The sequence below is a fragment of the Microcaecilia unicolor genome, chromosome 1 (assembly GCF_901765095.1).
Source record: "Microcaecilia unicolor chromosome 1, aMicUni1.1, whole genome shotgun sequence".
Classification (NCBI taxonomy): domain Eukaryota; kingdom Metazoa; phylum Chordata; class Amphibia; order Gymnophiona; family Siphonopidae; genus Microcaecilia; species Microcaecilia unicolor.
In genome coordinates, this window is record NC_044031.1 from 306,236,151 (window position 1) to 306,308,239 (window position 72,089).

The 72,089-nt window shown below is 44.4% G+C and overlaps 1 protein-coding gene and 1 long non-coding RNA gene across 2 annotated transcripts in view; both read left to right on the forward strand.

Moving 5' to 3' along the window:
- Positions 1 to 2,358: 2,358 nt before the first annotated feature.
- On the forward strand, positions 2,359 to 56,825 carry LOC115477167 (zinc finger protein 2-like). Its single transcript, XM_030213860.1, has 12 exons — positions 2,359 to 2,531; positions 23,051 to 23,139; positions 27,824 to 27,950; positions 28,479 to 28,592; positions 28,731 to 28,844; positions 31,977 to 32,137; positions 32,546 to 32,672; positions 33,357 to 33,470; positions 34,769 to 34,876; positions 36,880 to 36,993; positions 55,372 to 56,310; positions 56,542 to 56,825. Exons 2-12 carry the CDS (start codon positions 23,116 to 23,118, stop codon positions 56,823 to 56,825), a joined length of 2,226 nt encoding a protein of 741 aa, XP_030069720.1. The 5' UTR covers positions 2,359 to 2,531; positions 23,051 to 23,115.
- An 11,256-nt stretch (positions 56,826 to 68,081) lies between these two features.
- Positions 68,082 to 72,089, forward strand: part of LOC115460229 — an 8,888-nt gene continuing 4,880 nt past the window's right edge. The window contains exon 1 of the long non-coding RNA XR_003940425.1: positions 68,082 to 68,092. This is a non-coding gene — a long non-coding RNA (uncharacterized LOC115460229). The remainder of the gene's footprint in view (positions 68,093 to 72,089) is intronic.

Genomic DNA, 72,089 nt, shown 5'->3' on the forward strand with positions numbered 1-72,089 from the left:
TTTGCTTCCATGTGTTGAGTGTATGTTCATCTTTTGTTTTATTCCATGCTTGTTCGAGTTTCCTGGTTTGTGTTTTTAACTTTTTCAGTTCATCGTTGAACCATGGTGTCGAGTTATGCTTGCATGGGGTTCTTGTTTGTAAGGGCGCAGTTTCATCTAGTATGCTTTTGCATCTTTTGTCCCATTCTATGAGGTAGTATATGGAGTCTGTTTGTGTTGCCCATTCGTTATTGTATATTAGTTGCCAGAATGTTTTCATGTCTACTTGACCTCTTGTGCTGTAGGATGTATGTTCTAGTATTCGTTGTATACCCTTCTTCCGCCAATGTAGGGATAAGTTTAGTTTATAGTAGTCAGTCCAGGGTATCTCTGTCCATTTCGTATTTGTTATTGTTAGGTTCTAGTCTGTTGAGAGTTTGTGTGAGATGAGATCAAGTGTGTGCCCTTTTATGTGGGTTGCTTGCAGTTGTGGCCATTTGAGATTGCATAAACAGAGAAATTCCTTAAATTCTCGTGCATTGATAGAGTTCGGGTCTTCTAAGTGAAGGTTGATGTCTCCTAGTAGTAGTGTATTGGAGTTGGTTACACATGTGTTTGAAATGAAGTCCATGAAGTTGGTCTGGCGTACGTTCCAATTACCTGGAGGTCTGTAAAACAAGACATAATTCAAATGATCGCGTTTTGTTGTGGATTCTGATTGAGGCAATTTCAAGTTGAGGTGTTATGGACTCAGCAGTGGTTTAGGTGGTAAAGTGGGGCCGATAGATTAGTGCTATGCCTCCGTCTCTCTTTTCTTTTCTGGTCCAGTGTGTGATTTTGTATCCTGGAGGGCACAGGTCTAGGATTATAGGGTCCTTTTGGTCATGGATCCAAGTTTCAGTGAGGAAGAGTAGGTCGAGGTTTTCTGACATGATCCAGTCTGTTAGTATTGCTGTTTTATTTACAGCGGATCTGGCATTGACGTAGCCCACTTGGCTTGTTTGGAATGGGTCTTCTGTATTTGGTGTTAAGTGGACTTTTTTTAGTTGTCGTTTCTTTGTTGAGGTGAGTTTGTTTGGGCCCTTCTTTCCCTTCTGTTGTGGTTGTTCGCATGTAAGTGTTCTTCCTTTGTTTAGGTTGTTATCAGTTTAGTGAGGTGTGGTGTATTTGATCAATCTATGATGATTGTGTAGTATGGGTATGATGTTGTTTTCTGCAAGTGGGGTGGTTAGAGTTAGGTGGATCAGTGTTAAGGAGTAGATTATTAGGAGTAGTTTGAGGGTATTCATTATGGTATATATTTCCTATGAATAAATGACGCAAACATTCATACAGGGGTCCCGTTAATGACATCCATCAAATGTGAACTTCAGCCATTGTCTGTGTATATAAGGGGGACATCAGACCATCTGGTGAACATTTATTTATGTGACCGATACGTGCGATGTTCTGTATGTACCTTCGAAATGCTATTCTTTGGAGGCGGTGTTTAAAGACTGCTAAAGTAATGTACACACTGTAATAAAGAAGTTTCAGACCAATGGATGATAAGTACTAAAACATTTCCTGATGTAGATTCTTTCATTTGAAACAGAGAACTATACTGGAATGGACAGCGGCAATTGAAATGGACAATTTACTGAACCTTATTTAATTTAATGTATTTTGCGAGACGTGCAGGGGCATTTTCGATATGACGTCTAAATCCGATTCTGGACATTTTGCGAAAAACATCCAAAAATCCAGTAGTGAACATGGCCATCTTCAAACCAGAAAAACGTCCAACTTTTTGTTTTGAAAATGGTCATGTGCTAGATGTTTTTGTGCTCAGTGCGTCAATCTTTTTGGACCATTTTTTGGGGGGAAAAATCCAAGGGAAAAACACAAAAAAGAAGTCATTGGGATGTATGGGGAGGTCAGCATTCTTAATAGACTAGCCACATAGACATCCCAGCAGAGCAATGAGGCACCCCTAGGGGGCACTGCAATGGACTTCAAATAAAAGTCTGAAGGGGCAAAACCGTGTCTATAATTATGATGAGAGCTTGGTAACAACCTAAGCACCAGAATCTGCAAGTCATGCCTGATAAAGCATGACCTATTTCTCAATTCTATCATGGTCCAAGAGAAAAACAGGATTGCTTATGAACTACTTACCCAATGCAGTCAACTGACCACATTCCTGCACAGTGACATGCACTCCAGGCTAACCCAGCAACTTCAACACCTGGGCATGGAATGAAGGTCACAGAATATACGTCACAAACTCATTTGGAGCTTGAGACCCAGGAATTGCAATTTGCTGATGCAATTATTGACTTTGCAATAATTTCTCAGGTTCAAAGATCCAGAACATGAGGAGGGGCTTGTCAGCCTTCAAGGACTTTTGCCTGCACCAGAACCATATAAAGAAATGCTGGAAACCAAGGGTGGGGGAGCTGGTTTTTCCGCTTGACCTGAACTCCAAGCCACCCACTCTGCCTGCACTGCTGTGACCCTGCCAGTGATTTTCTGCATCCAGCTGTTCATCTGCTAGCCTCATCTACATTCAGGTTGTATACAGCTCTGTGTATTGTTAAAAGGTTACGATAGAAAGCCTGATTCTAGGCCTGTCCTAGGGTTTGAGGTGTATTCACTCTGACCTCTTTTCTGATATTCCTGAGTTATCTTGCATTCACCTGTAATTACATATAATTCTTAGTTAATCATGTTTTTATCTATTGTTAGTTTCTCTTGCTTGTAAATAAATAGCCTTTATTTTTATAATAGTTGGTTTGTTTCCTATCTTGTTATTTCCCGGAGCAATAAAACTTGGGTACACATCTCAGCATGGCCCTCTTGAATGGTGAGCTCTCCAAAACCCACCAAAAACCTATTATACTCAACTGTACACCACTACAATAGTCCAATCACAATCAGGTTTCCGCTCCAACCACAGCACCGAAACAGTACTAATCACTCTCCTAACCAAATTCAAACAAGAAATTGCAACTGGCAAGAGTGTACTTCTCCTACAATTCGACATGTCGACTGCATTCGACATGGTTAACCATAAAATACTACTAAACATACTAGAATACTTCGGGATCAGTGGAAGCGTACTCAGTTGGATCAATGGCTTCCTAACCGCAAGAACATACCAAGTGATAGCAAACTCAAATACATCACTACCATGGAAACCAGAATGTGGAGTACCCCAAGGATCACTGCTATCACCGACCCTTTTCAACCTAATGATGACCCCATTAGCCAAATTCCTATCCAACCAAGGCCTTAACCCCTACATCTAAGCAGATGATGTCACGATATACATCCCGTTCAAACATGATCTAAAAGAAATCACAAACGAAATCAAACTTAGCCTCCAAATCATTAACTCATGGGCGGATACATTTCAATTAAAACTCAACGCAGAAAAAACACAGTCTCATCCTCTCATCATCACACAACACGAACAAACACACACATATAAACACCCCAGACTACACCCTTCCTGTTTCAGACAGCCTGAAAATTCTCAGAGTTACAATCAACCGAAATCTCACTCTAGACAGCCAAGCGAAAAATACAATAAAGAAAATGTTCCACTCAATGTGGAAACTTAAACGAGTAAAACCTTTCTTCCCGAGGGAAATATTCCGCAGCCTGGTACAATCAATGGTTCTAAGTCACCTAGACTACTGCAATGCAATCTATGCTGGATGCAAAGGCAAATCATAAAGAAACTCCAAACTGCCCAAAACACCGTAGCCAGTCTCATATTTGGAACAACGAAATACGAAAGTGCCAAGCCCTTACAAGAAAAACTACATTGTCTCCCAATCAAAGAGCGAATCGCGTTCAAAATCTGCACCCTGGTTCATAAAATTATTCACGGCGGCAAGGCCCCACTCTACATGGCAGACCTTATAGACCTACCAACCAGGAACACAAAAAGGTCAGCACGCACATACCTAAATCTCCACTACCCTAGCTGCAAAAGACTAAAATATAAATCAACATATGCATCCAGCTTCTCTTATATAAGCACACAACTATGGAATGCACTTCCAAACATCATGAAAACAATGCACGAGCTAACAAACTTCTGGAAATCGTTAAAAACCAACCTGTTCATAAAGGCATACCAGAATGATTCAACCTAAACATCTGAACCCTGCAACAGAATCGAAACTGTTGCCAGAACTGGACAAAACTTAACTCTCTCTCCTTGAATACTTAATATGCTCTGTCACTTATGAACATTAACACCAGACCACTCTGTATTTCTCTTACCGGAATTGGCAATCACCATCACGGTACTTTGTAAGCCACATTGAGCCTGCAAAGAGGTGGGAAAATGTGGGATACAAATGCAATAAATAAATAAATAAAATACATAGGTACAGTAGGTTTTTGTTGTGTTTTGGAGGGTTCACACTTTCCTCCACAAGTTTACCAGTTAGAGTGGGATATGGGCCTGGGTCCCCCTCTCTACAGTCCATTGCACCAACCACTAGGCTATTCCAGGGACCTGCATGCTGCTCTAATAGGACTGGTCATAAGTACATAAGTACATAAGTAGTGCCATACTGGGAAAGACCAAAGGTCCATCTAGCCCAGCATCCTGTCACCGACAGTGGCCAATCCAGGTCAAGGGCACCTGGCACGCTCCCCAAACGTAAAAACATTCCAGACAAGTTATACCTAAAAATGAGGAATTTTTCCAGTCCATTTAATAGCGGTCTATGGACTTGTCCTTTAGGAATCTATCTAACCCCTTTTTAAACTCCGTCAAGCTAACCGCCCGTACCACGTTCTCCGGCAATGAATTCCAGAGTCTAATTACACGTTGGGTGAAGAAAAATTTTCTCCGATTCGTTTTAAATTTACCACACTGTAGCTTCAACTCATGCCCTCTAGTCCTAGTATTTTTGGATAGCGTGAACAGTCGCTTCACATCCACCCGATCCATTCCACTCATTATTTTATACACTTCTATCATATCTATCATATCTCCTCTCAGCCGTCTCTTCTCCAAGCTGGTCATAACATCTCAAGCTCTCAGTAGAAGCTGGTGTGTACTATTTTATTCACAGCTTTGGGGGATGGGACAGAGTCAGTGACCACTGGGGAATAAGGAGGGTTTATGCCTTTATTGCTTCAGTGGTCATTTAAGGCACCTTGGGGCATAATCGAACGAGGCTGGCCATCTATATGGCCGGCCCCATAAAGCAGCGTCCCGACCGTATTATCGAAACAAGATAGCCGGCTATCTTTCGTTTCGATAATACAGTCGGAGCCAGCCAAATCTCAACATTTGGGCCAGCTTTAGAGATGACCGGCATTGGTTTTCAGCGATAATAGAAACTAATGGCGGCCACCTCAAACCCGGCCAAATCCATGGCATTTGGTCGTGGGAGGAGCCAGCATTTGTAGTGCACTGGTCCCCCTGACATGCCAGGACACCAACCGGGCACCCTAGGGGGCACTGCTGTGGACTTCAAAAATAGCTCCCAGGTGCTTACCTCCCTTACCTTGTGTGCTGAGCCCCCCAAATCCCCCCAAAACCCACTCCCCACAACTGTACACCACTACCATAGCCCTTAGGGATAAAGGGGGGCACCTACATGTGGGTAGAATGGATTTTTGTGGGGGGGGGGGGGTTGGAGGGCTCCCATTTACCACCACAAGTGTAATAGGTAGAGGGGGTATGGGCCTGGGTCCACCTGCCTGAAGTGCACTGCACCCACTAAAAACTGCTCCAGGGACCTGCATACTGCTGTGATGGAGCTGGGTATGAAATTTGAGGCTGGCATAGAGGCTGGCCAAAAAATGTTTTTTAATTTTTTTTTGGGTGGGAGGGGGTTGGTGACCACTGGGGGAGTAAGGAGAGATGATCCCCGATTCCCTCCGGTGGTCATCTGGTCAGTTGGGGCACTTTTTGGAGGCTTGGTCCTAAAAATAAATGGACAAAGTGAAGCCGGCCAAGTGCTCATCAGAGCCAGCCTTCCTTTTTCCATTATCAAACCACGCCCCCGTCCCGCCTTCCATACTGTGCTGAAATGCCCCCTTTAACTTTGGCCGGCCCTGCGACGGAAAGCAGTTGGAGCCGGCCAAAATCGGCTTTCGGTTATACCGATTTGGCCGGGTTTAGGAGATGGCCGGCCATCTCCCGATTTGTGTCGGAAGATGGCCAGCCATCTCCTTCGAAAATAAGCAGGCTTCTGGTCACTTAGTCTTGATTGAAACAGGTCTAGACAAAAAGTCTTAATTTTGTTCCAATATTGCAGAAAATGTCTCTCTTTTGGTGCCGCTCATGTCCCACCCAAAACATGCCCCCTTGAAATATGGATGAACTGTGGAGCAAAACTGAGGCATCAGAATTGCAACTTGGACATTTTTGAGAGAAAAACGTCCTTCTGCCACCTTAAATGACATTTTTGGATGTTTTTGTTTTGAAAATGAGCCCCTTAATCTCTTATAATATTCTTTACTGAAATTTTCTCTCAGCGATTTCTGCTTGATAGTTGTTCCTTCCTCCAGTCCAGTGGCGTTCTTAGCCTGGATGACACCTGGGGCAGATCGCCAATGTGCCCCCCCCCCGGGTGCACCTCCCCCCCGGCAAAATGACACCCCCCGGGTGCACGCCGCTGGGGGGGGGGGTGCCGCGGCACGCGCCTGTCGGCTTCGAGTTCGCTAACTTCGCTCATTCGCTACAGCTCCCTCTGCCCCGGAACAGGAAGTAACCTGTTCCGGGGCAGAGGGAGCTGCAGCAAACAAGCGAAGTTAGCGAACTCGGAACCGACGGGTGCGTGCCGCAGCACCCCCCAGCTGCGTGCACCCAGGGCGGACCGCCCCCACCCCCCCCCCTTGGTACGCCACTGCTCCAGTCCTAGATATTTCAATATACCTTCCTGTTCAAGTTCCTTTATCTTCCAGCAAACAGTCAAACAGGATATCAAAATATGGGTAACGTAATTTCAATATAGTTATAACATCAAATCTATTCAAATATCATCACAACTATGGCCAATTACAAAAAAATGTCTTTATTCAAATTTATACAAAATGATTAAAAAATATCAAAACTACCTACACTGTTAAAACACAATAGCATTTATGACATACCTATAACTGCCCACATTCCCTCATACAGCAATCAATTGAAAGTCCCAATGAATAGATGATGTACTTATCTCAAAAGTCCTTCCAATAATCTCTTCGACAGAGTCCACACTATGGCGTCAATCTACATCCAACGACCAGAACACAGTCAGTGGAACCTCATCATACCATCCAGTTGGTGAAGCGCTGTCAGGATTGTGAAGAGAAAAAAAGGCCAAAATGCCCAATACCCAGGGGCGTTGTGGCAGCCTAATGGATTGTCATCAAAATAATATCCACTCATAGAGCCAATATTTCCATTTAACTGCTCTCCTCATTCAAAGTTCACTGAACCCTACACGGTCTGTGTTTCCCTCTTCAAGCGTCATCAGGGATTGGATATCTGAATACACACAACACAATCACTATCGCACTCCCCTACATACAAAATCCCAAAACCATAATATAAAAATTCAAACCAAACTTTATAATATTTCACAGGCAAGTTGGCAGTTGGGAACTTGTCATCAGGCTCTCACTGCACATGGCGGGCTCACCAAAGACACCCGCACATGCGCATAGAGCCTGCCGGAGATTCAGCATAATATATCCAATGGAGGCACACGCACTATACGCTCAACCAATCGACTTCCTTGTTGAGACCATAGGGCGTGACAGTGCTCCACATAAAAATGAATTGTTGTTCTTTCCTTGACGAAAATAGTGGAACATTCCCACCCCTAGGTCCCATCACTTGACACAAAACTACAAATTTCAAATCCTGAATGGAATGACCTGCCTCCACCCAGTGAGACAAAAGGGAGGTTTCCATTCATTGTACATGCAAGTTGCTTAAATGTTGAGCTATACAAAATTTAATCTTGCGAATAGTTTGACCAATATACCACATATGACAGAGACAACAGATCCCATGTATACAATGAATAGAATTACAATCTGTGTGAGAATACAATTTGAAAACACAACCATCAGAATGTGGTATAGAGGGGCCTAATCGAACGTCGCTGGCCAAATAGGTCGCCGGTGATCTATTGTGGTGGTGGTGCTACAGTTGGCCGGAACCGTATTATCGAAAAAGATGGCCGGCCATTTTTTTTTCAATAATACGGTTTAGCCTGGCCAAATGGCGTGGATTTCGCCGGGTTTGTTTTTCAGCAATAATGGAAAAAAATACCGGCGATCTCCAACCCGGCGAAATCCAAGCCATTTGGTCATGGGAGGAGCCAGCATTTGTAGCGCACTTGTCCCCCTGACATGCCAGGACACCAACTGGGCACCCTGGACATGTGGGTACAGTGGGTTTTGGAGGGCTTCCATTACCAGCACAAGTGTTACAGGTGGGGGGGGGGGGGGGGGTCCGGGTCTGCCTGCCTTAAGTGCACTGCGGTACCCACTAAAAGTGCTCTAGAGACAGGACTTGTTGCTGCTGTATAAGCTTGCCACACCAGTTGACACCTGAACACTAATCTCTTTGAAAAAGTCCTTTATTTGAATAAGCACGTTTACTCACAGGTAACTGAGATTAGCAGTAGGTCAGAGCTGGCAGAATGGTGTACAATGCCCTCTTTCAGCCACATTCAAGGTAAGAACTAAGTTCTCTAATGTGGCTAACACATGAAAGGGATCTAAAACTGGCTTACAAACATGGCCACTACCTCATGGACTAACGGAAGTAAAACAAGGCACACTCTGACCCAGTTAGCAGGGGGAAAAGCACCATGGGAGTACAGCCCAGTACCGTACACCCACCACAATGCATTGCTGATGTGACTCTGCAGTGCACCTAACAGAAAAGGTGTCACACTCACCCCAGAGCCACATCACAACCAATAAAAGGCTGTCGGAGGATAGAACACATTCTGCCGTCATGGAGGTGGGTACAGCATTTGAGACTGGCATACAGGCTGGCAAAAAAGGTTTTTAATTTTATTTTTTTAGTGTGGGAGGGGGTTGGTGACCACTGGGGGAGTATGGGGAGGTCATCCCCCATTCCCTCCGGTGGTCATCTGGTCAGTTGGGGCACCTTTTTGAGGCTTGGTCGTGAAAATAAAAGGACCAAGTAAACCCGGCGAAATAATGCTTATCGCCGGTTTTTTTTTCATTATTGGTGAAAGCCGGCCATCTGGTAGCCACGCCCACGCCCGCCCATGTCCCGCCTTTGCTTAGCCGGTAACACGCCCCTTTGAACTTTCGCTGGCGAGGCGACGGGGAAAGCGGCGATGTCAAAAACGCAGCTTTCGATTATACCAATTTTGCCACTTTTCCGAGATCGCCGGCCATCTCCCGATTTGTGTCGGGAAATGGCCGGCGATCACTTTCGATTATAAGCTGGATAGTGATCTTATTTATCTTTAATGCATATTGACAGTACAAACAGTGCCCACAAGCATAATGTGCCTGTTCTTGTTGATAATTAAAATTAAGACCATTGGAAGTGTGCCTGAATAACATTTCCCCCAGATTCCTCCTATGAGTATAGGTAAACATTGGAACATCTTGAAACTGGGGATGTATAGACAGGTTAGTCCAATGTTTCCTAATTATATTGGTAATCATATTAGAAACATGTGTATAGGGCAATATGCAAGTGAGGCAATGACGTTCCTTCACCATGGTCAACTGTTGTAACCATTGACGTTAATAATTATAAAGCTAATTAACTGCCCTACGTATAATTTTGGAGGGATACCCATGTTGTTTGAAATGTATAATTATAGCTCTAACTTGTTCCTGAAAATCATGACAGGAACTGCACAATCTACGAATTCGAAGAAACTGACTACTGGGTATAGTATTCTTCAAATTTTGGGTATGGTGACTATGATAATGTAAGATGGCATTACAATCATTGTCCTTCCAAAACAATCGTGTAATAAACTGACCATCCACCCAACAAATATTGACATCCAAGAAATTAACACTGGAACCTCCCACATGATGAACAAACTTAATATTGGGATCTGTAAAATACTCAACAAACTGTTGCAAACTGGTCAGTGTACCCTTCCAAATAAGAAGGATGTCATCTATACATTGAAGCCACCCCACCACCTTTGAAAAATATGAAGAGGGGTACTCAATGATCTCGTAACAGAGGGGGCTACAGTCACCCCTTTAATTAACAAAAAAGTTGTTATATAATAACCATTTATGTATAATGAGAAAGAATAACAGAATATAACCATATATGTATAATGAAAGAAAACAGGACATATCCTTATATGAACAATAATTTAGAATAGAAGAAAATCACAAGATTTAGGAGAAATGAAACTTATAACAGTATATAAGTGCAGAATGAGAAAGCCTAGCTGAGCAGATTTTGTCATTTCAGTCTGAGTGTCTTGCTTACTGGGGAACCAAAACTGCTCCAGAGGGATTAATCACTTTTGTATTGACTTAGAGAAGTACCAATAAAGGTTTTACTTGGTTGCGTCTAAACTAAGTCTGATTGTCTCTCTTATTCCAGCCAGAGAGATTTTTCTCTAAGGCTAAAGTGTTTTCCCCTCCTAAGAAGACCAAAACTATTATAATACCTCTGTCTTGACCATGGTGTGACTTCACCTTGAGTGCTGTGTTCAGTTCTGGTCACCATATCTGAAAAAAGATAGCGGAATTAGAACAGGTTCAAAGAAGAGCAACTAGAATGATAGAGGGGATGGAACTGCTCTGATATGAAGAAAGGCTAAAGAGGTTAGGGCTCTTTAGCTTGGAAAAGAGAAGGCTGAGGGGGAATATTATTGAGATCTACAAAATCCTGAGTGGTGTGGAGCAGGTGGAGGTGAATTGATTTTTCATTCATTGAAAAAGTACGAAGTCCAGGGGACACGCAATTAAATTGCATGGGAATACTTTTAAAACCAATGCTTTTTTTTGTAGGAAAAAAGGTACCTTAGGGGTGAGGTCACAATCTGGCTCCGCCCCTTCAGTAGCCACACCTACAGTAACCACACGCCTGTTTATATGCACCATGGCTAGCAAAAGAGATCACTGAAAATATTACACCAGTATAGGAGAAGAAAAAATAACTTGTCATTTTTTTCCATTATAAATCACTTCTATAAGCCGGTACAGCTCCAGTATACCCAAAATGACACAAACCAAATTAGCACACAGACCAGGAATTAGGAGAACAGTCTTGCCAAATATGAACCACAATACGTTATCAAAATCTCAGAACCTAACAAACAGATCCTTATTCAGACACGTGGCGTTGCAGTCACACATGCAAAACAGATAGCTCCTCTTCAAATACAGGCAAAAATTAACCTGAAATCCTAAGAAGCTAGACTCTGCATGCAGCACACTAGCAGAAATAAACATCTTAACTCCTCCTATACAGTGTAAAATAAGACAGATGTAAATTCTCAAACTGGACATATTCATCATGTTGGTCCCAGTCTCAGATTCTGCTGCTCTCTATCTGTTCTCTTAACTCCATTTCCAGGGCTTCCTGTCCATTTATTTCTTTACTTTCCTCCTTTCTTCTTCATTTCTTGCCCTACATCCATAAGTAAAAACTGAGTCCTCCGCAGACTTGACTAGAAGAGTTAGAGTGGATCCAGCTTTTGACTATTTTCACCATCCATGTGCAGTTTTTCTCCTCTCGACCCTTTCCCTCATCTCCTTCCATGTGCATCTTCTTCTTTTCTCTTTCCTCCCCTCCATCTACGTCCAGCATTTTTCCGCTCTCCCATCTCTTGCATCCATGTGCAGCATTTTTATCCTCCCCTCCATCTCTGTGCATCTCCTTCCTCTGTCTTCCCTCCCCTCCATCCATGTCCAGCGATTCTCCTCTCTTACCTGTCCACTCCTCCAGCCATCCATGTCCAGCAATTCTCTTTCTCCTGCTTTCCTCTCCATCCATGTCTAGGTGAAGATGTGATTCCATGTGCCCCAATGAATGGAGATTTTAATTGTACTTCCAGTATTTATAATACCAGGCTTCCCAAGGCAGATTACAACAACAGTTAAGATGAACCCATCACACAGGTTATCCTCATCCTCACTGAAATTTTGCCAATTGTATTGTATAGGACAGTGTAGAAAAATGAGCACAAAATACAGTTTCTTTATATCTACATATGGGAAGCTTTCAAATAAATTAAAAAGCTGTCCAATAAGTTACAAAATAATCTTTTCTCCTCCACCTTTGAAGGCACTGACTATCCAACTAGAACAGCTTTACATGTTTTAGAGATGGACCAGGCATAGGCAGTCCCTTATTTCTTATTATCTTTTTGCTATTGTTTTCAATAGCGTTTGGAATTCTTTTGGGTGAAGCAGTGTGATAGACTCACCCCATCAGCAGTCTCCCGCTTTTTCTAACCTCCACTCCAGAGTCCAGGATGTCTCTCTCCTGCGCCCCCACCCCCTGTGCACGGGTCAAATGAACATTTCCTCCCTCCCCAATGTCTCTCTTCTGCGCCCCCTCCCTTGCCAGCATCGCTAAACATTTCCCCATGCATCCTCCCTACCATGTACATTTCAAAATGATTTTCCCTTTCTGAGTGCTAACAGTAGCAGCATTTCACATTCAGCTGCCTGCCCTGCGTTGTCTCAGGAGTCCTTTCTCTCTGCCGTGCTGCGCTCTGCCCCCTTTGCTGTAACTTCCTGTTTCCGCAGGGGCACGGCAGAGAGAAAGATTCCTGGGCTGATGCAGGACAGGCAGCTGAATGTGAAACACTGCTTCTGTTAGTGCTCTAAAGTTGAATTGGAACAGGTATGGGGAGGGGGGTTGCGAGAGAAGCTTAGGACAGCTACCGTTGGTAGCAGCGGCAGTGGCGAGAGAGAGAAAGAGAGCGCAGCTGAAAAAAGGTGCCGGTATGCTGTACCGGCGCGTACAGTCACAAAAAAAGCCCTGTTTAAAACAAATAGGAGGATATATTTTTTCACTCAAAGAATAGTTAAGTACATAAGTATTGCCACACTGTGACAGACCAAAGGTCCATCAAGCCCAGCATCCTGTTTCCAACAGTGGCCAATCCAGGTCACAAATACCTGGCAAGATCCCAGAAAAGCTCAATACATTTTATGCTGCTTATCCCAGAAATAAGCAGTGGATTTTCCCCAAGTCAATTTAATAACGACTTTTCCTTTTTAAACCCCGCTAAGCTAACAGCCCTTATCACATTCTCTGGCAACAAATTCCACAGTTTAATTACAGTTTGAGTGAAGAAAAATTTTCTCAGATTCATATTAAATTTACTACTTTGTAGCTTCATCACATGCCCCCCAGTCCTAGTATTTTTGGAAAGAGTAAACAAATGATTCACGTCTAAAATTCCACTATATCCTTTTTGAGATGTGGCAACCAGAACTGAACACAATATTTGAGGTGCTGTCGCACCATGAAGCAATACAAAAGCATTATAACGTCCTCACTTTTGTTTTCCATTCCTTTCCTCGTAATACCTAACATTCTATTTGCTTTCTTAACCACCACAGCACACTGAGTAGAGGGTTTCAACGTATCATCAACAACAACACCGAGATCCCTTTCTTGGTCTGTGACTCCTAATGTGGAACCTTGCATAAAAAGGGAATTGTGAGACTAAAAGATACTGCGAACCGCTATGTGAATAATGATGAAGAAAAAGCAAATTTGCTAAATAGATACTTCTGTTTTCACAGAAGAAAATCCTGGAAAAGGACCGCGATGGACTGGAAAAAGTACAAATGAGATTGAAGTGGATAGAGCACCGCTCACGGAAGAGAGTGTGTATGAACAACTTGAAAAGCTAAAGGTGGACAAAGCCATGGGACCGGATGGGATCTACCCTAGGATATTGAGGGAGCTCAGAGAGGTTCTGGCAGGTCCTCTTAACGATTTGTTTAATATATCCTTGCAGACGGGAGAGGTTCCGAGGGATTGGAGAACGGCGGATGTGGTCCCTCTTCACAAAAGTGGTGATAGGGAAGAAGCTGGAAACTACAGGCTGGTAAGCCTCACTTCGGTTACTGGAAAAGTAATGGAAGCGATGCTGAAGGAAAGGATAGTGAATTTCCTGGAAGCCAATAAGTTGCAAGATCCGAGACAACATGGTTTTACCAAAGGGAAATCGTGCCAAACAAATCTAATTGAGTTCTTTGATTGGGTGACAGGAGAATTGAATCAGGGACGAGCTATGGACGTAATCTACTTAGATTTCAGCAAAGCTTTTGACACGGTTCCCCACAGGAGGCTCTTAAATAAACTGGATGGGCTGAAGATAGGACCCGAAGTGGTGAACTGGATTAGGAACTGGTTGACGGACAGACGCCAGAGGGTGGTGGTGAATGGAATTCGCTCTGAGGAGGGAAAGGTGAGTAGTGGAGTGCCTCAAGGATCGGTGCTGGGGCCGATTCTGTTCAATATATTTGTGAGTGACATTGCCGAAGGGTTAGAAGGTAAAGTTTGCCTATTTGCGGATGATACTAAGATCTGTAACAGAGTGGACACCCCGGAGGGAGTGGAAAACGTAAAAAAGGACCTACGGAAGCTAGAAGAATGGTCTAAGGTTTGGCAATTAAAATTCAATGCAAAGAAATGCAAAGTGATGCACTTAGGGAGTAGAAATCCACGGAAGAAGTATGTGTTAGGCGGGGAGAGTCTGATAGGTACGGATGGGGAGATGGATCTTGGGGTGATAGTATCTGAGGATTTGAAGGCGACGAAACAGTGTGACAAGGCGGTGGCCATAGCTAGAAGGTTGTTAGGCTGTATAGAGAGAGGTATGACCAGCAGAAGAAAGGGGGTGTTGATGCCCTTGTATAAGTCGTTGGTGAGGCCCCACCTGGAGTATTGTGTTCAGTTTTGGAGGCCGTATCTTGTTAAGGATGTAAAAAGAATTGAAGCGGTGCAAAGAAAAGCTACGAGAATGGTATGGGATTTGCGTTACAAGACGTATGAAGAGAGACTTGCGGACCTGAACATGTATACTCTGGAGGAAAGGAGAAACAGGGGTGATATGATACAGACATTCAAATATTTGAAAGGTATTAATCTGCAAACGAACCTTTTCCGGAGATGTGAAGGCGGTAGAACGAGATGACATGAAATGAGATTGAATGGGGGCAGACTCAAGAAAAATGTCAGGAAGTATTTTTTCACGGAGAGAGTAGTGGATGCTTGGAATGCCCTCCCGCGGGAGGTGGTGGAAACGAAAACAGTAACGGAATTCAAACATGCGTGGTATAAACATAAAGGAATCCTGTTCAGAAGGAATGGATCCTAAGGAGCTTAGCCGAGATTGGGTGGCAGAGCCAGTGGCAGAAGGCGGGGATGGTGCTGGGCAGACTTATACGGTCTGTGCCAGAGCTGGTGGTGGGAGGCGGGACTGGTGGTTGGGAGGCGGGGATAGTGCTGGGCAGACTTATACGGTCTGTGCCAGAACCGGTGGTGGGAGGCGGGGCTGGTGGTTGGGAGGCAGGGATAGTGCTGGGAAGACTTATACTGTCTGTGCCCTGAAAAGGACAGGTACAAATCAAGGTAAGGTATACACAAAAAGTAGCACATGTGAGTTTATCTTGTTGGCCAGACTGGATGGACCGTGCAGGTCTTTTTCTGCCGTCATCTACTATGTTACTATGTTACTATTACGTAGCTATAGTTCAGGTTTCTCTTTCCCACATGCATCACTTTGCACTTGCTCACATTAAATGTCATCTGCCATTTAGATGCCCAGTCTCCCAATCTTATAAGGTCCTCTTGTAATTTTTTACAATCCTCTCGTGATTTAACAACTTTGAATAACTTTGTGTCATCAGCAAATTTAATTACTAGTTACTCCCGTCTCTAAGATCATTTATAAATATGTTAAAAAGCAGCTGTCACAACACAGACCCCTGAGGAACCCCACTATCTACCCTTCTCCATTGAGAATACTGACCATTTAACCCTTCTCTCTGTGTTCTATCCTTTAACCCTTTGGTTCCCAAACCTGGTCCTGGAGGCACCCCAGCCAGTCAGGATTTGTGGATATCCACAATGAATATTCATGAGAGATATTTGCATGCACTGCCTCCACTGCATGTAAATCTCTCGCATGAATGTTCATTGTGGATATCCCAAAAACCTGAGGTGCCTACAGGATCAGGTTTCGGAACCACTGCTTTAACCAGCTTTTAATCCAGAATAGGATACTACCTCCTATCCCATGACTCTCTAATTTCTTCTGGAGCCTTTCATGAGGTACTTTGTCAAACGCCTTTTGAAAATCCAGATACAAAATATCAACCGGTTCGTCTTTATCCACATGTTTGTTCACCCCTTCAAAGAAATGTAATAGATTGATGAGGATAGATTTCCCTTCACTAAGTCCATGTTGGCTTTGTCTCATTAATCCATGCTTTTGAATATGCTCTGTAATTTTGTTCTTTATAATAGTCTCTACCATTTTACTCGGCACCAACATCAGGCTCACCAGTCTATAATTTCCCGGATCCCCTCTGGAACCTTTTTTAAATATCAGTGTTACATGGGCTACCCTCCAATCTTCTGCTATGTCAGCTGGTCCCTCCTCCACTGACTGGCCGAGGCTGATACTGCTTAGCTTTTCCAGATTCACGGCTGGCCAGCAGGCTTCAATCACAGCCCTGTCCTCACTTAGTTACTCTCTGGCTCCGGCACTCTTCTCAAATGGTGATCACCCTCCGTTATCTTTACAACAGGTTCCCATAAAATGCACAGCAACTCCAATGCTTCTTATAAGTTAGGGTTTATTTTGGTTCAATCTTTAGTTACACAGTCCACAACGTTCTCTGATTCTCCTTATCTCAACATAGTTCAGCACACCTCTCTAGGAAGCTCTACTGTGTGCCCAGTTTCTTCTGACACTGCTTTAACTCTTCAGCAATTTGTCAGTTTCATTAGCTTTGTAACATCAGTGCATTGTATCACGTACACTTTCATTCAACCGGACAGTTTCATTTAATTTCTTTCCCATATCCCCCTTCCTTCAAAGCACAGCCTTCTGTCTTCAGAGGCAATTTACCTGGCCAACCTCTTCCACAGGCTCTTTCCCCACTGCATCAACCTTCTTTCTCCAGTCTTAAACAGTTCAGGTATTGTAGTAGACAGAAAACCTTTTACTTTACCCCCTGGAGTCCGTGCCAGAGCTGAGATCTCCATACACTCCTCTCCCAGTCCCTCAGCTGTCTCCATTTTATCATACTCCATAGCTTCCTCCTCACAAGGTTCCCCCAGCTGTTCCTCATCACCCTGATCAGAGACCATTTCCCAATCATCATCCCCACCCTCCTGTGAGTCTTGCCTAGGGATTCTGGGGACAGTAGTTTCTTCCCCTAGTCAATATTCTGACTGGTCTCTTGGCCACTAGGGGGTGAATCTCCTGTGTACCAGGAACCTGAGAGTGAAACCCCTCTTTCTCGAGTCCCTGTCTCAGCACTCTTTCAGTCTGATTTCTCCCCGACCCCTTATAGGTACCACGCTCGATTTTAAAGATAAATTACATATTACTAACAATAGTTCCGCCAGTTCATTTTTCAAATCTATCAGTACTCTGGGATGAATACCATCCGGTCTAGGAGATTTGCTACTCTTCAATTTGTCAAATCGCCCCATTACATCCTCTAGGTTTATAGAGATTTCATTCAGTTTCTCCGACTCGTCAGCTTTGAATACCATTTCTGGCACCAGTATTTCTCCCAAATCTTCCTTGGTGAAGACCGAAGCAAAGAATTCATTTTAATCTCTCCGCTATGGCAATATTTGTCTTCCCTGATCGCCCCCTTTACCTCTTTCCTATCTGGACATTTTATTTTTCCATCTCTTTTGTGCTTTCCTGTCTGTCATCTGCTAATTCCTTCTTCAAGCGGCTGCAGTCCGTTTGTCTTTTCTCCTGTTTAGATCATTTCTCTGCTTGGCTTTGTTCCTGAGAATCTTGCTCCTGAAGGTCTGTTCTGTGTTTCTATGAGTCTTGTGTTTCAAAGCTTTGCTTTGTTTCTGTGTGTTTCCTTTTGTACCTTGATCCTGAAAGCCTGGCTGTAAAGCCACACCCTGCCCTTGGTGTCTGTATCTGTTTGACTCTACCCTTGGCTTCTGCTTTAAGTATAGCCCTGCTTTTGACTCTTGCTATAGTTAAGCTCTGTGTTTAAGCCAATCTCTGGCCCTCATGATCAAAAGCAAACTCCGGTGCTAGAGGCTGTTAACGCCATACTAGCGCCGGAGTTTGCTGCCGACCCATGATCAGAGCCCTCAAGCGCCTGAAACAACGCACTCGAGGGCTCTTAGCGCAAGTAGCATGCAAATGCATGCTAAACAGGGCTTCTAGCGCAATTAGCTTGCAAATGCATGCTAATCAGCGCCTAACGCATTCATCCCCAATGATCAGCGGCCAGCGCGTCAAAGATTGGGTTGCTGGCCGCGGCAAAATCAACGCCAGCTCTGAGCTGGCGTTAGACTTTGCGGATCATTGGGGAGGAATGGTGAGCCCTGTCCAGCATGCAGTTGCATGCTGGCAGGCCCCCGTTCCCCCCCAAAGCAAACACAAACGGGGGAGTGGAGGTCCGGTGGACCTCCGGTCCCCCCCAAATGATCCGACCCCCTCCATGCCCAGGGAGGGCTGGAGATCTGGTGGGTCTCCAGCCCCCCGAACCCCCATAAATCGTGGTGGCTGCCTCCGGCCAAATGCTGTCCCACCCTCCCACTCAGCGACGGGGGGGCTGGAGGTTCGGTGGGTCTCCAGCCCCCCAAACCCCCATAAATCGTGGTGGCCACCTCCGGCCAAAAGCTAACACACCCTGTTATCCATCGACGGGGGGGTGGGGGGGGTGGAGGCTGGAGGTCTGGTGGACCTCCAGCCCATCCCAACTCCTCCCCCCCCCCAGCGTTCTGCATTGAATCCCTGGTGGTCCGTGTCCGCCCCCCTACCTTTTGTTGGAGGAGGGACGCAGCCTGCCTGCCTCCTTCCTCTTCCTGTCGGCGCCACTGAAAAATGGCGGCGCCCAGCCCCGCCCAGTGCATCCTGGGATGCACTGGGCGGGGCTACAGACCATGTAAGGGAATCGCTCCCTTACATGGTCTGTAGCTCTGCCCAGCGCATCCCAGGATGCAATGGGCGGGGCTGGGCGCCGCCATTTTTCAGCGGCATCGACAGGAAGAGGAGGGAGGCAGGCAGGCTGCGTCCCTCCTCCAACAAAAGGTAGGGGGGCGGCCGGGAGGGACGGAGGGTGACCACGGACCACCAGGGATTCAATGCAGAACGCTGGGGGGGGAGGAGTTGGGGTCCACCGGACCTCCAGCTCCCCCCCCCCCCGTCAATGGATAACAGGGTGTGTTAGCTTTTGGCCGGAGGCGGCCACCACGATTTATGGGGGTTCGGGGGGGGGGGGGGGCTGGAGACCCACCGGATCTCCAGCCCTCCCTGGGCATGGAGGGGGTCGAATCGTCGCTGGGTGGGAGGATGGGAGAGGGTTTGGCCGGCGGCAGCGGCGGCCTCAACGTTTTCTGGGGGTTTGGGGAGGGGGCTGGAGACAACGTTCGGTCCTCCAGCCCTCATTGTTCGGGCCTGGCAGGCTGTTTGACAGGTTTGGGCTTTTGACAGCCCAGATCTGTCAAACAAGTGCGGGAGGATTGTGCTGAGCGCATGCTCAGGCGCAATTCTCCCGCACTTCAACATGATAATCAAAGATAATAGCACTGCTTAGATTTGCATGCATTATCTTTGATCATCGATGCAGAAAAGCCCTGCGCTGTCCCGGCGCTATTTTTAGGGCGCTGTTTGGAACAGCGCAGGGCTTTTGATCATGAGGGCCTCTGTGTTTAGCCAAGCTCTGTTCTTGTTTTCCCTGTTCTGTTTCCTATGTGTGTAGTTCTTGTCTGTTAATTCTGAGAGTCTGTAGAAGCCAGCATCGTCCCTGATTATGTCACTGCCTTGCACCTGTGTCTGCTGTCTCGCAGTCTGCCTGGCCTTTCCCTTTCTAGCTGTGGGTGCTGGAAAGCACATTGTTTCTTTGTTTGTTTGTCTTCCCTTAGTCTGCTTAATCCTTTGCCTGCTATGTTTGCTTCCTGGCTCTTGAGCTCTGTTTCTGCCAAGTTCTGTTCCTGTTGTGTGTTTGTGCCAGGTTCTGCTCCTGCTCTATGTTTGAGCTAGTTCTGTCCCAGTTCCCTGCTAAGCCAAGTCCCTTTCAGTATCCTGTTCCAGTCAAGCCAAGCCAAGTCTGTTCCAGTATCCTGTTCCAGTCAAGCCAAACCAAGCCCGTTCCAGAATCCTGTTCCAGCCAAGCCAAGCCCATTCCAGAATCCTGTTCCAGCCAAGCCAAGTCTGTTCCAGAATCCGGTTCCAGAATCCTGTTCCAGCCAAGCCTGTTTGAGAATCCTGAATCCTGTTTGAGAATCCTGAATCCTGTTCCAGGCAAGCCTGTTTGAGAATCCTGAATCCTGTTTGAGAATCCTGAATCCTGTTCCAGCCAAGCCTGTTTGAGAATCCTGAATCCTGTCCCTGCCTTGTTTATTGTCTTGCTTCTATTATTAATGTTGCCTAGCTCCTACCCTTTCTTCCCTGTCTAGTTGTGCTTTGTCTTGTTTCTTTCAGTCTAGTCCTGTCTGGATCCAGTCCTTGCCTTGTCCTTGTCCTTTTCTGGACCCAGTTTTAACCTACTTCCGTGTTTTGCCTTGTTTTGGATTTCTGGGTCCCAGTACCAGTTTTAATCTAGTTCCGAGTCGTGCCTTGTCCTCTCTGGGTCCAGTTCTGGCCCTTTGCCTTCTTTTCTTTTCTTTTCCTTGCCTCGTCTGGATCTGGTTCTTGTGTTGTCCATTGTGTTTAGTTACCTCTGTCCTGCCTTGTTGAGTCTATTAGTTTATCCTAGTCCAGTCTGTTCTGATTCCTGCCTGTGCCAGCCCTGGCGATTTGTCTGCTAAAGCTCTGGCTTTGGTCCAAGGGCTCACCATTCCTGACAGTTGTGACACTGGCCTCTCCCACAGTGTTCCACCATTCTCATGGTCTTTCCTCCTCCACCCTTCTAGCTAGCATCTGCAGAGAAGGGCGACAAAGATGATACAGGGGATGGGACAACTTCCCTATGAGGAAACAGACTCCATATACTGCCTCATAGAATGGGACAAAAGATGCAAAAGCATACTAGATGAAATTGCGCCCTTAAGAACAAGAACCCCATGCAAGCATAACTCAACACCATGGTTCAACGATGAACTGAAAAAGTTAAAAACACTAACCAGGAAACTTGAACGAGCATGGAGTAAAACAAAAGATGAACATACATTCAACACATGGAAACAAATACAAAGAAAATACAAATACGCAATAAGACAGGCCAAAAGATCATACTATAAAACCAAAACAGGGACAGATTACAAAGACATGAAGAAATTATACCAACTCGTGAACAAACTCCTAGACACCAACTTGGTTACTACCATGAATACAGACATCCCATCTGCAGATAAACTTGCGAAGTACTTCAATGAAAAAATTGTAAACCAACGCAACACACTACCTCAGAACAACACCGACAATGAAAACTTCCTTAATGAATTGGACTCAACCATTGGAGAATACCTGGCAGATCGGACCTGGTTAAACTTCACCCTCCTTACCATCTAAACAGTAAGGAGGGAGGGGGAAGGGGAAAGGAAATAGGACTTGATTATACTGCTTTTCTGTGGTTTTTGCAACTACATTCAAAGCAGTTTACATAGTATATACAGGTACTTATTTGTACCCGGGGCAATGGAGGGTTAAATGACTTGCCCACAGTCACAAGGAGCTGAAGTGGGAATCAAACCCAGTTCCCCAGGATGAAAATCCACTGCACTAACCACTAGGCGACTCCTCCACTAGCAACATTCCATCTAGAATCTCAAATAGTAGCAACAGAATCTCAAATAGTAGCAACATTCCATGTAGAATCTCAAATAGGGAAATGGGACTTGATATACTGTATATACAGGCACTTATTTGCACCTGGGGCAATGGAGGGTTAAGTGACTTGCCCAGAGTCACAAGGAGCTGCAGTTGGAATCTAACCCAGTTCCCCAGGATCAAAGTCCGCTGCACTAACCACTAGGGATACTTAGTCTACCTAAATCTAGGTGTGGTTTATAGACTAAGCCTAGGGAGTTATAGAATATACCTAGCGGCCATGACAGCACCTAACTCTAGCCTCGTCCATTTACGCGGAAGGAGAGCTGCCTGTTAGGTGCGGAGCAGGTATATTCTAAAACTCTGCAAGTACTTTTTTGGAGCCCCCACAACTGCCCATTGCATGCCCATAGCCATGCCAGAGGTTACAGGAAGGGAGGTGTATATCAACTTAAGTTAGTAAGACCTCTACCAATAACACAGACTGCTGATAAGTGAATAAGATCCACTTTGCATATCTGCCTGTTGCAGCATTTCAGTAAAAGTTGTTGAGTTATTATGAGCACTGGAGTGATGAGTCTTCTGTGGAGTGTGAGTGAAGGTTCTTCCCTCTGGGGCTGACAGAGAAGTAATAAGGTGCAGCTTAAAACCCTATGGCCTACAGGGATCAAGCCCAGTTCAATAAAATAGAACTTTCTTTGTGTCCCAGGTTTGGGTACCTGACCTGGGAGCTTAGTAGGTGCTCAGGACGTGTGCAACTAACAAGAAATAAATGTAATAATATATAGTGAATTTTCAGAAAGATTGAGGTTTCAAGAACTGCAAGGCTGGAGATGCAAGAGGGAGGACCAGTTCCCTAATCTGTTCTTCCTTTGCAGGACCCACTGGATCCACCTTAAGGAGGTGGGCAATCCCAGAATGACCTCATCAGGGGGAGGGGTGAAGGGCTTTGCGCATACTCTGCTGCTTTCTTTTTCTTTATCTCTCCAGCTGCAAAGCTTGGGAAAGACTCAGAACAAAAGCAGAAACATTCTGTCTTGGGGTATGGAAATCCCTGCAAGACCCAGTCTCAGGTCTGCAGAGGGAATTTATCTGAGACCTGGAATCAGCACAACCTCCTCCTGTTTTATTCATCTTTCCAGGAAAAGGGAAATCTCCAGCCTGAATCCATCTCAGCTCCAGAATTCAGAGGGGAAACAGCAGGGAAATGTCTGCCCTGGTTTCTGATCAGGTAAGAAATTATTCTCTCTCCTCTTGTGCACAGGATTCCAGCACTAAAAGGAAAATATTTCTGTGCAGCTTTTCCAGCTTTCTCTTCTCTCTCCTTATTTGTCTGTGTTGAGTGAAGCAGTGGGTCTGGTTTACAAACATTTAATATACAGTTTAGCTAAGCAAAAGATCAAAGTGCAGCTCTTCCAGCTTTCTCTTGTTTTCTTATTTGTTGTGGACTGAAGCAGTGACTTAGTGGTTGTTAGAGGTGTGAAAAATTAATAGTCCCCTGGGGGACCAGACCACAAGGATTCATGAGAATATCAGGAGAGAAGGAGTGTTATCTATTTACTTATACTTGGCCCCTTTGATAGGCTTAGGTTCGGGATTGGGGTCCACGATTATGCATTTATATGGTCAGGAATGTGTGATGTAAAACTTCTGTTGGTTTTCCTGACCTGCAGACAGGATAGTGCAATCCAGGCCCAGCAGGTTAGTCTCCTGCCATTCTCCCTTCAGTACCACCTTTGATGAGTCTTCCAGGTCTTGGTCCAGTTCCTCCGAGTCAGAGATCTATACATGACCCACAGTACTTTCTCTTTTCTCCATTTCCCCTGCGTTTCAGATACTTAGAAATTATTGTATTATTGGCAAACAATTATATGTAGAAGAGGTTAGTGGCACTCAAACATCAAGATTATATTCTTGCTAATACCACTATTATAATGATAAAATGAAGGAGGAAAAGCCTCAAAATATTCCAGGGCAAAAGCTCTTAGGTATCAATATCAGGTGAATTTTCGAAAGAGAAGGGCGCCCATCTTCCGACACAAATCGGGAGATGGGCGTCCTTCTCGCAAGGCCGCCCAAATCGTCATAATCGAAAGCCAATTTTGGGCGCCCTCAACTGCTTTCCGTCACGGGGACGACCAACGTTCATGGGGGCGTGTTGGCATCATACCGAAGGCGGGACTGGGGCGTGAGTGATGGGCGTCCACGGCCGATATTGGAAAAAAGAAGGGCGTCCCTGACACTTGGCCGACTTTACTTGGTCCATTTTTTTTCACGACCAAGCATCAAAAAGGTGCCCGAACTGACCAGATGACCACCGGAGGAAATCGGGGATCACCTCCCCTTATTACCCCAGTGGCCACTAACCCCCTCCCACCATAAAAAAAAAAAAGTTGAAAAATAACTTTTTTGCCAACCTCAAATGCCATACTGAGGTCCATCGCAGCAGTATGCAGGTACCTGGAGCAGTTGTAGTGGGTGCAGTGCACTTCAGGCAGGCGGACCCAGGCCCATCCCCCCCTACCTGTTACACTTGTGGTGGTAAATGTGAGCCCTCCAAAACCTACCACAAACCGACTGTACCCACATGTAGGTGCCCCCCTTCATCCCTAAGGGCTATGGTAGTGGTGTACAGTTGTGGGGAGTGGGTTTAGGGGGGGTTGGGGGGCTCAGCACACAAGGTAAGGAAGCTATGCACCTGGGAGCAATTTTGAAGTCCACTGCAGTGCCCCCTAGGGTGCCCAGTTGGTGTCCTGGCATGTCAGGGGGACCATTGCACTACGAATGCTGGCTCCTTCCACGACCAAATGGCTTGGATTTGGTTGTTTCTGAGATGGGCGTCCTCGGTTTCCATTATCGCTGAAAACCAGGAATGACCATCTCAAAAACGACCTAAGGACGACCATCTCTAAAGTCGACCTAAATTTCATGATTTGGGCGTCCCCGACCGTATTATTGAAACGAAAGATGGACGCCCATCTTGTTTCGATAATACGGGTTGCCCCATCCCTTTACGGGGCCGTCCTGTGAGGACGCCTTCATGAAAACTTGGGCGCCCCGTTCGATTATGCCCCTCTATGTGTCATAGGCATAAAAACCTCCTTCATGTCATTGTATTTTATGAAAGTACTTATTACAAATCAAAACTTATCTTAAACAATAGTGATTAAATTTTTGACTGTGAAATGCTTCCCAGCTTGGTCCGACATGTTTAACAACTCTGCTTCAGGGACCAAAAAGTGCATGCAGGTACAAAAAAACTTAGATTATGAGCCCTGTAGGGACAGAGAAAGCATCTGTATGTAATGTGTACAGCGCTGCATACGTCTAGTAGCACTATAGAAATGATTAATAGTAGTAATAAATCTGCTCTGACTGTAAAAAAAATCACAAAAACTATGTAGATCAAATTGTCTATACATTTTTAGTGTCAGGTTCTCGAGGCAGAACTGGAATTCGTGAGCCCTTGGACCACCCTGGAACTGGATACAAGGTGGAGCAGGACTGGACTTCTGGACTGGAGTTGCAACGGAGGCAGGTCAAACTAGAACAGGCAGAAAGAAACAGCTTCACCTGCGCTTGACCACCGTTCCTCAGGAGTTGAGCTCCTGAGTGCTGGCGGCCAGCAGGACTTGTAGGATAGGGCAGGAACTGAAGACCCAGAGGACCAACCCTGGGTCGAGGATACACGAGGGAGGCTTGGCACAGAACTAGGCTAGGACTGAAAGCTGCTACGCAGCCACTAAGCAAGAAACACAAGACAGACAAAGCAGGACTCCGGATAAACACTAGCTAGGCAGAAGCAGGATTCAGGATATACACTCAGGATATACCCACTAGCTAGGCAGAAGCAGGATTCAGGATATACACTCTGGATATATACACTAGCTAGGCAGAAGCAGGATTCAGGATGTACACTCAGGATATACACACTAGCCAGGAAGCAACAGGGTTCAGGGCAACACATAAGCTGGTCAGCAGACAGAAGAATACACCAAGATACTAGCAGAGTCTGGGGCAGGTGGCAGACAATAGCATAAACTGGGGATAGCAGAGTCTTGGGGCTGGCAGCAGGCAATAGAAAAAACCAGGAGCTAACAGAGTCTTGGGCAGCCAGCAGACAATAGATTAAACCAGGAATAGCAGAGTCTTGGGGCTGGCAGCAGACAATAGAATAAACCAGGAACTAACAGAGTCTTGGGGCTGGCAGCAGACAATAGAATAAACCAGGAACTAACAGAGTCTTTGGGCAGGCAGCGGACAGAAGAATAAACCAGGAGCTAACAGAGTCTTAGGCTGAAGCTTCAGCAGCTCCAAACACAGACAGAGAGTACAACAATGGCTGAAGCTTCAGACTCCAAACACAGAGTAAGGCAAAAGGAGGACTAGCAGTCCACAGACACAAAGCAGAATGGCACAAGCCCACACGGAAGGACTAGCAGTTCACAGGTACAATAGACAGAAGGGCAAAAGCCCACTCAGAAGGACTAGCTGTCCACAGGCACAATAAGCAGACGGGCAAAAGCCCAGAGACAGGCTAAGTAGCAGGGCAACAGTACACTCACTAACCTGATGACCTTTAGGCATAACACAATGCAAAGGCCCTGAATGCAAGCACAGCACTTCCTTATGAAGGCTCTCACTGATGAGGTCACTACTGGAGGACAGGAGCAGGGAACACACTGACACCAAGGAGAGGCTTGGAACACAAAGGAAGTGAGCACACAGGAAGGACAGGCAGGGGCCATCTTGGAAGCTGGAACAGAACAGGCGGGAGCCATCTTAGATTCTGGCTCCCCAGAGAGGCATAGCCCCCACAGGTGCCATCTAGTGAAGTAATCAGCACACAAGACAGAGACAGAACTAACACAGAAGCAGACAGAGGCCACCAGAAAGGTAAGTCTGAGGTGGTCACGGCCACAGACGTGACATTTAGCTACAATGTTCTACTTCAGGTATGCTGCACCGCTTCCCACCCCCCATCTTTCTTTACTGATAGCTACATGCAGGAATTTCTGGCTGGTCACAGACTCTGATGGGGCAACTCAACTGCCTGGTATAAATTTTACAAATGTAATTTACTTAGAAGAGGTGTGGCAAGGACACCAATTGCAAGCCTCCAGCACATATGAAAGAACCAATTGCAAGCCTCCAGCATATATGAAAGAACCAATTGCAAGTCTCTAGCACATATGAAGGAACCAATTACAAGTCTCCAGCACATATGCAGCACCTATGATTGGTCCAGGGTAGAGGAGAAGTGGATGCTCACCACAGGCCTATAAAAGTACTTTGCAGATAAAGAGACTCTGAAAACTAGCCATGCTGGAAAGAGAGTTTCAGATCCTCCCATGGCCTATTTTATCCGAAGGGGGTACTTCCCCTCCCCTTCGTAAGAACTAATTCTTTACAACTAAGAATCTTTCTTTCTCTCTGTTCTGTGACCTTTTCTGTTCTTTATATAATTAGTCTGATTGCTTATAATTACCAGAGCTACTGATGTTAGATTTTTCTGTAATATGTTGTAATATGTTTAGAGAATGGCATTCAAACGCAGCCAGTACAAAATTAACTAATTGGAATTACTGAGCATGTGTTTGAAAATGTAAAATGTGCAAGCTGGGAAGCAATGAAGTTTTGATTTTTGTCATTTTTCTCTACAAGTATTTGCGTAAAATATTCTGAGGCTTTTCCTCCTTCAGTTCATGATTCTAATAGTGGTATTAGCAAGAATATAAGTTTGATTACTGTATTAATGGCGTAAAGAACTAGTCTGCCATCACTATTCTTTCTCTCTCTCAGCCAACATGAGATATTTCTAGTGTTTCTAAGAAATCTGTTCAAAGATCACATAAGAAAGTCTATTACATAAACATGATAATGAAACTGGTTGACGGTCCTGTTTGCTGTTCCAGGCATTGGTCACATTCAAGGATGTCTCTGCTTATTTCTTGGAAGCGGACTGGGACATTCTGGGAGAATGGCAGAAGGAGCTGTACAAGAAGGTCATCAAGGAGATTCATGACATCCTCACATCACAAGGTAAATATCATCTACCACACAGGCACATTAATGGAATGGGTGCTGTTATTTTATCAGAGCTGGAAAAATCCCAGGTACCAGGTCCCATGGGCACCTGAAATTGAGACCTGGCTTCTGTTGCAAAAGATAAAATGTTTACCTTAAACTGGAGGCTTCATACAAGACCAGCTGCAGTCTGTTTCCCTTTTCTGTACAACAAAATTTTGACCCTTCTCCTGAGAACTACAACTTCTGTGTAAGAATATAAATCAGGTTTCAGTGATTGTAAATCCTTACAACCAAAATTGGTTGCGGATGTCTGCGCAAAACACTATTCTATCAACAGCGCCTAACTCTGAGAACTGTTTATAGAATAGCGTTTAGCTCCAATTTTTATCAGTGTCATTTTTTTGGCTCCATATACAGAACTTAGTCCTGTATGTACACACACACACTTTAATGCACTACTTGTTCACAACAGGAAACAGATGAAACCTCCCCAGGGCTTCTACATACAAATTTAAATGCTATTTTCCTGCTTACTTACAGGCTATTCAATTGTTAATCCTGATGCCATATTCAAGATTAAGAACGAAGATGAGAAATATTTCACTCAACATTTTGAGTGGGAGGAAAAAGAAAACCCAGATGATCTCATGAAGAGTAAGTAGATGTTTGGGATTTGAAGGGCTCTGAATTTTCAGATCAAAGTCTCCAGGCATTTAGAGACTTTAAGTCCATTTCCTAATTTAGTATTATTGTATCTTTGATGACTTCTTCTAATGTATTTTCTCTTAACAGACCTTCCAATTGTAACGTCTGTGATCTCACTCGGTGTTAAACAAGAGGAAGATCTCCCCTTGATGGATCCTCCTAAATCAGAGACGTCTGAACAGACTCACCCTCCTGTAACAAGTAAGAGCTGAATATCTACCTCATAGTGATTTAGTAGTTTTCCAATTTTTATTTATGTTTATTTATTTTCAGCACTTGATATACTGCAAATGGTCCCTTAGGTGACTATCCAGCTTATTTTCGAAAGAGAAAAACGCCTATAGTGCGACCTAAATTGGGAGATAGAAGTTTGTCTCGCAAAGGTGCCCAAATCGATATAATCGAAAGCCGATTTTGGGCGTTTCCAACTGCACTCCGTCGCGGAAACGAATAAAGTTGACGGGGGCGTGTCGGAGGAGTGATGGAGGCGGAACTGGGGCGTGGTTATCAGCCGAGGAGAGATGGGCGTCTTTAGCTGATAATCGAAAAAAAAGGGCGTTTTTACCGCGATTTTGGGTCACTTTTTTTGGACCCTTTTTTTTCACGAACAAGTCCCAAAAAAGTGCTCCAACTGCCCAGATGACCACTGGAGGGAATCGGGGATGACCTCCCCAGACTCCCCCAGTGGTCACTAACCCCCTCCCACCAAAAAAACCCCCACTTTACAAACTTTTTTTTCCAGCCTCTATGCCAGCCTCAAATGCCGTACCCACCTCCATGACAACAGAATGTGTTCGATCCTGTCACAGCCTTTCCCTGGGTCAGATGTGGCTCTCGGGTGCAGTACAGGGTCACATCAACATTGCATTGTGGTGGGTTTAGGGTATTGGGCTCCGTGATTTCATTAGCTTGTGTTACAGTCTCACGATGTTGGTAGTTGGTAGGCTTTTCTCCCATGGTGCTTTTCCCCCTGTCTACTGGGTCAGAGTGTGCCCTGTTGTGTTTCCTGTTGTAGTCCATGCGGTAGTGGCCATTTTTGTAAGCCAGTTTTAGTTCCCTTTCCTGTGTTAGCCACATTAGACAACTTAGTTCTTCCCTTGAATGTAGCTGAAAGAGGGCATTGTACAGCATTCTGCCAGCTCTGACCTACTGCTCATCTCAGTACCAGGGAGACTCGTTGCCAGTGGGGCACAACATCTGATCTGCAGTTAACTGTGAGTAAAGGCGGTTATTCCAATAAAGGACGTTTTCGGAGAGATTAGTCTTCAGGTGTCAACTGGTGTGCCAATGTTATATAGCAGCAACCAGTCCTAGAGGCCTGCATGTATGCAGGTCCCTGGAGCACTTTTAGTGGGTACCGCAGTGCACTTCAGCCAGGTGGCCCCAGGCCCATCCCCCCCCCCCCACCTGTAACACTTTTGCTGGTAAATGGGAGGCCTCCAAAACCCACTGTACCCACATGTAGGTGCCCCCTTCACCCCTAAGAGCTATGGTAGTGTTGTACATTTGTGGGTAGTGGGTTTTGGGGGAGGGGGAGGGGGGTTGGGAGCTCAGCACCCGTGGTAAGGGAGCTATGCATGTGGGAGCTTTTTCTGAAGTCCACCGCACTGACCTCTAGGGTGCCCAGTTGGTGTCCTGGCATATCAGGGGGGCCAGTGTACTACGAATCCTGGCCCCTCCCACGACCAAATGGCTCGGATTAGGACGTTTTTGAGCTGGGCGTTTTTAGTTTCCATTATCGCTAAAAAAACAAACGCCCAGCTCAAAAACGTCCATTTTTTTTGAAAATTCGGTTCGGCCCGCCCCTTCATGGACCCGTTCTCGGAGATAAACGCCCATGGAGATAGGCGTTTCCGTTCGATTATGCCCCTCCACGGATCTAATTTTCGAGAGAGAAACATGTCTAAAAGCAGCAATCAATAGTTTCAAAATCAATTTTTAGACGTTTTTCTATGAAGTCCATCAGAAGTGCGTTCTTAACACAAGGGGGCGTGTTTAGGGTGGTACTTGGGTGTTCCTAAAACTTGGACATATTACAGTCATAAGTGAACCAAACAAAACCATCCAGGATTAAAACTAAGACGTTCTGAGCTAGACTTGTTTTTATAACGAGTAAGGCACAAAAGGGGTGCCCTAAATGACCAGATCACCACTGGAGGGAATCAGGGGTCACTGATCCCCTCCCACCCCCTACAAACGTGAATACAAATATGATTTAGCAACCTCTACGACAGCCTCAGATGTTAGAGCCAGGTCTATCAGAGCAGCAGGCAGGTCCCTGGAGTAGTGTAGTGGTCAGTGCAGTGCACCATGAGGTGGAGGACTCTGGCTCCTATCTCCCTCTACCTGTCACATTTGTGGGGGAAACTGTGAGCCCTCCAAAACTCACCAGGAACTCACTGTACCCACATATAAGTGCCCTCTTCACCTATAAGGGCTATTATAGTGTTGTACATTTGGGGGTAGTGGGTTTTGGGGGGCTCAGCAGACAAAATAAGGGAGCAACGGTGAGATGTGTACCTGGGAACATGTTTTTGAAGTCCACTGCAGTGCCCCCTAGGGTGCCCCATTTATTTCCTGGGATGTCTGGGGATCCAGTCTGTTAAAAGTGTTGGCCCCTCCTGCATCCCAATGGCTTGATTTTCTACGTTTTTCATTTGGATACTTTTTTATTTATGTATTTTTTGACTTTGACTAGAAAACAAAGTGTCCAAATCACAAAACCTTGTTCAAAATAGTATTATTGAAACAAAAGATAGGTGTTTGTCTTTTTTGAAAATGACCTTCTTTTCTATTCAGATTTTGGACGTATTTTGCAAAACGTCCAAAGCTAGATTTAGACGTCATATCGAAAATGCCCCTCTATCTGGTTTACAGACACAAATACTGGTACAGGAACTTTCTGTCACGAATGAGCTCACAATCTATGTATTAGTTGTACCTGAAGCAATGGAGGGTTAAGTGACTTGTCCAGAGTCACAAGAAGCTGCAATGAAATCTCAACCCACCACTGGGGTGTCCAGCAGAATCTGATTTCTAATGTACAGAAACTAGATGAAGAATAGTCTGTTCTAGAAAAAGAAACCTCAGATGACAGATATTTCCCTAATATTTATGCAGTAGCAGTATCTACAACAGAGCTGTTTGTGGCTGTTGAGAAAGCTCACCGTAGTATGAAAATATCAGGTATTTCTAGAATACATTTCTGATGATGATCAGTACAGCAGTACCCTTCTCTTTTTTTGGTTCTATAGAGGTGCCTGTCAAAACAGCACTTATAGAGCTCTGTGGTAACTTTTTAAAACTAATTGTACTATCTTTTTCTTTTAATAGGCTCTCAAAATGTCAAGCCTGATATTTTAATCCGATTTGAGCAAAAAGGATTCAGGATTGAGCCTCAGGGATCTGAGGAAACAGGAAATCTGACCTCAACAGGCAGATGTGAGGAACTGCATGAAGAATGTGATGAAGCTTCGATTAAAGCTAGTCATGAGGTGATACAAACTTTTCCTCTAAGAAAGATGCCTCCTCTGGACCAGGGATAGTGAGAATGAGGTGTTATAATCACAGCCTCTGACTTCTAACTCTTGTTGTGTAGATAATGTGTTTCTTCTATTTTTCTAATTTTTATTTTTCTCCTTTCATTGTCAGTTCTGTCTTTTGTTTTTGTTTTTTTACCTTTCATTTCTTCTTTTTCTCTTATTCTCCCCCTTGACTGTTTTCTTCTGCTTACCAATTTTATGTTGAATGATTTTCTGTTTCTGTTATTGTTTTTATTTATGTGAACTATTTCATATGTTTGTTGTAAACCATCTAGAAGTATTTTGATAGGTGTATATTTAATGAAATGAAATGAAAAAATAATGACACTTTGATGTAGGGTGTCCTGTTTGCTGTTCTAGGCCTTGGTCACATTCAAGGATGTTGCTGCTTATTTCTTGGAAGTGGACTGGGACCTTCTGGGGGAACGGCAGAAGGAGCTGTACAAGAAGGTCATCAAGGAGATTCATGACATCCTCACGTCACGAGGTAAATATGTTTCTCTGTCATCTACCACACAAGCACATTGTGGAATCAGTGCTGTAAAAATCACAGGAACTAGATACCATGGGCACCTGAAATTTAGATCCTGGCTTCTGATGCCATCCCATATTCAATAGGAGCCTGTAAAAGACTCCACTGCTGAAGGATCTGCAAAAGATGCTGCTCTCTGTTGTAAGATAAGATGTAGACCTTAAACTAGAGACTTCACACAACACCGGTTGGAATCTCTCTCTCATTCCTATGCAAAATATTTGGCACAGAAGACCAGAGAGAGGATTTACCTCTTGGATTTCTTCTGAGACTTCTGCATAAGGTTGTGACATATTAGCTACACATTAGTTAACTATATTGTACAACATTTAACCCCTCTAAAATGGTAACCGGAAGATTGGCACCTGCAATGCCTCCACCTAGGAGAGAAATGAAGAGAATTCTCTGTACCAGAAAACCTCTATGATATAATCTTAATCAAGGGTTGGCCACTGTTGCCTCTTCTCTCCAAGCTTTGTCAGACAGATACACAAACCCCAAGATATCTGTACATATACATATACACACACCTCCATGCACACTTCACACACTGCTCCATCAAAACATGAAGCAGAGGGAACCTCCCGAGAGATTCTACAAATACAATTTCAGTATAATTTTCCTACTTCATATCAACAGGTTATTCAATCATTAATCCTGATATTATATTCAAGATTGAAAAGGAAGATGAGAAATATTTCACTCAACAATCTGAGTGGGAGGGGAAGAAAACCCCAAATGACTCCACCAACAGTAAGTAAATGTTTTAGATTTAATGGGAGATAGGTCGTTAACATCAAACAAAATAACTGACAACATCTCCTAACAGAAAAAATTAAGAACAAGTGGACATTTTTTACATATCGAACTGCTACCCCCAATAATGACTGAGTGTTGGTCCTGCTACGGTCATCCTCGTGACATGAGCATGTCATAAATCTCCCTAATGACCTTCTTGTACAGCTCCTTCTGCCGTTCCACCAGACTGTCCCACTCCACTTCCAAGAAATAAGCAGCAACATCCTTGAATGTGACCAATGCCTAGAACAGCAAACAGGATACATTTCATGAAACGCCTAGCCACCCGCCTGGGGTTTCCCCGCGGCCATTTTATGCCCAGCACAGCTCAGGTCTGCCTGCACCTGCTTCTGCTTTACACTAGCCACACTCCCAGTGATCTCACAGTTCCCAGAAAGCACTCACAGACCCAACACACAAATCACCAGGATTCTTTATCAGTCCAGACAAACAGAGTCAATAAATAATTGTTCATTGTCTTAAAAATATATTGAACAATGGACAAAAAATGTGCAATCAGCAAACAACAACAGGTTACTGAAATATGGATCAATTATAACACAAACTAAACCTTTGTTTACTTTCTGGGGAGATTAGGACATAAAGCTGCTCACCAGTTATCAAATGTAACTATTTTTTATAGGGCTTCAGCAAAGAGCTTTCTCTCTCTCTTCTCAGCCAGCAACTGCTGAGTAATTTGAAACTGTAGCCCAATTAGAACAGAGAACAAAAACATTTGAAAAAAGTTGGTTTCATCCCTGCAAGGCACTTCCTATTTTCTGTGTTAACTAAAGAAGGAATCATTCCTTTATCTGTAACACCTAAAAACATAACATGCACCACCTGCTGGCTAAACTAGAGAAATGCACTTCAAGATTTAATAAAGTGATGGAGGTAGATAGGCTCCCCTGATCAAAGCAGCAGGAGGTGGAAAGGGAAGGTGACCACCAGTATCCATATTAGCAGAGACGAAAGTTGAGTAGCCACCCTCTGCCAGTAGCAAGGGGAAGGTTGCAGAAAGGTGAGATTCTGTAACAAAGATCATATTTGCACAAGTTTTCATTACCAGAGTATTGTAGGAATCTGTTTGTGGTTCATTTTCAGTTACTGAGTTCCATAACTCCTTCCACCAGGTTACTTCTATTTTCAGAGCTCATAAAATTCCCTTCATCTCATTATAAGCAAAGTACTGATTTTCGTAGGTCCTAAGCTTTCCTTTAAAACCTGAAGTTATTTTTCCATTCTTTTTACAGGCAGCCAAAATTACACTCCTGACTCCACAGTAGATATCCCGAAAATGGAAGACGTTCCTGTTGGCGACCAGGTGGCGGGTGGAGAGGGGGATATTGATACCAAGAGCGGTGAGCCAAGAATCCCTTTATAATAAAATCCTTGCTATGTGCTGTAAAGTATTTCTATATTTTCACAGAGATGGCAAATGTTAGTAGTGATTTTCAGTTACATTTTTGTTTTTTTAGTAATTAGAATTCAGTTTTCTTAAGCTACCAGGTCCTGAATTATTCCCAGGTCTCCAGCAGTGTGTTCAGGACCCCAGACCAAAGTGGATATTAATGTAGATAAATCTCATACATAGATAGTAACACATAGAGGGGCATTTTCGAAAGGGACGTCCAAGTTGCGATTTGGATGTCCTAGCAAAACGTCCAAACCCATCGAAAAAAGATGGACGTCTATCGTTCGTTTCGAAAATACCATCAGAGGCATCCAAATCCTTAAATTTGGATGTCCCTAGTCATGGACATTTCAAACTTTCAAAACCAAAGACATCCATGTCAAAAACGTTCCAATTCAAGCCATTTGGGCATGGGAGGAGCCAGCATTGGTAGTGCACTGGTCCCCCTGACATGCCAGGACACCAGCCGGGCACCCTAGGGGGCACTGCAGTGCTCCCAGGAACATAGCTCCCTTACCTTGTGTGCTGAGCCCCCCAACCCCTCCCCCCAAAACCCACTACCCACAACTGTATATCACTACCTTAGCCCTTACGGGTGAAGGGGGGCACCTAGATGTGGGTACAGTGGGTTTGTGGTGGGTTTTGGAGGGCTTGCTGTTTGCTCCACAAACGTAAAAGGTGTGTGTGTGTGGGGGGGGGGGGGGGTATGGATCTGGATCCGCATGTCTGAAGTGCACTGCACCCACTAAAATTGCTCCAGGCACCTGCATGCGCTGTCATGGACCAGAGTATGACATCTGACGCTGGCATAGAGGCTGGCACAAAATATTTTTAAAGATGTTTTTTGAGGGTGGGAGGGGGTTAGTGACCACTGGAGGATTAACAGGAGAACATCCCCAATTCCATCTGGTCATTTTGGGCACCTTTTTGTACCTTATTTATAATAAAAACACATTTTAGTGAAAATGTCCAAGTTACGTCCCTGCTTTTTTCGATTATGGCTCAAAGACATCTAAGTATTAGACACGCCTAAGTCCCGCCTTCACCACGCTTCCGGCACGCCCCCTTTAAATTTGGACGTCCTTGCGACGGACTTCAGTTGGAGACATCCAAAATCGGGTTTCGATTATACCAAGATGGATGTCCATCTCTTTTGAAAATGAGCCTGATAGTAACATAGTAAATGACGGCAGATAATGTCCATCCAGTCTGCCTAACAAAATAAACTCATTTTATTTGATGTTTGATACTTTATAAATATACTTGACTTTGATTTGTCCTTGCCATTCTCAGGGCACAGATCATAGAAGTCTGCCCAGCACTGTTCTTGTACTAAATTTTCTGAAGCTAACATCGAAGCCCCTTAAAATTTAGCCCATCCATATATATTCAGTCACGATCAAGGCGTAGACCGTAGAAGTCTGCCCAGAACCAATTTTTCTTCCCAATTACCGGCGTTGACCTCCAATCTCTGCTTAGATTCTGTGGATCCATTCCTTCTAAACAGGATTTCTTTGTGTTTATCCCACGCATGTTTGAATTCCATTACCATTTTCATCTCCACCACCTCCCATGGGAGGGCATTCCAGGTATCCGACACCCTCTTTGTGAAAAAATACTTCCTGACATTACTCATAAGTCTGCCCCACTTCAACCTCAATTCATGTCCTCTAGTTCTACCACCTTCCCGTCTCCGTAAAAGGTTCATTTGTGGATTAATACCTTTCAAATATTTGAACGTCTGTGTCATGTCACCCGTTTCTCCTTTCCTCCAAGGTATACATGTTCAGGTTGGCAAGTTTCTCCTCATTTGTTTTGCAACGCAAATCCCATACCATTTTTGTAGCTTTTCTTTGCACCGCTTCCAGTCTTTTTACATCTTTAGTAAGATACGGCCTCCAAAACAGATTTATCAGGGTTCGCTGAATACCCCTTATTTTCTCATCACAGGCTTCCCAATTGTAACATCTGTGTTCTTGCTGAGCATTAAACAAGAGGAAGATCTGCCCTTCATGGATCATCCTGAATCAGAGACATCTGTACAGGTTCACTGTCCTGAAACAGGCAAGTATAATATTTACTTTTTATTTTATTTATTATTCACATTTATAAAACTGCTTTATGAACTCCAAATAAGATAGAACACAGAACATGAAACATAAATATTTTCCAACAATTACGGTATAATAAAGAGGATGAGCCAGCGTAGATCATTTTGCTCAACTTGTCTTTCCACATCATATGAGGAGTCCATATTGCACGTTGAAGAAAGAAGTAGAGCGATTTTAACTTCCCAGCAGAGAGTAAGGGTCTGTTAACAGAGGATCATACAATAGACCAGTCAGGTGATAAAGTTTTATCATCAAAATCTGTACACCACGAATTAAGCAAATCAGAGGAGAGGGTAGATATTGCTTATCTCTAAAGATCTTATAAATGTAGATACAGCTATGTCTTCTATTAGAGTGGTATCACGAAACTCCTAGCCACCCATCTGGGGTTTTCCCACGGCTACTTAGAGCATCTATTGCAAGCACAGCTCAGGTCCACCTTCACCTGCCGTTTGTGCTCTACACTAGCACCCTCCTCCTACCGACTCTGGTCACAACCGCCTCTGGACAAGTCTCCCGCTCTCAAATTATCTCCAGTGATTTCTAGGTTACTGGGGCCACACTCCCATTGGTCCCACAGTTCCCAGAAAGCACTCACAGACCCAACATGCAAAGCACCAGGGTTCTTTATCAGTCTTGACAGAGAGGTAATAAACTAACTTTTGTTTGTCTTTTAAAAATTGAACAGTAGAACAAAATAGTGCAATCAACAAACAATAGCAGGTAACTGAAATATGGATCAATTATTACACTAACTAAACATTTTGTTTACTTCCTGGAAAGTAACTTGGGAGATCAGGGCATATAGCTTTTCACCAGTTATCAAATATAACAGTTTTTTTACAGGGCTTCAACAAAGAGGTCTCTCTCTCTCTTCTCCCGAACCAGTACAGTTCAAAAGAAAAATGAGCTTCTAGGCCAATCAGAGCCCAGTCAGCAAGTTTTAAAAGTATACTGCTCACAGTACTGTAGATTCAATTCTTCACTGAGTGAAACGGCATTCACTTTTCTATTACAGCTTTAACATAAAACATGCACCACCTACTGGCCAGTAGAAGAAATACACTTCAGGAATTATTAAAGTCAGTTTTACAGGCTTAAAACATGCTGGGGCCCCTTTACTAAGCTGCGGTAGGCTGTGCGCACATGCAGCTCGCATCCAAATGAAACTACCACCAGGCTAGTGCACCCTCCTGGTGGTAATTTCAGATTTGGCGCTTGCCCATAATAGCTGGATGAATAATTTATTTCCTCCCAGGGGCAGCGGTAATCGGCATTTGGTGCACGCTGACCATTCTCCATGCGTGTAGCACATGATCCCTTACCGCTAGATCAATGGGTGGCATTAAGGGGTCAGGCTGGTTTTGGGTGGGTGCTGGGTTTTAGTTTTACTGCAGGCACTTTTCCCGTCCCCTTAAAAAAAAGCCCTCTTCTGTAGACACGGTAAAAACTGGCTCGGCTCGCACCCAATACACACACCTACACTACCGCAGTCCTCTTTTTACCGCGACTTAGTAAAGGGGTCCCACTTTCTTCAGAAGTGGAATCACTGCGTTGCCTAATGGAGGTAGTATTTGCTAAATTGCAAGACAGAGCAGGCTGTGCAGAGAGAATATTATGGAGACTTTCCCATTGAATCTCCCTGGTAAGGCATGTGCTTTTATATTAGACTTGTGGAGTCTGTCTCACTGTTTATAGTCTTTGACACTTTGGTTTGTGTTCAGAAATTGGGGATTGTTTTTGGTATTATCCTTTGATGTGTGTTACTGGTGTCAGTTTTTGATTTGAGTGCTAAGCTCTTTTGCATGTGTTCCTGTTTCTTTTATTTGTGCCTATTTTATGACTTCTTAATTTCTTTATGGACCACAAAAGTCATGTCTTGTATATATTCTTTTTATACCAATATGCATGTAATTGTTTATAATTATTTATTTTTGTTGTTTTTTATAATTATGTTTTGGTTTTATTTATGTTTTATTATTTGTTGATGGTTACCCTGTTGCAGTCTTTTTGGCGAAACTTGGCCATGTCAGGATTTGCTTAATAAAGACTGGTTTGGACCTTTTAGTGTCTGCTTTGGTGTTTCCTTAAAGGGAAGCTGCACAGGACATTTATAGACGTATTTTGAGGCTAGTGTAGCTCTGAATATTGCCTCTGATCACTCACAAAAAAAGAGGGCAGGTCAGGGGTGTTCCAGGGGATGCATTAGGAAGGGAGCACAGGGTTATTATGCGAGTGCTGACTGGCTCACACAGGATGTGAACTACTACGTATCTGGCCTCTGAGCCCCCTCCCACCCTCCTGACCAAGATCACTCCTTCCCTTCCCCTCTCCTCCCGGGTCTACCTCTGACCCAGGTTATCCAGTGGGTTTTCTGGGGGCCAGAGCGCAGCCTTCTCACTTTTGCTCCTCTCGGCTACCTACCTTTTAAGTATATGATTTTCCATAGCTGTAAAATTAAGGATCATACTCATTGTTTTTTAATCCAACAGATGATGGATTTAGGAATCATAATGAAAGGGTGAGAATGTGGGGTGAGCAGCAGAAAAAGGAATGGAAACACGAAGACCCCTCAAGGGACAGCACAGATCCTTCAGCTGACTGTGAGGGAAGTAGCAGTAGCATAATACCAACCAGTATGAAAGCAGTAGCCCAGGAAGGTGAAAGATTAAACAGACCAAAGAAAAACATGAAACATGAAAGCAGTCATATGGGGGACAAACTATGTAACTCTCCAGAATGTGAGAAAAGTTTCAACAGCAGCACCGAGCTAAAACAACACAAAAAGATTAATTTCTCAGAGAAACCATTTCACTGTTCAGAATGTGAGAAATGTTTCAGAAACAAAAGAGAGCTGAAATTGCACAGTAAGATTCATTCTTTAGAGAAACCATTTAACTGTTCAGAATGTGAAAAATGTTTCAGAAGCAATGCTGACCTGAAACGGCACAAAAAGAGTTATATGGGAAAGAAACCATTTAACTGTTCAGAATGTGAGAAATGTTTCAGAAGCAATGGCGAGTTGAAAATGCATGCAAGGACACATACTGGAGAGAAACCATTTAACTGCTCAGAATGCGATAAATGTTTCAAAAGCAATGCTGAGCTGAAACTGCACGAAAAGAGTCATACGGGAGAGAAACCATTTAACTGTTCAGAATGTGAGAAATGTTTCAGAAGCAAAAGCGAGTTGAAAATGCATGAAAGGACACATACAGGAGAGAAACCATTTAATTGTTTAGAATGTGAAAAATGTTTCAGAAGTAAAGCTTACCTGAAATTACATAAAAGGATGCATACAGGAGAGAAACCATTTAACTGTTCGGAATGTGATAAATGTTTCAAAAGCATTGCTAACCTGAAACAGCATGAAAAGAGTCATACGGGAGAAAAACCATTTAATTGTTCAGAATGTGAGAAATGTTTCAGAAGCAAAGGTGAGTTGAATATGCATGAAAGGACACATACGGGAGAGAAACCATTTAACTGTTTGGAATGTGAGAAAAGTTTCAAAAGCAAGGCCGAGCTAAACCAGCACAAAAGGATTCATTCGTTAGAGAAACCATTTAACTGTTCAGAATGTGAGAAGTGTTTCAGAAGCAAACGTGAGCTGAAACAGCACGAAAAGAGTCATACTGGAGAGAAGCCATTTAACTGTTCAGAATGTGAAAAATGTTTCAGAAGTAAAGCTTACCTGAATTTACATAAAAGGACGCATACAGGAGAGAAACCATTTAACTGTTCAGAATGTGAGAAATGTTTCAAAAGTAATGGTGAGCTGAAACGGCACGAAAAGAGTCATATGGGAGAGAAACCATTTAATTGTTTAGAATGTGATAAATGCTTCATAACCAAGTACCAGTTGAAACTGCACAAAAGCAGTCAACACTGAAGAGAAACCATTTAACTGTTCAGAATGTGAGTTTCAGAGGCAAGTTTGAGTTGAAATTGCATAGAAACCATTTCACTGTTCAGAATGTGAAAAATGTTGGACTCATACAGGAGAAAACCCATTTAACCTCAGAATGTGATGTTTTCAAGCATTGGTGAGCAGAATGGGCATGCATGGACTCATATGGGAGAGAAACCATTTAGCTGTTCAGACTGTGATAAATGTTTTATATCAAAGCCCAGCTGAAACAGCAGGAATGGAGTCATACAGGAGAGAAACTATTTAAATGTTCCTGAATGGTATAAATATTTTACAAGCAAGGTTATGCTGCAATGACATGAAATGACTCATACAGTAAACAAGTTAAATGTTCTAAACAGAATGTTTTAGAAGTGAAGCTCAGCTGCAATGGCATATAGTGACTCACATGAAAGAAAAACCATCTAAATACTTTGAAAAAGCCCATTTGCAAATTTTCCAAATGAGTCATATAGGAGAGAAAGTATTTAACAGTTCTGATTTTGATAAATGTTTCAGAATCAAAACCGAGCTGCAGTGTCATGTGGAGGGGCATTTTTGATATGACGTCTAAGTCTGAATTTGGACATTTTACATAAAACGTCCACAATCTGAAAAGGAAAGAAGGTCATTTTCAACAACAACAAAAAGGTCTATCTTTTCCTTTTGAAAATACTGTTGGAAAAACGTTTTGTGATTTGGACATTTTATTTTTGGTCCATTTTCAAACAAAAAAAAGTCCAAATGTAAAACGTCCAAAATACACAAGAAAATCCACAACAAAGTGAAACCATTCACATGTTCTAAGTGTGGTAAAAGCTTTGGTTATAATGTATATCTCAAAGTGCATCAGACTGTCCACATAGGAGAGAAACCATTGCATGTATAGAATGTGGTAAAATCTTTGGTCAGAAGGTAAACCTCACAATGCACCAGAGAACACACCACGGCATCAGAGAATCCACACAGGGATGAAACCATTTACATGCACTGAGGAGGTAAAAGCTTCAGTTGTATTGGGACAGATAATTATGAAGTGTGGAAAAATAGCACTCTGGTATTTAGATATATGTAATGAGACCTCCTTTTTATCTATAGATCTGAATTCAAAGCCCATATCTACTGATAAACAATAGACACAAGGCTCGGATGTTCTAAAATAAAAAAAAAATAGAAAGCTTGGCAACAGGTAGAATAGTGGAAAAGTGACATCCCAGAAAAGCCATAGGGCATCCTTGGGGGTACTGCAGTGGACTTTATGAAATGCTCCCAGTTACACATCTCACAATTGCTCCCTTATCTTGTCTGCTGAGCCCCCCCAAAACCCACCACCCCCACCTGTACACCACTACCCTAGCCCTTACAGGTGAAGGGAGCACCAATATGTGGGTACAGTGGATTTCTGGTGGTTTTGGAGGGCTCACAGTTTCTTCCACAAGTGTAACAAGTATTGGGAGGTAGAGGCCTAGGTCCACCTGTCTGCAGTGCACTGCACCACTACTAGACTAATCTGTACTCTAATGGATCTGAGGCTGGCAAGTAATATCTATAATCACATTTTGGGGTGGGGGGGGTGGGAGGGGGTTTGTGACCACTGGGGATGATTCACTCCAGTGGTCATCTGGTCATTTGGGGCACCTTTTTGTCTGGAGTGGAGGAGTAGCCTAGTGCTTAGTGCAGTAGACTTTGATCCTGGGGAAGTGGGTTCAATTCTGACTGCAGCTACTTTTTATGAAAACAGGTCTAGCTCAAAACAGAAAAACGTCTAAGTCTTAGGAACGCCCAAGTTCTGCCCTGAACATGCCCCTGGCACTCCCCCTTGAGATTTGGACGCACTTCTGATTTGACTTCAAAGAAAAACGTCTAAAAATAGGTTTCAAAAATGCTGATTTGGCTGTTTTTTTTTTAGAAAAACATTCAAACGCAGACTTGTGCCACTTTTTGGACATTTTTCTCTTTTGAAAATGAGGCCAATAGTGATTCACAGGAAATATAAACCATTTGAAGCATTTCTCACATTAAAAACCTTTAATCAGAAAAGCAACTTGCAATAGCATAAATTGACTCACACAGGGTCCTGTGATGTTTTAATAAAGAATATGTTTAAACACTTTTATTGCACACTTTACTGTGTGGGTGTTGTGTGATTGCTCTCTGCTGTTTGGTTTTCTCAGGGGGGGGGGATAATTTGTCATTCCTAACATCAGGATTCAGCGAGGTTTATTTCAGGGGGTCTCCCTGTCGCCGTTTCATTTTCTTAGTCAACTGAGTACTCTTATTAACACCTCGGGATATGGGTTTTATCCTAACTAAAATTTGCAAACAGTTCAGAGGTTGCATTGCATTTACTGTTTCTAGGTGACCTGAAACTCTACAGTTCCATTGACCAGCAATTAGCAGAATAATTTTGAGTCATGAAAAGCTTTTCAGATAACATCAAGATGACTTTTGGGCTGGACAAACATGATAAGGTGACTTTCTTTAGGGGAAAGTTGAGCAACACTGAAAACAACTGTCTGGCTGTGGACTGGGAGATAAAGGAACTTGAACAGGAAGGCATATATAAATATCTAAGAGCAGAGGAAGGAATACCTGTCAATAAAAATTGATGAGAGAAAAAAATCAATTAAAAATATTATAAGACACTAAGGGGCTCATTTTCGAAAGAGAAAAATGTCTAAAAAGTGGCATAAAGCAGCATTTGATCGTCTTTCTCACAAAAACATCTAAATCAGTATTTTCAAAACCTATTTTTCCGATGTTTGTCTATACTGTTCGTCTGCAATGCATCCAAATCTCAAGAGGGCCTGATGAGGGCATGATAAGGGTGGAATTTGGGCGTTCCTAAGACTTAGACGGTTTTCAGCCATCGTGAAACACTTGTACTACTACTACTACTTATCAGTTCTATAGCGCTACTAGATGTACGCAGCGCTGTACACTTGAACATGAAGAGACAGTCCCTGCTTGACAGAGCTTACAATCTAATTAGGACAGACAAACAGGACAAACAAGAGATAAGGGAATATTAAAGTGAGGATGATAAAATAAGGGTTCTGAACAAGTGAATAAGGGTTAGGAGTTAAAAGCAGCATCAAAAAGGTGGGCTTCTAGCTTAGATTTGAAGATGGCCAGAGATGGAGTTTGACGTACCAGCTCAGGAAGTCTATTCCAGGTGGAGGAGAAGGGTGCAGATAAGAGAGATTTACCCAGTGAACGGAGTTCCTGGGGAGGAGTGTAGGGAGAGATGAGAGTGGAGAGGTACTGAGGAGCTGCAGAGCGAATGCACTTATAAGTCAATAAGAGGAGTTTGAACTGTATGCAGAAACAGATAGGGAGCCAGTGAAGTGACTTGAGGAGAGGGCTAATATGAGCATAGCGACATTGGCGGAATATTAGTCGTGCAGCAGAATTTTGAACAGATTGAAGAGGAGAGAGATGGCTAAGTGGGAGACCTGTGAGAAGCAAGTTGCAATAGTCTAAGCGAGAGGTGATAAGAGTGTGGGTGAGGGTTTTGGTACTGTGGTCAGAATGGAAAAGTCAAATTTGGTGATATTATAGAGAAAGAAACGACAGGATTTAGCAGTCTGCTGAATATGTGCAGAGAAGGAGAGGGAGGAGTCGAAGATGACCCCAAGGTTACGAGCTGATGAGACAGGAAGGATGAGAGTGTTATCCACAGAAATAGAGAATGGGGGAGGAGGAGAGGTTGGTTTAGGTGGAAAGATAAGCTCAGTCTTGGTCATGTTTAGTTTCAGATGGCGGTGAGACATCCGGGCAGCAATGTCAGACAGGCAGGCTGATACTTTGGCCTGGATTACTGCTGAGATTTCTGGTGTGGAGAGGTAGATCTGGGAGTCGTCAGCGTAAAGATGATACTGAAAACCATGAGATGAGATCAGAGTACCAAGGGAAGAAGTACTGTATAGATGGAGAAAAGAAGAGGTCCCAGAACACATCCCTGAGGTACACCAACTGACATAGAAATAGAGGAGGATCCACCAGAGTATACACTAAAATTACGCTGGGAAAGATAAGAAGAAAACCAGGAAAGAACAGAGCCTTGAAATCCAAGTGAAGACAGCGTATCAAGGAATAGGCTGTGATCAACAGTGTCAAAAGCAGCAGATACAGTAGATCGAGAAGGATGAGGATAGAATAGAGCCCTTTGGATCTGGCCAGGAACAGATCATTGGAGACTTTAGCAAGCGCTGTTTCGGTTGAATGAAGGGGGCGAGAGCCAGATTGAAGTGGATCAAGAATAGCTTGAGATGAAAGAAAGTCAAGGCAACGACGGTGAACAGCATGTTCAAGTATCTTGGATAGGAAAGGGAGGAGGGAGATGGGGCAATAGTTGGAAGGACAGGTAGGGTCCAATGAAGGTTTTTTAAGGAGTGGTGTGACTACGGCATGTTTGAAGGCATCAGGAACAGTCGCAGTGGACAGTGAAAGATTGAGGATATGACAGATAAAAGGGATGACAGTAGGAGAGAGAGTTTTAAGTAGATGGGTGGGAATAGGATCAGAGGAACAGGTAGATAGTTTCGAGGAGGAAAGAAGATGTGTAGTTTCCTCTTCAGTGATTTCAGAAAAGGAAGAAAAGGAGGCAGGGGTCAGACTCAGGAGCCAACTTTTCAAAATTATTGGGGGTGCTAAGCCCAGTGGAAATAACCCTTCCTTGGACACATACAAGGAATTTTCTCAATATTTGGGGTGTTAAAGCACCCACAGCACCCACAGAGTTGGCGCCTATGGGTCGGAGGGTTGAGAGTGTGGACTAAGGGAAGGAGAGGTGGAGGTGACCTGGTTGAGAATTCAAGTTTAATCTTGTGAACCTTATCATGACTCAGCCAGAGTCTGGGGAGAAAGTGAAGGGGGAGTTGGAGGTGAAGGCACTTTGAGGAGAGAGTTCAGTGTGGCAAAGTGACGTCGACGGTTTGAGCAAAGAGAATTTGTCAACTGGATGTAATAGTCCTGCTTGGGAAGTAAAAGAGCAGACTGGAAGGAGGTCAGCAAGAATTTGAAATGTATGAAGTCAGCATGGGCACGGGATTTCAGCCAAAGACGTTTGGCAGAGCGGGCACAGGAATGTAGGTAGCGGACTCTAGAGGTCAGCCAAGGCTGGGGTTTGGTACATTTTACAGAACGGGGGAATGGGAGGAGCGAGATTATCCAGAGCAGAGGAGAGAATAGTATTATAGGAAAAGACAGCCTCATTGACAGACTTGGATAACTTGTGTACTCTGTTGTGTTATTTTGGTGGCTGGAAACAGTTGCGTGGGCTTATAGGGAAGGAAGGAGGGAGTGTGAGAGGGGAAGGACTCTTTGGGAAGGTTCTCTGTAAAAGTTTATATTGTGCCATGTTGATGGTTCACTGTTTTTTCTTGTTCTGTATGAAGTTTATCTACCAAGAGGTTGTGCTTTGAATAAAGATGATTTAAACATAAAAAATAAATTTTGGATATACTCTGTTGAAGTTGTTGTTTCCTTCTGCATTGTGTGTATGGATGCCTGTTCTGGTGTGTGCATCTGATAATCTTTGAATAACTGTGATTCCATGTGCCCCAATGAAAGGAGAGTTTAATTTTACTTCCATTTAATTTTAATATATTCCATCTTTATAACACAACAGATTACAACAACAGTTAAGATGAAACCATCAGGAAACTGGTTATCCTCACTGAAATGAGACCATGTAGAAAATGAGCACAAAATACAGAATGTTTATTATTGCTGTTTCTACCAGCTACAATAATTTTTGATGCTGTTTTAGTGATTTTCAATTTTATTTCGGATAGGAGACTTTCAAATAAATAAAAAAAAGTTGTCAAATAAAAAAAAAATCCTTTATCCTCTACCTTTTAAGGTGCTGCCTATCCAACTGGAACAGCTTTAGGCTTTGTACAGATGGACGAGGCATAGGTGGTCCATTATTTCTTATAAGTGTTTGCTATTATTTTGGGTGACTCAGTGTGGCGGCAAACTCCTCCTACTGGCTTCAGCCCACATAGGTCTGGATTCCATTCATACATAAGTGTTGCTATACTGGGACAGACCGAAGGTCCATCAAGCCCAGCATCCTGTTTCCAACAGAGGCCAATCCAGGTCAAAATTACCTGGCCAGATCCTCAAAAAAGTACAAAACATTTTATGCTGCTTATCCCAGAAATAGTGGATTTATGGTGCCTGAAAATTTTCCTCCTAGGTGTATTCTGTAAGGGGGGAGGGGGAAAGGGAATAGGACTTGATTATACTACTTTTCTGTGGTTTTTGCAACTACATTCAAAGCAGTTTACAAGTATATACAGGTACTTATTTGTACCTGGGGCAATGGAGGGTTAAATGACTTGCCCACAGTCACAAGGAGCTGCAGTGGGAATTGAACCCAGTTTGTCAGGATCAAAATCCACTGCACTAACCACTAGGCAACTCCTCCACTAGCAACATTCCATGTAGAATCTTAAAAAGTAGCAACAGAATCTCAAATAGTAGCAACATTCCATGTAGAATCTCAAATAGTAGCAACAGAATCTCAAATAATAGCAACATTCCATGTAGAATCTCAAATAGGGAAAGGGAAATGGGACTTGATATACTGTATATACCAGTGGCGTAGCCAGACCTGACATTTTGGGTGGGCCCAGAGCTGATATGGGTGGGCACTAGGTGTGAGTTGTGTTTCTTGGGATACTCCTTAATAATGCCTTAGAGTGCATTTGATGATGGATTTCTAAGTAAGCAGTCTATGCAACAGCTCTCCTGCATTAACACAAACCACATACCTGGTTCATGGAACACTGACATTTTTAAATATACTGATTTTATCTCATATCTTGAACTTGACCAAATATGACCGCAATAAGGCAAACATGTCAATGGCACATATCCTTCAAACTTTGCTTTGTAACAAATGCAAATGCCTGATTAAGCTGTATTCATAAAACAGGTAAATTCTGAAACTGACATTCCGATTTAAAAAGCCAGAGAAGGACTCTTTTTCGATCCAAGATGGCCGCTTGAGATGTTAACTGCACCAGATGCGCTCGTTTGCCCGGAATACGGCAAGAGAGAAGGAACTGATTTCCCATTATGGGAAAGCGGAGAGGGAAAACCCGAGAGACTCCCTTTACCTCGAGTGGGACCCACCTTTTGACCCAGCCGACTCTGGAGCAATTCGGGCTGCTTCTGGGTCCAAATCGTGTCTTTTCCCCTGCTATCGAGGCCGGCGCTAGTGGGCTGGCCAGCAGTGATGACGGAGTCTCGTTTAGCCCCGTCGAGCGCACGGCGTCCCCGCAGCCAAGTGGTTTGGAAGGCAAGGTGAGATCTGCTTTGCTCTCTCTGGAGGGGGAAGGGCAAATCCAGCGAGGGAACTTGCTAGCGCCGTTGGAAAGCTCAGGATCGACCGCGGTGGAAGAAGGTGCCGTGAGTACCCTGAGCAAGATTATTAACGCCCCCCCCCCCTTTGGCTTTAGAAGTGGGTATAATCCCAAAACCTCCCGTGGTGACATTGGAAGCATTCTGGGACTTAAATGCCACTATGCATGCCTCTTTACAACAACAAATTTTGAAAACCCTCCAGCAGGCTCAAACAATCACTAATAATATTTCCCAAGTGGAGAAAATTGGAGAAAAAGTACAATCTTTGGAGGTCTTTAGTCACTCTGTGATTAAAGACAGGAGTTATATGGCACGGCGTTTGGAATACTTAGAGAATAAATCAAGAAGACTGAATTTAAGATTTACTAACTTTCCTAGATCTCCTCTGATCTCCTCCATTGATATGGTAAAAAGATATCTGACTGAGATATTGGGTATGTCTAGTGAATCACTACCCCCTATTGTGCGGGCCCAATATTTGCCAAATAAAAATTGTGTGGAGAATTCTTCTTCTCAACACAATGGAGGGGATGTATGAACTTGACATCATTTCTAGAATCCTTGTTGGAGGTAGTAACTCAAAGATCAACATTACTGGTTGTTTTTGCACTAGAAATGGATCGGGACGCGGTTTTGAGACTTTCATTTAGGCATTTACAAACAATTTTTTTTGGATCAAAAGTAAGAATATACCCAGACCTGGCGAGAGAAACTCAGAAAAGGCGAGGTGCCTTTTTGGCACTACGCCAGAGAACTCTCACCATAGGAGCTGACTATATTCTAAAATTTCCCTGTATATGTAGAATTGTGTATCAAACAAAAATGTTTCAGTTTTTTGATCCAAAACAGTTGATAGATTTTTTGGTTTCTAAAGAGGATGTTAATGTGACAATTGAAGTACCAGACGACACTGCTAGATAGGCTAAGAGGCGAGACACTTTTTGATAGCAGTAACAATAGTGTGACATTTAATTACTTGTACAAATTTTATTTTTACTTTCTTTTTCCTAATCTTGGATCATCGTATTTTACCTTAAATGTTTATTGGTTGATAGACTGAAGAATTGATTTGATTATATAATGATATTGGAGTGTTATTATTTCTTGTATTTCTGATACTCTTGTTGAGTCTGTTATATTAAAACTAGTAAAAAAGGCCCGTTTCTGGAAGGAATGAAAGGGGCGCTAGCAAGGTTTTCCTGGGAGTGTGTATGTTTGAGAGAGAGAGCCAGAGTGAGACTGTCTGTGTGACAGTGTGTGTGTATGAGAATGAGAGTGTGTGACAGGGCCCCCTCCCCTGTTCCTAATGCCCCTCACCCCGTTCCCTCCCCTCCTTTTCCTCCTCCTTCCCACACTTTGGGTTCCTTAAGGCTTTCAAAAGTCTATGTACCCCCGTGGCCCTAACACCCAGTATCCGGATACCCCACCGCTTTCCTCCTCACCCCTCCCCAAGATGTAATACTTTCACGTCCTTCATTTTTAAAAAAAAAAGTGTCCTATCTACCCTGTGTACAAATGCCCGGCATTCAGATTGTGTTCCTCTCGTAAATTTTCATTTCTTTCATTCATTCAGAACTTGCCCCCCACCCAACACTTTTGGTTCCTTCAGTCTTTCAAAACTGTCCTATGTACCCTGTGTGCTAATGGCCAGCATTGAGATTGTTTTCCTGTCCCAAATTTGCATGTCTTTCAGTCATTCACAACTCCCCCCCCCCCCCTTCTCCAGTTTAACACTTTTGTTTCCTTCAGTCTTTTAAAACTCTCCTATCTACCCTGTGTCCTAATGGCCAGCATTCAGATTGTTTTCCTTTCCCAAATGTTCATGTCTTTCAATCAACTCCCCCCCTCCCCCCATTTAGCACTTTCGGTTCCTTCAGTCTTTTAAAACTCTCCTATCAACCCTGTGTCCTAATGGCCAGCACTCAGATTGTTTTGCTTTGCCAAATTGTCTGTCACTGATGTCACTGAGGTCAGTGCATGCCTGCCTAGCAGACCACTTCCGGCAGGCACGGTCCCAAGCGCATCCTGTTGGAGGTGAGAATTATTATATAGGACTGATAAGTAAATTAAATTAAAAAAAAAAATAAAAAGCCAGAGAAGTCAGACTTATATAGATCCCCACACAAACTACATGCACACAGAATCTTTTACGTCGGTCACATGCAAAACAGACCACCCCTTACAAACTGCAGAATAAAACACAAAAAATTACAAATCACAGAGATGGCCAATTACCCAGTTCCAGGCTTGAGATTTTGTGCAGTCCTGATTTAAACTTTATAACCCAAATCAGTGTGAGATTTGCAGTGCCTGATTTTGCCCATGGAAATCAGTGCTGCAAGTCCCATAACAATGGGGTGGTCAGAAATGCAGGACTGTCCCAAAATCTCCAGCCTGGAATTGTAGCCTGGCATCAACCCTGCCCTTCCCCTCCCTTATAGTTTGGCATCAGCCGCAGGAGAATAGGCAGCGACAGCGATCAAAGCAGTGGCATACCTAGGGTAGTTGACACCCAGGGCTGGTCATTTTTTTAACACCCCCCCTCCAAAATCCAGTACCAGGCATACCAAGAATACAAAACACTCAGGACCTATAGAGCAATCCTAGCATACCATAAGCAGTCATTTCTATAAGTCACACAAGGAAAAGGAAAGCATCTTAAACACTACAGTGCATATGCGCCCCGTATAAGAGGCTTGGGGAGGCTAAGCCTCCCCAGCCCAATCTTGACGTTCCCCTGGCTGCTGCCCTCACAAACGCAGGGCAGGGAGCTCTCCCACCATCCCTCCTTCCTGCTGTCCCCGAACAGCAGCCCTCCTTGCCCCCCCTGCCGCACGTAACCCCCCCCACCAGGGCCCACCCAACATCCCCTCGCAGTTTGCCTGCACTAGGTCCCTGACTCCCTGCAGCATTCTTATGTTCACCCGTACCCGTTGCCGTCAGCGCTGCCATTCATTTTCACAGGCAGCTCCGTTCCCGCTCCCCTTTGCCGCGTCCACTCCTCCGGCTCTCTCTGATGCTCTTCCTGCTAAACAGGAACTGCATCAGAGAGAGCCGGAGGAGTGGACGCGGCAAAGGGGAGCGGGAGCGAGGCTGCCTGTGAAAATGAATGGCAGTGCTGACGGCGACGAGTACGGGTGAACACAAGAATACTGCAGGGAGTCAGGGACCGAGGCAGCGCCGGCGGGGAAGACCGAGGCAGCATGCTGGCTGGTGGCAGGGAGACAGTGGGAGAGACAGGAGCACAATTATGGAGGTAAGCACTGCCGCTGGCCCCGCCGTCAACCACACCATAACCCCACCCCCTTTAGCCTCCCCAAACAGTTGGGCCACCGACCGCCTATGCTACAGTGAGCACTAGAACATCAATTCACCTTTTGTAAAACGAAACCAGACAGAATAGTACAGATCATTGATCCTGCACAGTCAATGCCAACTGAAAGCCATGTCTTTTTCACAAACACAGATACACCCTAATCCACTAGAATAAGTAATCATAAACTTTCTATTTAGACAAAAATTAAACTGAACCCCCAAGATGCCAGACTCTGCATACAATGCAACGCCACAGAAACAGAAAATGTCTCCTAGTACTGTGCAAAATATAAAGACAGCAGATGTAAATTTGAAAAAACTAACAAATACCAATCACCACTTTACAAATTAACAAATAGAAATAATACCATTTTATTGGCCTAATACATTTAGCTTCCAGAGGCCAAAATCTCCTTCCTCAGGTCAATACAGTATAGTGCTGTTACAGTATCCTATCCTGACCTGAGGAAGGGGGTTTTGTTCTCTGAAAGTTAAGTAAAAATGTATTAAAATTAGTCCAATAAAAAGATTACCTTATTTATATGTTCTATTTATAAACATTTATTAACACAGCTACAATACTATATCCTAAAGCAAAAAAATAAAAATATATATTTTATTTACAGTTTGTTGTCTCTGGTTTCTGCTTTCCTCATCTTCTTTTCACTGTCTTCCTTCCATCCAGCATCTGTCTTCGCTCTCTCTCTCTGCCATCCAGTGTCTGCCCTCTCTAATGTCCCTTCCATCCACTGTCTGCCCTCTCTCTTCCTTCCATCCACATCTGCCCTTTCTCTCTGCCCCTTAAATCCATCTGCCCTCCCTCTCCCATCCATCCAGGGTCTGCCCTCCCTCACACTTCCCCCTTCCATCCAGGGTCTGTCCCCTCTCTCTCTGCCCCCTCTTTTCATCCCCCAGCCAGTTCTCCCTTTTCACTCACCAATCCCGAGCTTCAGCCCCAGCCAGTTCTCCCTGTCTCCTTTAAAGCCCCCAGTCCCCACAGTTTCAGCCCCTGCCCCTTTTCAGCCCCCAGTTCCAGTACTAGCCCCCTTATCCCAACTACCCTCCTTTTCAGCCCCCAGTTCCAGCCCCCTTCATCCACCACATGCCTTGCATCCCCCCTTTTCAGCCCCAGACCCATTCTCCCACCTGCCCCAGGCATGGACCCATTTTCCATCCTGCCCCCTTGTCAGACCCCAGTTCCAGCTTCAGACCCCTTCTCCCATCTGAGCACTTCCCTCCCCAGTCCCCTTCTCCCCTCTGAGCACCCCTCTGAGCTCCCCCACCCTCCCCAATCCCCTTCTCCCCTCTGAGCTCCCCCACCCCTCCCCAATCCCCTTCTCCCCTCTGAGCACCCCTCTGAGCTCCCCAACCCTCCCCAATCCCCTTCTCCCCTCTGAGCTCCCCCACCCCTCTCCAATCCCCTTCTCCCCTCTGAGCACCCCAATCCCCTTCTCCCCTCTGAGAACCCCTCTGAGCTCCCCCACCCCAATGCCCTCCTCACCTCTGAGAACCCCTCTGAGCTCCCCAACCCTCCCCAATCCCCTTCTCCCCTCTGAGCTCTCCCACCCCACCACAATCCCCTTCTCCCCTCTGAGCTCCCCCTCTCCCATCTGAGCCGACCCTCTGTCGAGAGCCGAAAGAGCCCTCGTCTCCTGCCACCACCCTGCCTTTTTTTTTAATCCATGCTGCAACGCAGGCAGTGCTTCGCGTCTGCCCTGCGTGTGCTGTGAAGGAGAAAATCGCCTCGCTGGCGTCGGGCCTTCCCTCGCTGTGTCCCGCCCTTTCTGAGGTAACTTTCTATTTCCTCGAGGGCGGGACACAGCGAGGGAAGGCCCGACGTCAGCGAGATGATTTTCTGCCTTCACAGCACGCAGGGCAGACGTGCGTTGCTGCATGAATTAAAAAAAAAGGCAGGGTGGTGGCAGAAGATGAGAGCTGTCGGCTCTCGATGGAGCACCCCCCTCCCGCTGGCACCCGGGGCAGACCGCCCCCACCGCCCCGCCCTTGCTATGCCACTGGGTATAATAAAGAGGAAGAGCAATGCCAGCGTAGATCATTTTGCTTAACTTGGCTTTCTACATCATACGAGGAGTCCAAATTGCACGTTGAAGAAAGAAGTAGAGTGATTTTAAATTCCCAGAAGAGAGTAAGGGTCTGTTAACAGAGGATCATACAATAGACCAGTCAGGTGATAAAGTTTTATCATCAAAATCTTACACCACGAATTAAGCAAATCAGAGGAGAGGGTAGATACAGCTTTGTCTTCAATTAGATTAGGAGTTTCGTGACACCAGCCACCCATCTGGGGTTTTCCCACGGCCACTTAGAGGGTCTATCGCAAGCACAGCTCAGGTCCACCTTCACTTGCCGCTTGTGCTCTACACTAGCACAACCGCCTCTGGACAAGTCTCCCACTCTCAAATTATCCCCAGTGATTTTTAGGTTACTGGGACCACACTCCCATTGGTCCCACAGTTCCCAGAAAGCACTCACAGACCCAACACACAAAGCACCAGGGTTCTTTATCAGTCTTGACAGAGAGGTAATAAACTAAATTTTGTTTATTGTCTTTTAAAAATTGAACAGTAGAACAAAATAGTGCAATCAACAAACAATAACAGGTAACTGAAATATGGATCAATTATTACACTAACTAAACATTTTGTTTACTTCCTGGAAAGTAACTGGGGAGATCAGGGCATATAGTTTTCACCAGTTATCAAATATAACAGTTTTTTTTACAGGGCTTCAACAAAGAGAGTTCTCTCTCTTTTCTCTCGGACCAGTACAGTTCAAAAGAAAAGTGAGCTTCTAGGCCAATCAGAGCCCAGTCAACAAGTTTTAAAAGTATATTGCTCACAGTACTGTAGATTCAATTCTTCACTTTTCTGTAACAGCTTTAACATAAAACATGCACCACCTACTGGCCAGTAGAAGAAATACACTTCAGGAATTATTAAAGGCAGTTTTACAGGCTTAAAACATACTGGGACCCTTTTTCTAAGCTGCGGTAGGCTGTAGGCACATGCAGCTCGCATCCAAATGAAACTACCACCAGGCCAGTGCAACCTCCTGGTGGTAATTTCAGATTTGGTGCTTGCCCATAATATCTGGATGAATAATTTTTTTCCTCCCAGGGGCAGCAGTAATCGGCATTTGGTGCGCACTGACCATTCTCCGTGCATGTAGCACATGATCCCTTACCGCTAGATCAATGGGTGGCATTAAGGGGTCAGGCTGGTTTTGGGTGGGTGCCGGTTTTAGTTTTACTGCAGGCTCTTTTCCTGTCCCCTTTAAAAAACAGCCCTCTTTTGTAGACATGGTAAAAACTGGCTCGGCTCGCATCCAATACACACGCCTCCACTACCGCAGTCCTCTTTTTGCCGCGGCTTAGTAAAGGGGCCCCACTGTTTTTTCAGAAGTGGAATCACAGCGTTGCCTAATGACAGCAGTATTTGCTTAATTGCAAGACAGAGCAGGCTGTGCGGAGAGAATATTATGGAGACTCCCATTGAATCTCCCTGGTAAGGCATGTGCTTTTATATTGGACTTGTGGAGTCTGTCTCACTGTTTACAGTCTTTGACACTTTAGTTTGTGTGTAGAATTTGGAAATTGTTTTTGGTATTATCCTTCTCGATTTTGCTCCTCTCGACTACCTACCTTATAAGTATATGATTTTCCATAGCTGTAAAATTAAGGATCATACTTATTTTTTTTAAATCCAACAGATGATGGATTTAGGAATCATAATGAAAGGGTGAGAACGTGTGGTGAGCATCAGAAAGAGGAATGGAAACACGAAGACCCCTCAAGGGACAGCACAGATCCTTCAGCTGACTGTGAGGGAAGTAGCAGTAGCATAATACCAACCAGTGTGAAAGCAGCAGTCCAGGAAGGTGAAAGATTAAACAGACCAAAGAAAAACATGAAACATGAAAGCAGTCATATGGGTGACAAACTATGTAACTGTCCAGAATGTGAGAAAAGTTTCAAAAGCAGCACCGAGCTAAAACAACGGAAAAAGATTAATTTCTCAGAGAAACCATTTCACTGTTCAGAATGTGAGAAATGTTTCAGAAGCAAAAGCGAGCTGAAATTGCATGAAAGGGCACATACGGGAGAGAAACCATTTCACTGTTTGGAATGTGAGAAATGTTTCAAAAGCAAAGGCAAGCTGAAATTGCACGAAAAGACACATACAGGAGAGAAACCATTTAACTGTTTGGAATGTGAGAAAAGTTTCATAACGAAAGGCAAGCTGAAATTGCATGAAAGGACACATACGGGAGAGAAACCATTTAACTGTTCGGAATGTGAGAAAAGTTTCAAAAGCAAGGCCGAGCTAAAACAGCACAAAAGGATTCATTCCTTAGAGAAACCATTTAACTGTTCAGAATGTGAGAAAAGTTTCAAAAGCAAGGCCGAGCTAAAACAGCACAAAAGGATTCATTCCTTAGAGAAACCATTTAACTGTTCAGAATGTGAAAAATGTTTCAGAAGTAAAGCTTACCTGAAATTACATGAAAGGACGCATACTGGAGAGAAACCATTTAACTGTTCAGAATGTGAAAAATGTTTCAGAAGTAAAGCTTACCTGAAATTACATGAAAGGACGCATACTGGAGAGAAACCATTTAACTGTTCAGAATGTGAAAAATGTTTCAGAAGTAAAGCTTACCTGAAATTACATAAAAGGATGCATACAGGAGAGAAACCATTTAACTGTTCAGAATGTGAGAAATGTTTCAGAAGCAAAGGAGAGCTGAAAATGCATGAAAGGACACATAGGGTTGAGAAACCATTTAACTGTTCAGAATGTGAGAAATGTTTCAAAAGCAAAGGCGAGCTGAAAATGCATGAAAAGACACATACTGGAGAGAAACCATTTAACTGTTCAGAATGTGAGAAATGTTTCAGAAGCAAAGGCAAGCTGAAAATTCATGAAAGGACACATACTGGAGAGAAACCATTTAACTGTTCAGAATGTGAGAAATGTTTCAAAAGCAATTGTGAACTGAAACGGCACAAAAAGAGTCATATGGGAGAGAAAGCATTTAATTGTTTTGCATGTGATAAATGTTTCACAACCAACTACCAGCTGAAACGGCATGAAAGAAGTCATACGGGAGAGAAACCATTTAACTGTTTAGAATGTGATAAAGAAAAGGTGGAGGATAAATGAATTTTTTTGGACATTTATACCCCACAATGAACCCAAGTCTGCTTGGGATAATGTGGCTTACATTTGAAAATAGAGGGCGCTTTGCGCATTCTACAGTTGTCAGTTTCAAACTACCTCCCGGCTACCACCTGGCCCGGGTGGTAATTTCATTTTTGACGCCCGTCCGCTACGCACGATGGAAAATATTTTTTATTTTCCAGTGCGTGGTGCTATCTGGGCGGTAATTGGCATTTTACAAGAAGAGATGATTACTGCCCGGTTAATGCGTGAGACCTTACCGCTAAGTAAATGGGTGACGGTAAGGTCTCATGCCCAAAATGGACGTGCACCAATTTTAATTTTGTGAGAAGAAATCAGCCCAAAGATGGAGAACTCAAAATGCCCCACGGTAAAAACAACAGCACAACAAAAAAAGTAGGAGGGTGACCAAGGATGCCAAAGACTGGAAGATGTATGTTGGTAAAAGGAGTTTATTGAAGTACAAAGACTCGACACAACGTTGTGTTTCAGCCGTTAGGCCTGCATCAGGAGTCTATAAAATGTGTATGTACAATAAAAGTTAAAAACAAATCAAATACAAAAATAATTAAAAAAATTTTCATATAGAATATGCACATGTGTACACAAATGTAAAGATATATGCAAGAGTAAAACATAATATTTTCTTGTGATGAATACAATAAAAATGACAAATAAATATTATGTTATGACTCCAAATGTGTGTAAGATCGAAATTATATTAAATCAAAAGACTGTGAACAAATGGCAAATGTTAAAAATGCATCAGCTATAAAATGATATATGGATGAATTACACAGATATCTCTAAAGGTAAAAGAATAAAATATATGTACATATGTATATTGATGAGGCATGAAATACATTTAATATAATAAAAATAACACATAATTGATAAAAAATAAGATAAAATATGACTCAAAATGCATGTAAAGTCTGATTATACATTTGCAGATTAAAAGATATGCACATACTTGCTCAAATGAAAGTCTATGTTCAAAACATGATTTAAAACAGCCATAAAACATAAAAAGATGTGATCAGAATATGGGTACATATGCAAAATATAAAAACACGTGGGTGAATCGCTAAAATATAGAGACAGATTGACAAATGGCAAATTTAATGTTTGAGGCATTGTGCTGATGGAAACCAGACTTAAGAAATAAACTAATAATGGAATCTGAAAAATGGTAGGTGTTAAAATGTTGGAAAGATGACATTGACCTTTTTGTAGAGTACTTCTGGAAAGTGAAGGAAAATCTTCAGAGTGGTGGAATAGTCTAACAGAAGAACGTGCATGTATATTAAAAAATAAAATATTGTTGATAATAAAATGTATCATATCGTTAAATAGAAGAAAAAAATATGCCAGTAAAAAAAATAAAAGAAAAATAAACCACTGAAAAATATGGTAATGTAAAAAAGGATAAATGAAGAAGAATGATGCTTGAAAAGAATTAAAAAATGATAATTAATGAAAGCAAATAAAAAGTCAAAATTTGTAATGAATGATGTTAAAGCTGTGCATATAAAAATGATTGCACAATTTGAACCAAACAGATAACTGGACTGATTACTTTAAAAATGGGGGTATATATGTTAAAGATATAAAAAGAGAAAATGAAATAATGTTAAAATACTGTGCTGATAAAAAGACAAACATTACATGCTGTGCAAATGAAATGGCAAGGTAAATATAAAGGAAGATGTTGAGAACGAATGCATGAAAAATGCTGCTGGCTAAGTTAGTACACTGATGTTGGTAAAGATGAAGCCGTGTAAAAGCACTGTACCTTTAAAAAGACTGTAGTCGTAGTAAACGTGTTCGTCTAACAGGACTTCTGCACACGCTGTAAAGTACTTTGAAATTGCAAGGGAGTGTATCACGGACACCAAGGCAATATAAACAAAAAAGGTGCTAAAGAAAAGGCACCAAAAAAACGCGAAAAAGATGCTGAGGGGCAGGAAATGACGTATAATTGAAACTTCAGAGAAAATAAAATAAATAAATAAATAAAATAGAACCAGAACCGGATGTATGTAAAATGACCTAAAAAATAATCATATATTTCTTATAAAAAAGATAGGAGTAGATGGTAGCTCGATAAAAAGTAGGAATAAATAAGAAACACCATTTTAAAAAGTGTTAAAAATTGTGGGAGACTATTGGACAAACTCCGGATAACGGTGCACTGCATATGGTAAACAGAGACACGTGGTGGCTGATAGACATGAACTGCAATGTGAAATGAATGAAATAAATGAGGCCACAACTGGATCTATGAAAAAATGCACCAAACAATAATCGTATATCTCTTGTAAAAGGGAGGATAACACGATTAAAAATAGACATAAATAAAAAGCAATGTCTAAAAATGCGAGATACTGTTAAATAAACTCAGGATGACGGTGCATTGTACAATGGAAAACAGAAACTAGTGGTGACTGATAGACAATCAATCGTAATGCACATGGAATAAAATATAAATGTGAGTGAATATGAGTTAGAGTTTAGACAATATTAATTAAAAAATGAAACCATATTATTGTGAATTTAATAAGGAAGGATGACGGTGCATTGCATCTGAAGAAAGTTAGACTCATGAGTGACTGATAGAAATGAAACAGAATACAGAGAACACAAGTATCAAGAAAATTTAAAAATGGAAAAAATAAAAATGGTACTAAAAAGATTAACATATATTTAGAAAATGGATAAATTAATATTAAAGAACAAAAAATCAATGAAAAAATAATAAAAAAATAAAAGGTGATTTTAAAAAATAATATTAAAAATAAAAAACCGATGAAGAGTGAAAAATTGATTTAAAAATAAAAATAAAAATTAAATAAAAAAATAAATAAAAAAAGATGAACAGAAGGGATGGTATAAAGATAATTGCGACTATTGGTGAATCTGGGAATGGTATGTTTGATTTATTTAAATGTTCATATACTGTGAAGAGCAAAGAAACTACAAGCCCCAGAAGGCAGTGCAGCACCAGAGAGATTCAGAACCAAGGAACTACAAAGCCCAGAAGGCAGGGCAACGTCAGAGAAGCCAGGAGCTAAGAAACTACAAGGTCCAGAAGGCAGTGCAGCAACAGGAGAGGGATCAGGTGAAGGGAGAAGATTCTATGCAAGAGAGGGAGGAGCCGGGGTGTGATTGGGAGATGGAATCAGATGGGGGAAGGGAGGAGCCCCTAGACCGAGAGGAACGGGAGGAGAGAATGGAACTGGAGGAGGTGGAAGGAGGGGAGAATGAGGAGGAAATGGAAGTGCTGGTGGAAGGCTCTTAAAGTGAGTTATGAACTGAACTGGAGAGAGTGAATGAAGCCTTGGTGAATTGACCCGGTGGGTGGATGTCAGGTGGTTTTGTGCTGACAAACGAGGGAGGTGGGTCATTAGGTCTAAGAGTGAGAAAGTGACTTAGACCATATTGCCATTGAATTGAACTGTTTAATTTTATTTCTAAGATGAACTGTGTTTGAAGGCAATGCTAAACTAAACTGTGTTTGAAAGCAGTGCTAAACTGAATTGATGAGGAAAACATTGCTAACTGAACTGAATTGTGAGCAGTGCTCATTAGCTGGGTGAAAGAGCAGTACCACTAAGTACTGGATTAGAAGCAGTGCTGGAGGAAACCATATTGAAAGCAGGGCCAAAGTGAACTGTGTGGAAAGCAGGCCCAAGCTGAACTGTATTGCAAGCAGGGCTCCAATGAACTGTGTTTAAAAGTGGAGCTACACTGAGGAGAGGGGAAGGCCTGTGAAGCCTTAAAGCAGATTAAATGTACTCAGGAGATAATAAAGCACTTCCGGTGATTTGCCTGTTGTCCGGAGACCCTGATTGCAGACTGTCGACTCGGGAATGAAGGGCGTGCTTGGTGAAGAAAGGAAGAGACTGAGAAAGAGTGGTGCAGATCTGGCGACTGAGCCTGACAATACCCATGAACTCGACCATGGCTTTCCAGAGCTGGAATGATGTTTTAACCTATAGCGATGAACTTCTAAATAAATTACTACAACATCTAGACAACGAAGAAGACTACAATCAACCACCTACAATATCCCTTACGGACCAATGGTTGGATATTATCAATATCAAGAAAAATATTATCAGAAACGATCTACATTTCTGTACAATGCTTTCTCCGAGGACAAGCAGGCTGCTTGTTCTCACGACTGGGTGACGTCCGCGGCAGCCCCCACCAACCGGAAATAAGCTTCGCGGGACGGTCGACACGCAGGGCACGCCCACCGCGCATGCGCGGCCGTCTTCCCGCCCGTGCGCGACCGCTCCCGCCAGTTACTTTTTTTCCGCGACTGAGAGAGTTGTGTTTTCCCCTCTCTCTCGTTTCAGCCGCCGGATTTTTTCGACCGCGTTTACGCGGATCGTCGCTTTTGGCCTGTTCGGCCTCTTCTTCTTCTTCTTTCTCTTTTATTAAAAAAAAAAAAAAAAAAAAAAAAAAAAAAGAATTTTGCGCGTGTGGAGCACGCGCTCCTTCTTTTCCCTCGCTTTCTAGCGGGGACGCCTCGTTGCGGCCTAGTGGCCGCTCGGTCGGTTTCAGTTTTCGTGGTGTGATTTTAGCCACCATTGCCGACTTTGACTTCGCCGACGCGATTTTTCCGTCGATGTCCTCGAAGGTCCCGAGTGGATTTAAAAAGTGTGGTCGCTGCGGCCGGCCGATCTCGCAGACCGACACCCACGCTTGGTGCCTCCAGTGCCTCGGGCCGGAGCACAATCTCAAGTCGTGTGTTTTGTGTCTCGGTCTCCGGAAACGGACTCAGGTTGCGAGGCAAGTTCTGCGGGACCGTCTTTTTGGAACTTGCGCCGGCCCCTCGACGTCGACCTCGACGGCATCGGTATCGAAGACCGGTTCTTCGGTACCGGTATCGATGCCCGAGACATCGGCACCGATGGCAGCGACCCCAGGAGAACAGGTCCCGTCGGCCCGCCGGTCCGCCGGCGAGAGTGGGGTAGAGAGACCCGCGTGGGCAGTCGGCCCCGGTCACTCCCTCAACTCGTGAGCCACGGGACCGAACCCTGTCGGACCCGGTACCCCGAGACCGAGGGGGATCGACCTCCTCCTCCTCCATGCCCTCCGGCACCGGTGACGTGCACCGGAAAAAAGACAAGAAGCGCCGTCACCGGGAGCCCTCGGTGCACCCTGAAGAGGAGTCGACGCCGAAGCGTCATCGCAGAGAGGAGAGATCTCCGTCGGTGGTGGAGGTACCGACGCGTCGGGGTTCCGGCACCTCGGTGCCGTCTCCTGGCCCCCAGCAGCTTCCGGCACCGACACCCTTACCGGCCCCACCGCCTTTCCCGGCAGCGGGCCTGGACGAGTGCCTCAGAGCCATCCTTCCGGGGATCCTGGAAGGGCTGATGCGCCAGGCTGTGCCGGCGCCGGGGGTGCTTGCGCCCTCGGCGCCGATGACTGTGGCGTCGGCGAGCTCTAGCCCGGCGCCGGGGCAGTCGACACCGCCGCCGCTTGCGGTGCCGGTCTCGACAGCCACGCAGGTGGAGTCCCCGTCGACGTCGATGGAGGGAGCTCCGTCCCCGCCGGCGCGGGAGTCCACCGCTCGACGACACCGAGACCTCGGTGCCTCGACGTCGAGCCGGGCCCGGTACCGGACGCAGCTACATGAGCTAATGTCCGATACCGAGGATGAGGACTCGTGGGGGGAAGAGGAGGACCCGAGATATTTCTCCTCAGAGGAGTCTACGGGCCTTCCCTCGGACCCCACGCCGTCACCGGAGAGGAAGCTCTCACCTCCTGAGAGTCTCTCCTTTGCCTCCTTTGTGCGGGATATGTCTATAAGCATTCCCTTTCCCGTGGTCTCTGTGGAAGAGCCGAGGGCCGAGATGCTCGAGGTCCTCGACTATCCATCACCACCTAGAGAGTCCTCCACGGTACCGCTGCACAATGTCCTGAAGGAGACGCTGCTCCGGAACTGGGTGCGACCACTAACTAATCCCACCATTCCCAAGAAAGCAGAGTCCCAGTACAGGATCCACTCTGACCCAGAGCTCATGCGGCCCCAGTTGCCCCATGACTCAGCGGTCGTGGATTCTGCTCTCAAGAGGGCACGGAGTTCGAGGGATACCGCCTCGGCGCCCCCGGGGCGGGAGTCTCGCACTCTGGACTCATTTGGGAGGAAGGCCTACCAATCCTCCATGCTCGTGACCCGCATCCAATCTTACCTGCTCTATATGAGCATCCACATGCGGACCAATGTGCAACAGCTGGCGGACCTGGTCGATAAGCTCCCGCCGGAGCAGTCCAGGCCTTATCAGGAGGTGGTCAGGCAGCTGAAGGCGTGCAGAAAGTTCCTGTCCAGGGGGATTTTTGACACCTGTGACGTGGCATCTCGTGCTGCGGCCCAAGGTATAGTGATGCGCAGGCTCTCATGGCTGCGTGCCTCTGACCTGGACAACCGCACCCAGCAGAGACTGGCTGACGTCCCTTGCCGGGGGGATAACATTTTCGGTGAGAAGGTCGAGCAGATGGTGGACCAACTGCATCAGCGGGAAACCGCTCTCGACAAGCTCTCCCACCGGGCGCCTTCAGCACCCGCCCCCACGGGTGGGCGTTTTTCCCAGGCACGGCAGGCTGCACCCTATTCTTTTGCAAAGCGTAGGTACAACCAGCCGGCCCGAAGGCCTCGCCAGGCACAGGGACAGCCCCAGCGCGCTCGTTCTCGTCAACAGCGTGCGCCTAAGCAGCCCCCTGCGCCTCCACAGCAAAAGCCGGGGACGGGCTTTTGACTGGATCCACGGGAACATAGCCGCCCTACAAGTGTCCGTACCGGACGATCTGCCGGTCGGAGGGAGGTTAAAATTTTTTCACCAAAGGTGGCCTCTCATAACCTCCGACCAGTGGGTTCTCCAAATAGTGCGGTGCGGATACGCCCTGAATTTGGCCTCCCTGCCTCCAAATTGTCCTTCGGGAGCTCAGTCTTTCAGCTCCCTTCACAAGCAGGTACTTGCAGAGGAACTCTCCGCCCTTCTCAGCGCCAATGCGGTCGAGCCCGTACCACCCGGGCAGGAAGGGCAGGGATTCTATTCCAGGTACTTCCTTGTGGAAAAGAAAACAGGGGGGATGCGTCCCATCCTAGACCTGAGAGGCCTGAACAAATTCCTGGTCAAAGAAAAGTTCAGGATGCTTTCCTTGGGCACCCTTCTGCCAATGATTCAGAAAAACGATTGGCTATGTTCCCTGGATTTAAAGGACGCATACACTCACATCCCGATACTGCCAGCTCACAGACAGTATCTCAGATTCCGCCTGGGCGCACGGCACTTTCAGTATTGTGTGCTGCCCTTTGGGCTCGCCTCTGCCCCACGAGTGTTTACAAAGTGCCTCGTGGTGGTGGCGGCGTATCTACGCAAGCTGGGAGTGCACGTGTTCCCATATCTCGACGATTGGCTGGTCAAGAGCACCTCGGAGGCAGGAGCCCTCCGGTCCATGCAGTGCACTATTCAACTTCTGGAGCTGCTGGGGTTTGTGATAAATTACCCAAAGTCCCATCTCCAGCCTACTCAGTCTCTGGAATTCATAGGAGCGCTGCTGAATACCCAGACGGCTCAGGCCTACCTTCCCGAAGCGAGGGCTACCAATCTCTTGGCCCTGGCTTCGCAGACCAGAGCGTCTCAGCAGGTCACAGCTCGGCAGATGTTGAGACTTCTGGGTCATATGGCCTCCACAGTTCATGTGACTCCCATGGCTCGTCTTCACATGAGATCTGCTCAATGGACCCTAGCTTCCCAGTGGTTTCAAGCCACCGGGAATCTAGAAGATGTCATCCGCCTCTCCACCAGTTGCCGCACTTCACTGCTCTGGTGGACCATCCGGACCAATTTGACCCTGGGACGTCCATTCCAAATTCCGCAGCCCACGAAAGTGCTGACGACGGATGCATCTCGCCTGGGGTGGGGAGCCCATGTCGATGGGCTCCACACTCAGGGTCTGTGGTCCCTCCAGGAAAAGGATCTGCAGATCAACCTCCTGGAGCTCCGAGCGATCTGGAACGCACTGAAGGCTTTCAGAGATCGGCTGTCCTGTCAAATTATCCAAATTCGGACAGACAATCAGGTTGCAATGTATTACGTCAACAAGCAGGGGGGCACCGGATCTCGCCCCCTGTGCCAGGAGGCCGTCGGGATGTGGCGTTGGGCGTGTCGGTTCGGCATGCTCCTCCAAGCCACGTACCTGGCAGGCGTAAACAACAGTCTGGCCGACAGACTGAGCAGAGTCATGCAACCGCACGAGTGGTCGCTCCATGCCAGAGTGGTACGCAAGATCTTCCGAGCGTGGGGCACCCCCTCGGTGGACCTTTTCGCCTCTCAGACCAACCACAAGCTGCCTCTGTTCTGTTCCAGACTTCAGGCACACGGCAGGCTAGCGTCGGATGCCTTTCTCCTCCATTGGGGGACCGGCCTCCTGTATGCTTATCCTCCCATACCTTTGGTGGGGAAGACCTTACTGAAGCTCAAGCAAGACCGCGGCACCATGATTCTGATCGCGCCCTTTTGGCCCCGCCAGATCTGGTTCCCTCTTCTTCTGGAGTTGTCCTCCGAAGAGCCGTGGAGATTGGAGTGTTTTCCGACTCTCATTTCGCAGAACGACGGAGCGTTGCTGCACCCCAACCTCCAGTCTCTGGCTCTCACGGCCTGGATGTTGAGGGCGTAGACTTCACTGCGTTGGGTCTGTCTGAGGGTGTCTCCCGGGTCTTGCTTGCCTCTAGGAAGGATTCCACTAAAAAGAGTTACTTTTTCAAGTGGAGGAGGTTTGTCGTGTGGTGTGAGAGCATGGCCCTAGAACCTCGTTCTTGCCCTGCACAGAACCTGCTTGAATACCTTCTGCACTTATCAGAGTCTGGCCTCAAGACCAACTCAGTAAGGAATCACCTTAGTGCGATTAGTGCTTACCATTATCGTGTGGAAGGAAAAGCCATCTCTGGAGAGCCTTTAGTCGTTCGATTCATGAGAGGCTTGCTTTTGTCAAAGCCCCCTATCAAGCCTCCTGTTGTGTCATGGGATCTCAACGTCGTCCTCACCCAGCTGATGAAACCTCCCTTTGAGCCACTGAATACCTGCCATCTGAAGTACTTGACCTGGAAGGTCATTTTCTTGGTGGCAGTTACTTCAGCTCGTAGGGTCAGTGAGCTTCAAGCCCTAGTAGCTCATGCTCCATATACCAAATTTCATCACAACAGAGTAGTGCTCCGCACCCACCCAAAGTTCCTGCCGAAGGTGGTGTCGGAGTTCCATCTTAACCAGTCAATTGTCTTGCCAACATTCTTCCCCAGGCCGCATACCCGCCCTGCTGAACGTCAGTTGCACACATTGGACTGCAAGAGAGCATTGGCCTTCTACTTGGAGCGGACACAGCCCCACAGACAGTCCGCCCAATTGTTTGTTTCTTTCGACCCTAACAGGCTAGGGGTCGCTGTCGGGAAACGCACCATCTCCAATTGGCTAGCAGATTGCATTTCCTTCACTTACGCCCAGGCTGGGCTGACTCTTGAGGGTCATGTCACGGCTCATAGTGTTAGAGCCATGGCAGCGTCAGTGGCCCACTTGAAGTCAGCCACTATTGAAGAGATTTGCAAGGCTGCGACGTGGTCATCTGTCCACACATTCACATCACATTACTGCCTCCAGCAGGATACCCGACGCGACAGTCGGTTCGGGCAGTCGGTGCTGCAGAATCTGTTTGGGGTGTAAATCCAACTCCACCCTCCAGGACCCGAATTTATTCTGGTCAGGCTGCACTCTCAGTTAGTTGTTCTTCGTAGGTCAATTTCTGTTGTTTCCTCGCCGTTGCGAGGTTCAATTGACCTGGGTTCTTGTTTTGAGTGAGCCTGAGAGCTAGGGATACCCCAGTCGTGAGAACAAGCAGCCTGCTTGTCCTCGGAGAAAGGGTATGATACATACCTGTAGCAGTTGTTCTCCGAGGACAGCAGGCTGATTGTTCTCACCTTCCCTCCCTCCTCCCCTTTGGAGTTGTGTATTTCATATTTTTTGCTAGTCATTCAACTGGCGGGAGCGGTCGCGCACGGGCGGGAAGACGGCCGCGCATGCGCGGTGGGCGTGCCCTGCGTGTCGACCGTCCCGCGAAGCTTATTTCCGGTTGGTGGGGGCTGCCGCGGACGTCACCCAGTCGTGAGAACAATCAGCCTGCTGTCCTCGGAGAACAACTGCTACAGGTATGTATCATACCCTTAGTTATTGTAGATCAAAACGCATACCTAGAGGCCTTAGAATAACCAAAGCTCCAACTATGTTCTTAGATAATCAGTCATTTCTCGACAAGTGGTGTGCAATTCTCAATAAATGCAGTCTTGAACTTATGATTTTAATAGCTGAAACCTCACAATCAAAAAGTAAAGCATTACACAAAACTTTGGAACCCAAATTAACTTCTTTACACATTTTACACTCCAGCTATGACACTATATTAAAAGACATAAACACAAAGGTAGAAAAATTCAAAAGAGAGACGAAGGAAGTAAAAAAATGGCAAATTTAAAAGGGATGAGGCAGATTATAAAAGAGGATCAATTTATCCCTTTTCTAAATCCAGACCATATTTTCAACATACAAAACCTATAAAGCAGTCCATTCAAAGCAATGTCAGGTCCTTTCAAACAAATACAAATATTGATAATGCATACATAGAACAGAGATGCAAAAGAGTAAGGAGTGACTCGGGATGAGTACACTTCTCCTATTGGGAGCCCTATTATGAGTCAGAATCCTACAAGAACTTCAAGACATTCAACTGAACTTGGCACCTCGCTGCTGGTCAGCCAAGAATTCCAAACCAACTCTTTTTTAGAGGAAATGTGGAAAAAAGACAAGATTTCCACCACAACGCCATCCATTTCATCCTCAAGATCATTACACTCAAAGAGGACGGGGCAGGGGATGAGGAAGAGGACAGAACCTATATTCACGGGCAGTTCAGAACAGAGGTCATCATCATTATCTATACCGCCAGTAGAAGTATCCATTCCCATCTTCAATCTTTCCCAATATACACCAACAAAAACAGAGCTATGTATTCTTCAAAAGGGCTTATCTTTTGTCCCAACCAGTGGCTATAACGCATTTCAAACACGTGTAGATCTCTTCAAATTTAATCACAAGCTCCAGATAATACATGCATTTTCTAACAATCTGAGTACAACCCAAGAGGTTTCAGTAGTTAAAAAACCATTGACTTGGATTCCACCAGGTCCAGTGCACCCACTTATCAATGCTTTCAATCTGTGTGTGGAAAGAGAGCTCAAAAAGGTAGAGAAGAATAAAAACCCGCGATACTACAACACCACTATTCCTGAATGCAATGCCATTAAAGATCTTTCATTGAATACTTCAATCGTGATCAAACCAGCAGACAAAGGTGGAGGAATTCTGATCATGGACCGAGATAAGTACATAGAAGAAGTACAGAGACAACTAGATGATCAAAATTTCTATATTCCTCTACAAAGCGACCCTACAGACGAAATTCAGAAAGATATATCCGAAGTTATTAGCATCTCCTCCAAAATGGGCTTTCTAACTCAGAAAGCAAGACAATTCTTACGGGTCACACATCCAGTTATTCCAACCATTTATATACTTCCGAAAATACACAAATCAACCGATAATCCACCTGGGAGACCCATTGTTTCAGGGAATGGGTCCATTTTGGAACCATTATCTATCTTCGTCGATTTTTTCCTACGTCCTTTTGTTCCAGTCATTCCATCATTTGTACAAGATACCACTCATATGATCAACATTCTACAGAATTATGATGGTCCACTAACAGACACCATCATGGTAACCATGGACATTGAATCATTATATACAAACATTCCTCAGCTTGAAGCAATACACATTATTGAAGAAACATTACAGAAAAGGAAAACCCACAGAAGGATACCCAATCATTTGGTTTTGACTTGTGCAACTATAGCATTGACCAAAAACTACTTTCACTTCAACAATATATATTATCAACAGATCAAAGGCACTGCCATGGGTGCGAGCATGGCTCCAGATCTAGCGAATCTGTATGTAGGCAAATTTGAAGAAGAATTTCTCACTCATCATCCATTCTCTCAGCACATAAAAATCTACTGACCTTACATAGATGATGTCTTCATACTTTGGCAAGGAGATGAGGAAACGCTAATTTCATTTCACCAATGGCTAAACAGCAAGGATCCAAATCTCAAATTCACTTTAGAATATGACAGAAATCAAATTCATTTTCTTGACCTTTCCATTACTAAAAATGAGTATTTTTTTAAACTAATATCTATAGAAAACCTACTGACCGCAATATGTTCTTACACTATTCAAGTTACCATAATTCCAGTCTCAAGAGTAACCTACCATTAAGTCAGTTTCTCCATTTACGTCGACTCTGTTCAGATTTCGATTACTTCCGTCACCAAGCACAGACAATGAAGGACAGATTATCGGCTAGAGGATATCCACCTGATCACATCAACAAAGGACTAAACAGAGCACTAGAGAAAGATCGCGCTGAATTACTGCAACCTTCAAAAAAGAAAAACACACCAGATATTGTCTGCACAATGAAATATTCATTTTTGGCCAAACATATTTCACACTCCATCAGGAAACATTGGCACATCCATGAAGGTCTGGAATGTTTTAAGAATAAAGAATTAGTGATCGCCTACTCCAGAAACAGAAATGTAAAAGAACACCTTGTACCTTCCACATTACCAGATGTCACCACAGCATTACCGCCACTTGGACACCAAAAATGCGGCCACTGCAGTGTATGTGTCCATTGCATTGAAACCACCACTTTTGTACATCCCATTACCAATAAATCATTTAATTTGAATCAGACTTCTGACTGCACAACTTCATCTGTTGTATATATCATTATCTGCCCTTGCCCCATGCTATATGTTGGAAAAACCATCAGGGCAATAAAGACAAGAATCATTGAGCACAGTGAGCAGGGACTGTCTTTTTGTGTATGGTGTACAGCGCTGCGTATGCCTTGTAGCGCTATAGAAATTATAGATAGTAGTAATAGTAGTAGGAGCTGCATTAAACGAAGAATTGAATCTGTAGAACTGGTATTCAGCTAAACATTCCATCTCAGACCTCAAATTTTTAGTCTTCAAGACTTTTATGAAAAAAATGGAGAGGAGGCGATTTGGACAAACGTTTACTTCAGGAAGAACAGAAATTGATTTTCAGTTTAAAAACTTTGACCCCAGATGGACTAAATAATGAAATCGACTACCAACCATTTTTATGAACATTTAAATAAATCAAACATTTATACCATTCCCAGATTCACCAATAGTCGCAATTATCTTTATATCATCCCTTCTGTTCATCTTTTTTTATTTTTTATTTTTATTATTTAATTTTTATTTTTAACTCAATTTTCACTCTTCATCGTTTTTTTATTTTTAATATTATTTTTTAAAAATCACCTTTTATTATTTTATTATTTTTTCATTGATTTTTTTGTTCTTTAATATTAATTTATCCATTTTCTAAATATATGTTCATCTTTTTAGTACCATTTTTATTTTTTCCATTTTTAAATTTTCTTGATACTTGGGTTCTCTGTATTCTGTTTCATTTCTATCAGTCACTCATGAGTGTAACTTTCTCAGACCTGCCAAGTCTCCAGCATTTGGCTGGAGACATTCCCGCCAAAGCGGGAAAGTCTCCTGTTGAAACATGCGGCGGCGCTAAGCTCCCTCCATTTCCTGCCACTGCTGCTTCTCCTGTTGAGAGTATATGTGATTGTTCCTCCCTTATAATTGTGGTCTAAGACAAGGAATTAAGTTCATTTGTTATTTGGGAGATTCTAATTTCCTGTAATATATTTTCCTTCCTGATTTTCATGTTCAAGATTGTAAATAAATAAAACTTGTAAAATTTTAAATATCAATAAATAAGAATTAAAAAAAGAAAGAAAAAAGACTGACTTTTTAAAAGAAAGAGGCAGTGGTCTAAAGCCATGTGGGTTTGAGTGGAAGACCTTTTTTACCTGATTCTCTAGTTCTGTCTTATGAAAGAAGAGGAAACCGTTAGAAACAGGGCCTCTTAAGCCATTTGTGAGAATACCGGTTAGAATTTGTTTAAGTGCGGTTCAGGCGTGATACTGCCGGTGGCCACCAGAGGGAGCCCCACCATGGAAGTCAGAATGAAGTCATATTTGCTTCCTGCAGCCAGGCAGCAGTTCCACAGGGTCGGACAGAAAAGGTGAATCTCTCCCCTACTGGGGGGGGGGGGGGGGGGGGGGGGGGGGACCCTGACTTTTGTTCAGATAGTTTGGAGAGGTTTCTGCAGATAACTGTCTTGATGGTTTCCACGACCGGGACACCTCCTCGACTGAGAAGCTTGCCTGACTTCGGAGAGCCATCCCTGGGCTCCCCGAGAGGGACCTACCTACCCCTCACGTGTGTCCACTGGGGGCGCTGGTGAGTGCTCCCCGGAAGTCCAAATGAGGACTGGATTCATTCCAGGAGGTCAGACTGAAAGCCTGGGATGCCCCTTCCAGAGGGGGGACCTTGACTTTTCATTTGACAGGGTGGAGAGGTTTTCTGTGGATTACAGTCTTGCTGGTTTCCACGACTGGGATACCTTGACTGAAAAGCCTGTCCAGGCTCAGAGACACCTCCATGCGGCTCGTCCAGAGGGGCATTGGTGCCCCCCACCCCAGCAATTGGACCTAGATGTGGAGGGCATGCCGGAAGCCCAGCTAGGGGTGGAACTCGCAACTGGCACTCAAAGGGGAGCTCAGGGAGCTGGTGTCCTGATCCGGCATGGGCCTCCCTTTTGCCCACAGAATGCCAAAGGGCGGTCCGGTAGAAACAGGGCCTCTTAAGCCATTTATGAGAATTCCAGCTAGAAATAAGTGTGGTCCAGGCGCAATACTGCCGGTGGCCACCAGAGGGAGCCCCACCATGGAAGTCAGAATGAAATGAAGTCAGAGTTGCTTCCTGCAGCCAGGAAGGGGACAGCCGCATCAATGCTTCAAATGTGGATCTTTTAGACATTTCTCAATGATGTGCCCCATAAGGCAGTGTGCAAGATGTGGAAGCAGAGAACATGAGGCTGACATCAGGTGCAATTTATGTGGAGTGATGGGGCATCCGTTTAGTAGGTGCCCAAGAGTGGCACATTCTCGGGGGGATGAGGAGGGGGAGGAAGAGGTGGAAAGGGAGGAGTAGAGAGAAGG

Coding starts and splice junctions, on each gene's coding strand:
- LOC115477167 (XM_030213860.1), top strand. CDS start 23,116: ATGTCTGCCCTGGTTTCTGATCAG. Junction 34,877..36,879: donor GGATATTGATACCAAGAGCG/GTGAGCCAAGAA, acceptor TTCTCATCACAG/GCTTCCCAATTGTAACATCT. Junction 56,311..56,541: donor ATGTGAAAAATGTTTCAGAA/GTAAAGCTTACC, acceptor TTAACTGTTCAG/AATGTGAGAAATGTTTCAGA.